The sequence below is a fragment of the Erinaceus europaeus genome, chromosome 8, assembly GCF_950295315.1.
Source record: "Erinaceus europaeus chromosome 8, mEriEur2.1, whole genome shotgun sequence".
NCBI classification, from domain to species: Eukaryota; Metazoa; Chordata; class Mammalia; order Eulipotyphla; family Erinaceidae; genus Erinaceus; species Erinaceus europaeus.
In genome coordinates this window covers 74,366,424-74,438,512 of record NC_080169.1, presented here as the reverse complement: position 1 = coordinate 74,438,512, position 72,089 = coordinate 74,366,424, and the positions used below count along the sequence as shown (strand labels likewise).

General features: G+C 40.4%; 1 protein-coding gene and 1 pseudogene across 1 annotated transcript; both read left to right on the top strand.

The window, feature by feature from the left end:
* Positions 1 to 24,704: 24,704 nt before the first annotated feature.
* SYPL1 (synaptophysin like 1) lies at positions 24,705 to 46,892 on the top strand. Its single transcript, XM_007526969.3, has 7 exons — positions 24,705 to 24,827; positions 25,091 to 25,162; positions 36,500 to 36,621; positions 37,529 to 37,736; positions 43,593 to 43,778; positions 45,481 to 46,132; positions 46,167 to 46,892. Exons 1-6 carry the CDS (start codon positions 24,777 to 24,779, stop codon positions 45,610 to 45,612), a joined length of 771 nt encoding a protein of 256 aa, XP_007527031.1. The 5' UTR covers positions 24,705 to 24,776; the 3' UTR covers positions 45,613 to 46,132; positions 46,167 to 46,892.
* A 3,621-nt stretch (positions 46,893 to 50,513) lies between these two features.
* LOC132539725 (S-adenosyl-L-methionine-dependent tRNA 4-demethylwyosine synthase TYW1-like) lies at positions 50,514 to 58,150 on the top strand (annotated as a pseudogene).
* Positions 58,151 to 72,089: the final 13,939 nt, after the last annotated feature.

The window sequence follows — 72,089 nt, the reverse complement described above, 5'->3', positions numbered from 1 at the left end:
CCAATATCTTTTTTTCTAAGTATTTGATAGTTTATGGTTTAACATCCATGCCCTTGTTCCATTTGGAGTTTACTTTTGTATGTGGTGAAACATAGTGATTTGGTTTCATTCTTTTGTACACTTCAACCTAATTTTCCCAACACCATTTGTTGAAGAGCCTTTCCTTTCCCCATTTAATAGTTTGGGCCCCCCCTGTCAAAAATTAGATGCCCTTAGGTATGGGAGCTTATTTCTGCATTCTCAATTCTATTCCAGTGGCCAGTGTCTACTGTTCTAGTACCAGGCAGTCTTAATTACAATGGCCCTGTGATGTAGTTTGAGATCTGGGATTATGATGCCTCTGGTTCTGTTCTTTTTTTGCTTAAGATTGTTTTGGTGACTGTAGGTATTTTCTGGTTCCAGATAAACATTTGTAGATTTTGTTCTAGTCTCTTAAAAAATTTGAGTGGGTGGTCTGGGAGGTGGCGCAGTGGCAAAGGGACTTGACTCTCAAGTATGAGGTCCTGAGTTCAATCCCCGGCAGCACATGTACCAGAGCGATGTCTGGTTCTTTCTCTCTCCTATCATTTCTCATGAATAAATAAATAAAATCTTTTTAAAAAATTTGGGTGGGACCTTGATGGGAATTGCATTAAATTTGTATATGGCTCTGGGTAGAATATTCATTTTGATGCTGTTAATTCTTCCAACTCACTAACATGGAATATCTTTACATTTCTTTGTATCTTTTTCTATTTTCTTGAATGGTGACTCATATTTTTCAGTATACAGATGGAAGTGATTTTATTTAATTTTACTTGTTTTATTCTTTGTATTTTGTCACTAGCAAGGTTTCACTGATCTGGGCCAACACTTTTAGAGAGAGAGAGAGAGAGAGACACCCCATGGCATCTAAGCTTCCTCTAATTTGGTGAGGTCCAGACCTGAGTCAAGTTATGGCAGGCACTCTATCCATGTAAGCTATCTTTCTAGTAGTTGTTTCTTTCATTCTTTCCCCTTTCCTCCTTCCCTCTATCCCTCCTTCCCTTTTTTCCTTCCTTTCTTTTCATTCTTTTTTTCCCTTTTGCCACCAGGTTTATCATTCTACTGCTCCCAATAGCCACTTTTCCTCCCCCCTTTCTCTCTTTTTTTATAAAGGTAAGCGATAGAGAGATATTGGAGAGACACTGGCAGCAAAGCTCCACCGCTTGTGAGGCTTTCTCCTTGTAGGTGGGAACTCGGGGCTTGAACCCAGGTCCTTGCATGCCACTGGGAACACCACCACCTGGTGCCCTCTTGTTTTTCTTCTCAATAAGCACAATTACTGGCTCATAGGTATTGTGTCCCCCTGGAAATCTTTTCTGTGTAGGGAATACAATGACCTTCTGACCACCAAGAAGTGTCCCATACCCTTCCTCCCAACACACACACACACACACACACACACACACTTCTACACTTCTTTGGATTGTGGATAAGCCAGATGTCAGTCCTCCAGAAAAAGTCAGAGGAAAAATCCCCTGACTGCGGCATTACTGAAAGCCACTTTCCTGTGGTTTCTTCAAAGAAAACAAAAAAACCTGGGAACCCATAAGTGGATTCTAATGTGCTCACTTTAGGAACCCCCCCCACCACCACCACCACTACTGCTCAGTGGGAGCTCCGACATCAGAGTGGCCTTGCTCCAAGGCCCTTCTATCCTGCTCTCCTGTTCACCACTTGAGACGCCATACTACAGTGAGCAACACTTGTTTCTAGCTTAATCTTCTTCACCAGAAACCTTTTTAATGCCTTTCCCTTAAGGCCCAGAGAATTTCTTCTTGGATTTGACAGGAGACAAGATGAGAGAAGCTGATCAAAGTGGCCAGATGCAGCTTTCTCCTCGGGTAGCACAGGAGAGCTACTATTTAACACAACTGATTATCCAGTCAGTAAGCAAGCTGTTTGGTTCACAGTGAGGGTTCCAGGGGCTGCAGTTGAGAATCATCACAGTTTAGTATTCTTGACAAACTTCAGGGCCAGCTTGCATAATACAGCGTATAAGGAACCTGATTCCAGTTAAACAGAACATGCTTGTAGCTAAAAATAGAACTTGGACACATAAGAGCTCATGTATAAGCCTTGAGGCCTGGGGAGGAGCATAGCTAGACTAATAGTCACTTGAGTGGGGGTGTGGGGGAACATAAAGGGGGTGGTATTCCTAACACCTGCCCCAGTCACTCAGCACCTGCACTGTTTGGGAATTGCCAGCCCACTGAAGCCAGCTCTGCCCAAAACCAAATGGCAAAGAAAAACAACTGAACTGACCCATTTAAATTAAGAAACATGAGCGCACCTTTAAGCAGGCAGCAGGTCAGGTGATCTCTCCAGAGATGGCCCCTTCAGGGATTTAGCTCTGTTTTCTAAGACAATCAGCTGCTGTGGGTCCTATAGCAGACATGCTAGAGTTCACAGCTAAGACTGACTAAGCTCCATGTGAACTCTGCTCTCACTGCTCTGTTCTCAAGACGTGTTACACTCTGGGCAGAGCACACAAAACACTTTCCAGGGCTCCAGCTAAATGGATGACTGAATCTCATGGCTCACTGCTTAGACCTGCAAAGAGTTCAGAAATAGAAAAGGAAGACTGGCAGCCCAGGAGGTAGCACAGTGGTGGAGATGGGAACTTCCAGACAGAAGGTCCTGAGTTTAATGTCCAGCACTGCCTGTGCCAGACTGCTGCTCTGGTCTCTATCTCACACTGCAGTCTCTCTTGCTATTTCATAAAATAAAATAAACTAGAGGCTGGGAGGTGGCATATCTAGTAGAACAACAAACATGTTATCATGTACAAGAACCCAAGTTCAAACTCCAAGTTCCCACCTACAGGTGTAGCAGTGCTGCAGGTGTCCCTTTAACTTTCTCTTTCTCCATCTTCCTTACCTTCCTATTTCTCTGTCTCTATAAAAATGAATAAAATAAATTTTTAAAATATTAAAAAATAAATGTTTTTCAAAAAATAAAAATTAAGTTTTCAGACTAAGAGGCACATCAAAGCAGTAGTACAGATTGATATACTAAAGATCACCAGCATGAAAGAGAAAAATCTCATGTGTGTGAGAATTGTGCTGTGGCATAAATATATAAATCTGGTGTTTTACCAGACTGGAGATATAAAGCAGCTCAAAAAGCTAAGCCACAGGGGCCGGGTGGTTGTGCACCTGGTTGAGCGCATGTATTACAATGCGCGAGGACCTGGGTTCAAGCCCCGGCCCCCACATGCAGGGGAAAAGCTTTACAAGTAGTAAAGCAGGGCTGCAAGTGTCTCTCTGTCTCTCTCCCTCTCTATCACCTCCTCCCTCTTGATTTCTGTCTGTTTCTATCCAGTAAATAAAGATAATAGTAAATTTTTAAAAAATAAAAAAAAAAAAAGCTAAGCCAGAGAAAACCTCAACCAATCCCTACCTTTTGGTTTAAAACATAAGCAAGTGAAAATGGCTGGATTCCTAGCTGTCAACCATCTTGATTTGGTGTCTTCAATAGAGAAGGCTCTTGCCCTTAGTGCAGGTAGTAAGATATAAATAAATTTGTCTCCACACCTAGTCATTGAATGAGATAGGAAGCTACCCCCTATCTTAGATGAGACTAACTTCTGCCTTTCTGCTTACCCAAAGGATCCCACTAGAAGAGTATGTGGGGGAAAAATTATAAGAATAGAATTAAAATCGCATTCTATTCAGCAATTTAAAAAAGACTACATTGTGTCCTTCGGGACAAAATGCATGGAACTGGTGAACTGGAGGTGATTATGCTTAGTGAAAAAAGGAAGTGAAGGATAGCTACAGACAGATTCACTCAGATGTGAAATATAGAAAATTTAAAGATATGAATTTGAAAAAAATACATATAGTCAACCCATATATAAGACTTTGGGAGAACTGATAGTTAATGTTGAGGGTGGGGATGAGGGCACGAGTTTCTGGTCTCTCTCCCACATCGCTGAGTAAGCAACAGCTCAGGTTGGCTCTGGTCGAGTTCTCTCCAACCCAGAGAGCACGTGCCTGGGAAGAAACACCCGCAAAGATAGCCCAGCACCCTATTATCTTATAATCTTGTAAATCACTAATAAAAACACACAAAAATGGGGGATATAAGTAGTGAACTCTTGCATAACAATGGCAGTCTATTGCCTCCTTGTTGACTTAACTCTCTTTTGCCTCACTTTCTGCAGTTTGCTCTTTACTGTCTGCATGCAACCTCCTTCGGTAACTGTCTTTTTTTAAAATTTCTTTATTGGGGAATTAATGTTTTACATTCAATAGTAAATACAATAGTTTGTACATGCATAACATTTCCCAGTTTTCCATATAATAATGCAACTCCCACTAGGTCCTCTGTCATCCTTTATGGACCTGTATTCTCTCCCCCACCCACCCCAGAGTCTTTTACTTTGGTGCAATACGCCAATTCCAGTTCAGGTTCTACTTGTGTTTTCTCTTCTGATCTTGTTTTTCATCTTCTGCCAGAGAGTGAGATCATCCCACATTCATTCTTCTTTTTCTGACTTATTTCACTTAACATGATTTCTTCACGCTCCATCCAATATGGGCTGAAAATGGTGAAGTCACCATTTTTAATAGCTAAGTAGTATTCCATTGTGTATATATACCACAACTTCCTCAGCCACTCATGTGTTGTTGGACACCTGAGTTGCTTCCAGGTTTTGGCTATTACAAATTGTGTTGCCAAGAACATATGTGTACACAGATCTTTTTGGATGGGTGTGTTGGGTTCCCTTAGGATATATCCCCAGGAGAGGAATTGCAGGATCATAGGGTAGGTCCATTTCTAGCCTTCTGAGAGTTCTCCAGACTGCTCTCCACAGAGGCTGGACCAATTGGCATTCCCACCAGCAGTGCAGGAGGATTCCTTCGACCCCACAACCTCTCCAGCATTTGTTGCTGGGTAACTATCTTTTTTTAATTCATTTATAAAATGGAAATATTGACAAGACCATAGGATAAGAGGAGCACAACTCCACACAATTCCCACCAACAGAACTCCCTATCCCATCTACCCCCCTTAAAACCTTTTCTATTTTTTTAAAGATTTTTTAAATTTTTATTTATTTTTCCTTTTGTTGCCATTGTTGTCTTTTTATTTATTGTTGCTGTAGTTGTTGTTATTGTTGGATAGGACAGAGAGAAATGAAGAGAGGAGGGGAAGACAGAGAGGGGGAGAGAAAGAGAGACAACTGCAGACCTGCTTCGCCGCCTGTGAAATGACCCCCCTGCAGGTGGGGAGCCGGGAGCTCAACTGGGATCCTTAAGCCAGTCCTTGCACTTTTTGCCACCTGCGCTTAACCTGCTGTGCTACTGCCCATCTCCCGAAAGCTTTTCTATTTTTTATCCCTCTGGGAGTATGGACCCAGGATCATTATGGGGTGCAGAAGGTGGAAGGTCTGGCTTTTGTATTTGCTTTTCCACTGACATGGGCTATGGCAGGTCGATCCATACTCCTAGTCTGTGGTGACTATGTTTTGGCACATCTGCTTTAATAAACTTTCTATAACTTAGTTTGGTGTGTCATGACTTATTCTGTTGAGTTCTCCTTACACTGCTGACCATATGTGATGAAAATATATCTTCATATTGTACATGGTAGACTAAGTTGTTAGAGCAATTGATACAATCATTTGTGAGATACTGGGACATTGGAGAACAAAAAGAAAAGGAGTATTTCTTTTTAAAAATTTTTTTAAATTATTTGTTATTGGAGAGAGACAGAGAGAAATTGAGAGGGCAGAAGGAGATAGAGAGGGAGAGAGACAGAGACAACTGCAGCCCTGCTTCACCACTCATGAAGCTTTTCCCCTGCATGTGGGGCCCAAGGGCTTGAACCTGGGTCCTTGCACACAGAGATGTGTGTGCTTAACCAGATGTAGCACCACTTAGCCCTGCCCTCATCAGTCACCTGACTTGTCAAATTGTTTCTCTTCCTTTCACTCTACCGGAGTTATACTGGGGCTCAGTGCCTGTGAAACAAATCCACCACTACCCATGGCCAATTTTTTCCCTTTTTATTTTTTTCTTTATTGATAGGGCTGAGAGAATTTGAGAGGGGAAGAGGAAGATAGGGAGAAAGACAAAGAGACACCTGCAGTATTTGCTTCACCATTTGTGAAGTTGCCCCCCTGTAAGTTGGGAGCAGGGTCTTGAACTTGGGTCTTTGTGCATAATGATGTGTGTACACACTGCCCAGGTCCCTACTCTTTACTCTCTAAAACTGATTTACAATATCTACTTCTTTCCAAGCTCGCTGAAATGGTGGAAGGTTGAATTGTACATGTGTGTCAGGTCTTTGTTCTGACTCTGAAATTCTACAGCCAAAATACTCTCTGTACTTTGCATTAAAATACACACACACATACACACACACACACACACACCTAGGCTATAGCCCTAGGGATTATTGGGTGGTAGATTCTAACACAGAAATAGTTTAAAAGTGCCCATATTCCCACTTGATTCTAATATTCAGTCAAACCTGAGAAATATGAGCTATGATATAGGAAGAGAAACTCCCTACTCTTTTTCCAGAGGATGGTGGGAGACATGCATGTGGATCCTCCCAGGTCTTCTGATACTTAAAGAGAGTTTCCTTCAGTATGGTTGGATAAATTTTTCTCATCCCCAGGCCTTCTCTTGCCAACCAACTATTCCCAGTTCTCTGCCAGCACCCATCAGCAAAGGAATGAGCTTGACAATGTGACTGGAGACTTTTTATTGCTTTTATATGAGAGCCCTAGGTGGCAGTTAAGTGTATTATGGCCTTTACCTCCAAGAAGCTTATCCTTTCAGATTTACTAAGGTAAATCCTTTTACCCTGGGGTAAATCAATTAGCTAGACTGCTCAGTACTGGAGCATTTGTAACAACAAAGAAGGTCTTATGGTTTCTTTTTGGTAGAGAATGAGAAATAGCAACTGAGAGGGAGACAGAGAAAAGGAGAGTCACCTGTAGCACTGCTTCAGTCTGCACTACTGTGTTCACAATAGGCTGTTAACTTCATAGCCAAGTGGTAGCACTACACCCTCCTCTGTGCTTTAAGACTAGGTTGGTAATAGGGGAGTCTGTGGAGATAAGCAGTTCATCCTTCTACAAAATGTAAATTCAGGCAGAGTCATGACATAAGGAGTTGAGTACCTCACTGTGTGTTGGCAAGCTTGGTTAGTTTCCTGTTCCGTCTCTACCATGTTTCTCCTAATTCCCCTCCAGGGCTTGCTGTGCAGGTCAGTGGTTATTTCCCATTTATATAATTTCAGGAGGACTCATTGTTCATCCTGTGTTGTCTCTATCTCCTACAGTTTGGTTATTTTCCCTCAAGAGGACTGTATCCAGATGTCAAGCCTATGATGTTAACCCTCCAGGTCCAATAATCTGCTACCATGTTGCAGACACTACCATGATGCCATCCTGGTTTACCTGGGAGGATCGCCTTGCCAATTTATCCCAGAACATTACCTCTCAAGAGCCCTACCCCACTGGGGAAATGTAGAAAGAGGCTGGGGGTATGGGTTGATCTGCCAACATTCATGTTCAGCAGAGAAGCAATTATAGAACCCAGACCTCCCACCTTCTGCACCCCATAATGATCCTGGGTCCATGCTCCCATTCTTTAGAGGGCTAAAGAATAGGAAAACTTCCAATGGTGGGGTGGGATGCAGAACTCTGGTGGTAGAAACTGTATGGAGTTGTATCCCTGTTATCTTATAATCTTGCTAATTATTATTAAATATTTAATAAAAAATTCTAATGAAGGAAAATGAGGCTCAAGCATCATGTTTTTAGTCCAGCAGCTTAGTAAAGTTCAGGCCCCAGGGTGAACACCACAGAGAGTGAGGGAATTTGATTTAGGAGGGCACACATGGGCTGTGTTAATTGTGCTCCTAAATGATCTTCCATTTTGGCTTAGCAACTGCCCACTGTTTACTTACCACATAACCTCACAGTGCCTAAGGAAGCATCCTAACACCAGAGTTATTGATTTTAGAAAAAATGACCTTCAAAAGTGGCACACCCAGTTGAGTGCCCACATTACCATGCCCTGGCACCACGTGAGAACACTATGGCAGCACCATACAAGCTCCAGGGATGGTAGAGCAGTGTTGTGGTGACTATGTACCTGTCTTTCCTCCCCCTAAAGGATAAAAGAATGAAAAAAACTGGGCAAGGGTTGCCATTCAGCATTGGTATCACAAATGTGCAAGGCTGTGGTTTTATTCTCCTGCACATTAAGAAAAAATACAAATGACTTAAAACAACTTAAAATGCTATTCCTCCTACATTTTTATCTTTTAGAGACAGTTAAAATTTGCCCAGAGGAATGAAGATGTAGTAGGAGAATTCCTGGCTTTGCTCTTGGGGGGTCCAAGAGGTACTTCAGGAACCAACAGGAGAACATTTCTCTGGTGACAACTGAAATCAATAGTGTGAAGTCTTTGAATGTCTTCCCACTACCATGCCCACTGTCCTCTGAAAAGAAATGAGAGACAACTGTATCCATGGACATAGGAAGTGAGCCAGGAGGAAGAGGAAATCTGCCAAGAGTGTGCAGGAGTGCCACACCTCCAGAATTTTTTACATGTTTGTGCAAACGTGGGGCTAAAGGAGGAACCTAGCTACTTAGGAATGTTCAGTCCTTGGACAGGCTTTGAAGAGAAGTGTCTTGCAGCTGGAGAGTGTGTCAAGTATGCATTAATGATAAGGAGAGCCCCTCCTGAGCTTTTACCAGCACCCACATAACTTTATTTTACCCTCAAATTAGAAAACAAACTTAAAAACAAGGGGGGAAATTAAGTCATTTATTCAAATGAGCAAAATCAAAACATCCACTAACAAAATGTTTCATTCCACCCACAAAACATCAGAGTGTGTTTCTCTTAGTCTTTGGCAAGTACTCAAACACACACACACACACACACACACACAAAGAGCTAATGGCATTACAGTGAGAGCTCTGGCACTTAGGTATACCTAAGTGAGGATAATTCTGGAAATGAATCTTCATCAATAACTAAAAAGAAAGGGGATACTGAATTAAGGTGAAGTTTACCAGATGCCAAAAGAGCTGCTGACCTAATTATCATTTGAGAGGTTTAAGACATGTAGAGGAATGGCTGGGGATGTTGGGGGGGGGGGGGCGCAGGTGACTAGGTCAGTAAGTTATAAAGGGGTTTACACATTCTGGAAATCTGTTAACAGTGGGTCCAGACCCCTGTGCTCACTTTCTGAGATTGGTGAAAGGTACTCTTGTCCTGCTAGAGTCAGGTTATGCCCCCTACACACACACACACACACACACACACACACACACACACACACACACTCTTAATATTAGACACATCTCTGAAGAGTATTTTGAGGAGGCAACAAATTATTGCAACACATGCGCTCAACCAGGTGTCTCACCGCTGGTCCAGAGGCAACAAATTATTTGCCTCTTTGAGCTACTTCTTTAAATTCATTCATTTCTTCAAAACAAGAGCAGAGGAGCAGCAGTTGTGTAATTACCGACATTGAAAAGGCAGTTAATATTTATATTTAATTTTTTCCTATAATGCATATGCCTAGTGTTTTGGGACTGCATAAGGTCAAGAAAAAGTATCAGTAGGAGAAGAAGAGAAATGAACTCAAAGCCCCTTCCCATACTGCCTCAATCATCAATTAACTATACCTATGACACTGAGTAAAACAAAAAGGAAAACCATATGTTATGTATATTAGGTGTCAAAGACTCTGTTGGTTGCAGTCTATAATTATCTCTCACTCTCTTTTTACATTATCTCTGTTGAATTCTTACAATAATATTTGGAAGTAGTTATCACTGTTCTCACAATCATAGAAAGTTGAAAAGAAGTTAAGAAATTTACCCAAATCTACGTGAGATTTAAACTTGGGTCTCAGTCTAAGCCACTGCTCTTGGAAGAACTATCTCACACCCTTCTTAGATTTCCTTGGTGCCATTATGGCTTGGACCCTCAGATACTAACTCTATCTGACTCAGTGGCAAGGTTCCAGCAGCAAGACACTTATTCACCTGGGGCCAGACAGAGACTTGTCTTCCCCTGGATGCTGTTAGGCACCTGGACAAATGAACAGTATATCCCAAGACTGTGAATTTGTGCATCAGTTCTGGACTTAGCCAAACAAAACGAACAACAGATTTGGAATTGTTTCCCTAGCTACTGCCAATAGACATCAGGAAAGCAACAGAGCAGTGATTCCCAGAAGATAGCTGTCCCAGGTCCCTCATAAGCACTTCTCTAAGCACTCTCTCTCTCTGAATATCCTCCTTGCAGACTTCCCTGAACAGGCAAGAACAGGCAAGTCTGCAGAGTTACCAGCTCCATCTCTGCAGAGCGCTCTGTGAAGCAATGTTAAGGCCTTCCCGACACTGCTTCCCATCCTTCCCTGCCTTACTTCACTTGCTCCTCATTGTCACAGCTCTGGGACTGCACTCTCCAAATAAAGCACATGTCTCCAACTGTCTCCTAGGGAACCAAGACTTCTGCTTTTGCTGTTGCTTACTGTGTATCATGCTATACATATTTGCAAATTCAGTGCCCTAAACAAAAGCTAGAATCTTGACATAGTCTTCATCTATGTGGTCCTCTAATCTATTCCTTTCCACCCTCATACAAGATAATTGTTCAGGATTCTTTTGCTTTAAAAACATACTAGTTTTACTGCATCCAAATATATAAATGACATTTTTCTTTTAAAATGTATTCTTCTCCTTCCCCCTTTTTGTTTTTTAATTGCCACCAGGGTTGTTGCTGGGGCTCAGTGCTAGTATAATAAATCCAACCATTCTGGTAGTACTTTTTTATTTTTTTATTGTATTTGATGGGACAGAGAGATAGTAAGAGGGGTGGGGGAGGTAGAAAGGCAGAGAGAAAGAGAGACACATGTAGCACTGCTTCCCTGCTTGTGAAGCTTCCTCCCTCCAGGCAGGGACTGGAGGCTTGAACCTGGGTCCTTACAGATGGTAACATGTGCGCTCAATCAGGTATGCCACCACTCGACCCTTTAAACTGTTCTTTTTTTAAAAATTTTATTGGGGGAGGTTTATGATTTATGGTATAGTCTTTAATACATAGACACAGCCTCTAATCTATTGGTCTCTATTAGGCCCACTAGGACCCCAATGTCCCTTCATCCTGTCCCTTTCCCTCCTTCTCTAGAGTTCTTTGCATTGGTGCAATATTAAACTGAATTTTTTAGGGTTGACAAAATATCTCACTTGGATAGTGTACTGCTTTGCCAAGTGTACAACCCAGGTTTAAACCTGGTCCCCATCACAATGGATGAAGCTTCAGTGCTGTGGTGTCTTTCCTGCTATCTCTCTATTATGGCATATTGTTTACATAGTCAGCATTTACTTTCTTCAAGTAATGTTTATTGTTCTATTGCTACACTATCCACGCTGTTGTGAATTCATGTAGTTCATTTGTTTCTTATCATCATATAATGTTTTGTATTATGAATACATCACAATTCATCTACCCACTCTCCTGTTGATAGAGATTTGAGTTGTTTCCAAGTTTTGCATTACAATCAGCATGGTTGTGAATTTGCATATATGTCCTGTTGTTATCTGCATGTGTTTCCCTTGGGTCACCCCTAGGAGGAAACTGTTGGTCAGACATATTTGATACATGAATGTTCAACTTTAGGAAATAACACCTCACTTTCCCTCAATTAGTTACACAGATTTGGGTTCTTTATCCATAAAGAATGTTCTCTAAAATCCAATGTTTATAGCTCCCTTTGTTCAAGTAGTTGCCAAGAGAGAAAGAGAGAGAGACAGAGAGACAGAGAGGGAGGAGAGAGAGAGAGAGAGAGAGAGAATGAGAGAGTTACTGTTTTAGTGTGAACTATGTTATACCTCCTCTGGGTATTTGTGTTTTTAGAAGGATGCTTAGAGAAACAGTGCTTTAGTGAGAAGTCATGGATCTCTTAAAGGGATTATTTTGGGGGACACTAGGTCTGTATGCCATTTCAAATCAGTTCAGAGTTTAATAGAAAAGCTCACTTGGTTCTAGGGCCATGTTATCTATATCTGAACATCTAGTAGTGGAAGACAAAGGCCTTGCCTTCAAATGTCTTAAAGTTTGACGTATGAGAAAGACAAGAAAGCAATCACCCTGGATTGGGATGCTAGTTTACTCCTCCTCTTGCTTCACTCTTTCCCAGGTGAATCAGATTGATCCAGGTGTGAGTGAGGGGAAGAGGAAACCTGCAGGGAGAGCAGACAGGTATGCACTAAGCCTGAAACTTCCCAAATGCAAACAACTTCAACTAATCCCAGACTGGTTATCACCACTCTCCTGCCACTAGAAATGCTCAGGGAGAGCTTGGCCCCTCCGTCAAGGACAGAGATTTCCATGAGGAGTCATAATGCTGATTACTGCAGATTAAGAATGGATTCAGCCATTCACATTAAGGGTGATTATTGGTATTTAGTACCCCCTACCAATTGTTTACCTCAGCTTGGCTTCATCCTCACATAGATGCCACATGGCAGCAAGATAGACCCTGACTGCCCCATAGCCTCTAAAATAGTTGGTGAAACACCCAGAGACTTCTGACTGATTCAGATCATATCGCATACTCTTCCATGAATCAGGCACTATGACTAGTAAGAGAAAATGTTCTGATTGGCCAAGCCTGGGCCACATTTGTATCTTTGGATCAAACCACCTAACGGTGAATACTCTGGAATGAGGGTGGAGGGAGTCTTTCCTCAAAGGGATGCTAGATAGGCATAAAAATGTATACCCCGGAGTCAGGCGGTAGCTCAGCAGGTTAAGTGCATGTGGCGCAAAGCGCAAGGACCGACAGAAGGATCCCGGTTCGAGCCCCCGGCTCCCCATCTGCAAGGGAGTCACTTCACAGTCGGTGAAGCAGGTCTGCAGGTGTCTATCTTTCTCTCCCCCTCTCTGTCTTCCCCTCCTCTCTCCATTTCTCTCTGTCCTATCCAGCAATAACAATAATAACTACAATAATAAAACAATAAGGGCAACAAAAGGGAATAAATAAATAAATATTTTAAAAATGTGTACCCATTGAAAGCACCAAGGAGTCAGCAGTTTTATTTTTCTAGTTCTTTTAAATATATTTTTAATTATATATTTTTATTTATTTATTATTGGATAGAGATAGAGGGGGAAATGAGAGAGGAGGAGGAGGTAGAAAGGGAGACAGAGAGACACCTATAACCCTGCCTCACCACTTGTAAAGCTATTCACCCTGCAGGTGGGGACCAGGGGTTTGAACCTGGGTCCCTGCACACTGTGATGTCTGTGATTAACCAGTTGTGCCACTGCCTGGCCTTGTATTCTACTTCTTTCACCTCTTACTACATCTTTCATTAGTAGACATGTAGTAGAACAAGGTAAAATCCATACATTGTCCCTCAATATTCTACCAATTTTAACTCAGTTATTCTTTTAACTTTTTTTGGGGGGGGAGTAGTAACAGAGAGAAATTGGGAGGGAAGGGGAGACAGAGAGATACCTGCAGCACTACTTATCAACTCCTGAAGCTTCCCCCCTATAGGTGGTGACTGGGGGCTTGAACGTGAATCCTTGTACATGGTAATGTGTGTGCTCTACTGGATATGCCACCATCCAGCCCACTCAGTTATGTATTTTATTATTTTTTTTGCTTCCAGGGTTATCACTGGGGCTCGGTGCCAGCACTACGAATCCACTGCTCCTGGAGGCCCTTTTTCCCATTTTGTTGCCCTTGTTGTCGTTGTTATTGTTATTTGTTGTTATAGCTGTTGTTGCTGGATAGGACAGAGAGAAATCGAGAGAAATGGGGAAGACAGAGGAGGAGAGAAAGACAGATACCTGCAGACCTGCTTCAGTGCTTGCGAAGCGACCCCTCTGTAGCTGGAGAACTGAGGGCTGTAACAGGGATTCTTACTCTGGTCCTTGCGCTTTGCGCCATGTGTGCTTAACCTGCTGCGCTACCTCCCAGCCCCCCTCAGTTATTCTTATAAAAATGACAAATAAGGATGGCAGCATACCCTGTAGAGAACACAGAATACCATGTACAAGAACTCGGGTTCAAGCCTCTGGTACCCACCTGCATGGTGGAAGCTCATGAGTGGTAGAACAGTGCTACAGGCGTCTCTTCTTTTCTAGCCCCCTCTTGCTCCTCTACCAAAAAAAAAAAAAAAAAAAAGACAAGCCATCTATTTGACATCCTTTTTTTGTTTTAAATTTTTTATTTATTTTCCCTTTTGTTGCCCTTGTTGTTTTAGTTATTGATGTTGTCGTTTTTATATAGGACAGAGAGAAATGGAGAGAGGAGGGGAAGACAGAATGGGAAAGAAAGATAGACACCTGCAGACCTGCTTCACCACCTGTGAAGTGACTCCCCTGCAGGTGGGGAGCCGTGGGCTCCAACCGGGATCCTTACGCTGGTCCTTGCGCTTTGCACCACGTGCGTTTAACCCGCTGCTGTACCGCCCGACTCCCTTGATGTCCTACTTCTAATTGCTTAGTAACCACATGCATTAAACAATGTATAAGACTGCATATACATCATGATACATTTTTAAAGTCTGAGCAAGCAGACTTTAAGTAGCAATCTACACTTTACCCTTCAGTTTAGGAGGAATTGTTTTACTCACTCTTTCTCTTCTCCTTACCTGGATTACCCATCTGAAAACTCTGTGAGCTGACCCTCCTACATGGAACATTTTCATTTTCTTATTTTTATTTTTTAATATTTATTTATTCCCTTTTGTTGCCCTTGTTTTATTATTGTAGTTATTATTGTTGTTGTTATTGATGTCGTCATTGTTGTTGGATAGGACAGAGAAATGGAGAGAGGAAGGGAAGACAGAGAGGGGGAGAGAAAGATAGACACCTGCTGACCTGCTTCACTGCCCATGAAGTGACTCTCCTGCAGGTGGGGAGCCAGGGGATCGAACCGTGATCCTTATGCTGGTCCTTGCAATTTGCACCACCTGCTCACCACTCAGGACTCCCACAAAATTTTCATTGTCAGCTTATCCCCCATGGGACCCTGTGTATATCACTTTGTATCCTCTCTCATCCTCCTCTCTCTCCCTCCCCCCTCCTTCTCCCTCTCCCTCTCTCTCCTTCTCTCCCTCTCCTCTCCCACTCTCTGTCTCTCCCTCTCCACCAGAAGACCCATGACTAACCATCTTTTTCTGTTTTCTTTTCCTTAAATGGTCTATTAGAATAATACACTCTGGGAATATAACTGTAGGATGAATATTGTGTCTGAGATGGGAATAGCACACAAACAGTAGATTTTAAAATCAAGCTACATAATCACTGGCCAACCTTTCCTACTTGTTAGAATTGTCTCTGAGGAGTCCTTCAGTGCTTGGAATGTTGAGTCTACAGACTTTTGAAGGGTTCAGCAAGTGTCAGTAGATTGTCCCTAGGAACCTATAGCAATAGTTTTTCATTCTGAGAAATTCATAACTTTAGATTAAAGCACTGCTTCTCCAAGAACTCTCCTAAGAATGCATATACTCAGAGGAGACATAATCTATTTCACAGTAATCAGCTGATTATTAGATTGTGAAGACTGCATCAACTGCCAACTTAGTCTGCTTTACCACAAAATTTCCAAGGTAGTCAAACTGTACAGCAGAAAAAAAGAAATAAGCAAAGCATAAGCTTTTATGTTCTGTATTGTACATGTCACAACTTGAAAATATATTTTTGCTTTTCTTTTTCCTGCCCCCCCTTAAGCTTATCTTCATCCTTTGAGATGAACCTCTTGTTACTCCATACATGATGAGGTCTTGGCAAAGTACCTGGCCCACATGGGTGGTTAAGAAATGTGGAAGGAATATATGAAATGTTCAGGTTTTTATTTCCTCTAAAAACTGTTAAAATTAATACGCTAAAGGGGGCCAGGTAGTGACACACCTAGTAGAGCAGACACACTACTACGTACAAGGGCTTGGATTCAAGTCATCAGTCCCGACCTATAAGGGGGACAAGTCATAAAGCAGTATTACAGATTTCTCTCCCCAATTCCTCTCAATTTCTCTTTGTCCTCCTATCAAATAAAAGAAAGCAGGGTGAGGGGAGAAGGAAGGAAAGATGACCACCAGAAGTAGTGTATTTGAAGTGCAGGAACCCAGCCCCAGCAATAATTCTAGTGGCAATATGAAATAAATATGCAAAAAAAAATCAGTCTTCCTTAAATTCTGCATAAATGCAAGCTAGTTAATGCTTTCCCATTTTTCTTTTCTTCAATACTAAGCAGCCTCTCCACTCTCTCCTCACGCTATTCCTTCACCCTCTTTTATTTTTTTACAACCTCTTGCAGCCAAGAACATATCCCTTAAGTTATGCCTTATCATGCCTCTGCGGCTACAGACAGACTATGACCCACATAGTCACTGACTGCCACCTCTCCAGATTCAAAGGAGGTCTCGAAACTTTACATCAGGCTCAACCTGACGCTGTTGATTGGCTACGGAAGAAGGGCAAATGCTAGTAGTAGTAGTATGCCTTATCATCATTGGGTAGTGCCCTAAATCCCAAAATTATCTCATCTTTTCTACATTCCTATTATAGGTCCCCCCTTTTTTTTTTACTGCCAAGAGAAAAATAGTCAGTTAAATTTCTATTAAAGTGTTACACTGCAATGACCATCTTTTGTGACAATTCCCATTCTCCAGGATATCTGTATTTTAAAAGATGAAACTGTTAGGCTGGGGAAATAGCATAATGGTTATGGAAAAGACTTTCATGCCTGAGTCCTAAAGTTCCAGGTTCAATCCCCAACACCACCATAAGCCAGAGCTGAGCAGTACTCTAGTCTCTGTGTATCTTTTGCCTCCAGGGTTATTGCTGTGGCTTGGTGCCTGCATTACAGTTCACTGCTCCTGGTGGCCATCTTTTCTTTCTTTTCTCTCTTTCTTTCTTTCTTTTTTTCCTTCCTTCTCTATTTTATTTCTCTTCTTTCTTTCTTCCTTTCTTTCCAATGTTGTTGCTGCTGTTATTATTGTTGTTGCTGCTGCTGTTGCTGTTGGACAGGACAGAGAGAAATTGGGAAAGGAGGGGAAGACAGAGAGGGGGAGAGAAAGATAGACACCTGCTTCACTGCTTGTGAAGCCACACTCCTGCAGGTGGGGAGCTGAGCACTCGAACCCCCAGACCCTTGAGCTTTGCAGTATGTGTGCTTAACCTGGTGTGCCACTTCCCTGACCCCAATAAAATATTTTTTAAAAAATGAAGTTGTTAACCTAAGTTAGAGAATGTACGATGGTGGCATCTGAAGATCCAACTTATGCAGAGACTCTCATGCCTGAGGCTCCAAAGTCCCAGGCTCAATTACCTGCACCACCATAAGCCAGAGTTGATCTGTGCTGTAGTAAAAAAGGGAGGGGTGGGGAGGGGGAAAGTAGTTTAAAGAGTCAACTGACAGTGTAGTGAGAAGTATGGATCGACCTATCAACGCCCATGTTCAGTGGGGAAGCAATTATAGAAGCCAGACCTTCCACCTTCTGTACCCCATAAATGACCCTGGGTCCATATTCCCAGGGGGTTAAAGAATAGGAAAGCTATCAAGGGAACGGATGGGATACAGAGTTCTGGTGGTAGGAACTGTGTGGAGTTGTACCCCTCTTATCCTATGTTTTTTTTTTTCAGGGTTTCCTTTTCATAAATAAAAATTTAAAAAAAGAAAAGAAAAACACCAGCTATCTTGAACTTGACTGTTAAAGATCTTTCCAGTTTATCTTTAACACTTCCACAGCAATCCAATCGCATTACACTCTGTTGTCCCAAAACAATACACAGCTAGAGAACAGCATTCAAACTCCTGGCCTGGTATCTTAGGCCCTGCCTCTACACTGTTCTACTTATGCAAAGCATCAGATAATCCAGGTATTTGACTCCACAAAAGAATTCCCCTCTGCTCTATCCCTGCACCCTACCATATGCTACACGTATGCTGGGAACCTCCATGGACCTAGGGAATATATCCTTTATGTTTCTCAAACTTCAGTGCTGTGTCATGTTCTCTGGAAGTCCCTTTGCTAGAGTTTCCTACACTCTCCCTTAGCTCAAAGGTCATTTGAAAAAAAAGGAAAAAAAAGAATGAAAGTTGTCTGAAAAGTTCAAAGCACTGTGCAAACTCCAAATTAAATTATTACAAAAATTACACAATAAGTCCTTTTTCCTTTAGAATCCTAAGTACTATGATAAGTATTATTAAAAAAAATCCACTACAAATCTGAACATTTTCCCTATTTATGCATTACTGAAATATGAACTAAGCTTAAAATGGTCATGTGACTTGCGCTCACTTCAGTAACAAATAGATTAGAATTGGACCCATACAGAGATTAGTATTACCTTTGCCCACATAATTTTCAGTAGTGGAAAGTCACACCCCCCATTTGTTTTCTAAAACTCTACTCCCACGATTAATATTTCTTTCATTCTATCAATGGAATACTCTTCCTTAGTGTGAGCTACCCACTGTTCCAAAACACTGTAATATCAACAGGTAGCATTTACTAAATGCTTATTTTGTACTAGGCTCTAATTTATTCTGTATGATCTCAAAAGCATATAAAAATGTAAACATCACTACAACCTTGATTTGCTGTCTGTAAAATGAAAAATGAGAACATGGAAACACTGGAAGGTTAACCCCTTGCTGAAGGACACAAAATAGAGGCAGGACTAAAACCCAGGAGTTTGATAATATAACCCTGCTGTTAACCACTGATTTGTACCATAGTTCTAAGGAACTAGAAAGTAAGGAGAGGAATCCATTGATCTCCAGAAACTTAGTGCAATGAGTGATGAAACCTAGGGTTTTGGAAAAAGATTCCCAGGGTTTAGGATCAATCATATACAGCAGAAGATCACAACCACAAATCTGGACATCAGGAGGTCTAGTGGTGATTAGCAGGGGTAAGAGCCAGCATATCCAATGCTGACTCTTTCTTATGCATTTTATTCAGTTTCAACACAGTGGAAAACAGTTTTATTGCCCATATTTCCTTCCAAGCCTCCAAAAATGATCTCCTGAAATTAAACATGGACTCCTGGAATTGATTCAGAAGCACTAAAAAGATTAGTGGTTAACTAACAAATTTTGAAAAACTCTGCAGTTTATAGCAATACACTAATGTTAATTTCACTTTTGACAAATGTACCTTGGCTACTAGATATGTCAGCTTTGAGGAAGCAGAGTAAAATGTATACTGGAGTTCTTTGTACTTTGCAACTTTCTTGTAAATCTAAACTGATTTCCAAAAGTTCAAAGATAGTTTGAAAATACTCCACTTTAATTATTTCCAGATTAATATAATTTTGTTTGATTCAGTATTTTGCATAATTTCAGAATGATTTTCACGTTTTTCTTTAATGATAGATGAAATTATGAGTAAAAAGAAGTGTATTTGGATTATAGGTAAAATCCAAGTTTTGAATTCATTTGTATCAAACACTAGCTTTTTAGAAAAAAGGACAAATTAAGAGGGAATTACAAGGTCTCATCTTCCCAACAGATTGACTGGGACTTTGCATTACCACTAAAAAGCACAAAAGTAAGACAATGGTATGACTTCCCTAAAAATGGCTTCCTTCAGGCCTTTTTGCATAGCTCTAAGTGCTAGGTATCAGTGCCTGCCACATGCTGTGTAAAATTTGTAAGACTAAGACAATGACAGACCATAGGAAACTTAGCTGTAAATTTGCTCAACAAGATTCAAATATACTAGCACAGACAGAGTTTAGTAATACTACCCCAGAAAGATAGGCCAATTTTGTACTACAAATACTATTTTCTGTAAAAGCCTTAATAAAGAATAGACCACGTAGTACCTAGAGTTTCTGGTCGTTTCCTCAGGTTAGAAAAACAAGTCAGAAAATGGTCAGTATTGTAATCAATATGTTACAGTCATTTAAACAACTTTACCAGATTAAAAGAGTTGTGCATTCAATGAGATGCTATTGCTTAAACCCTTTTTGTTATTCAAGGACTTAAAAATTCACTACTAGCTGTAGTCTAGCCAGATCACTTGCTCTATCAGCCACTGCCAGCTCCTCAGGGAAGTAAGAGCTCTCTTGAGCTCCCAGAGCTCAGCTGGTTGGCATAAGCCATGCTGAGCTATTTGTGGCTGAAGTAGCTCACTCTTGTTTTGTCCAGTCATCCCCTATGAGTGGGGTCTGATGAGTGACCATGAGTGACTATTCTTCTGCTCACCCCAAATTAAAAACTAGAAGGAGAAGCCTATAGAAAATAACTTCTTAAACTTCAGTACTCTAATACTGAATTATAGCCATATCATCACTGACAGGAAAGAAAAATCATAATGGTAGACAAGGCAGTGCTGCACCCGATAGAGTATAAACATTATCATGAGTGCAGAAAGCGGTTTAAGCCCTAGTGCCCACCCACCTGGGGACAGTGGGAAGTTTTATGAGTGGTGGAACAGTTCTGCAGGAGTGTCTCTTCCTCTTCTCTCTCTTTCTGTCTCTAAAAGAAAGAGAAACAGAAGGAAGGAAGGGAAGGAGGGAGGGAGGGAAAGAGGAAGGGAGGAAGCTAAGGTTACTAGAACCCTCCCCACACACACACTGCATGGCTGTGGTTGAATGGTTGAGTCACTGGATGTGAAGCTAGAAGCCCCTGATCGAATCCCTTGAGTCAGATGTCTCTACTCTCAGGTAAGTCTGAAGGTAAGTAAGTCAAGAGGGGGGAAAAGAGGGGGGAGGAAAGGGGGGAGCAAAGAAGAGGGGGAAGAGAAGAAGAGGGGGAGAGGAGTAGTGAAGTTTTGCAGGCATCAAGCCCCAGAGATAGCCTTGGCTGGAAAAAAAAAAAAAAGAGGAGAGGAAGAAGGAGGAGGAGGAGGAAGGAGGAAGCAAGAAGAAAAAGTGGTAAGAGAAAAAAAAGTGTTAGGAGCCAGGCAATGGTGCACCTAGTTAAGTACACACATTACAGTGTGCAAGGACCCAGGCTCAAGCCCCTGGTTCCCACCTGTAGGGGGGAAGCTTCATGAGTGGTGAAGCAGGGCTGCGGGTGTCTTTCTCTTTCCCTCTATATTTCTTCCTCCCCTCTCAATTTCTCTGTCTCTGTCAAATAAAAAAAGGAAGAAATAGTTAAAAAAGAAAAGAGAAACACAAGTTTCTCAGAAGTTGCGAAATGACCTGGCCAATTCTGATTTCAAACATCTTTAACAATGAAAAAGGTCAAATTGAGTTAATAAGTCAAGGTAGAAGCTCTAGGCTGACTTCTTCAAATAGGAAAATAGAGAAAAGACAGAGAGAAAGATACCACAACACAGAAGTTTTCTCCAAGCAGGGGACTAGGTTCAAACTTGGGTTTCAAAAGTATTAAAGCAAGTACATTATCCAAGTAAGTTATTTTGCTGGACTATACTTTAGATTATTAAGGTTAATTTTGAAAGGCTCAAAGTGAAAATTATTCTGAGTTTTTGTTTGTTTTGTTTTGTTTATTTAGAGACAGGGAGACAGTGACAGAAATCGCTATCGAACAGGCCATGGCCGGTGCGCCGCTATGTTCCATCGCTGGGGAGCCAGAGACACCCGAACTGCCCCTGCGGCTACAGACAGACTATGACCCACATAGTCAACGACTGCCACCTCTCCAGATTCAAAGGAGGTCTCGAAACTTTACATCAGGCTCAACCTGACGCTGTTGACTGGCTATGGAAGAAGGGCAAATGCTAGAAGAAGAAGAAGTGACAGAAAGAGAAAGAGAGAGAGACCAACCCCAGCACCAAAACTCCCTTCAGTACAATGAAGGCTGGGGTGGAACCTGGACTGCACATATGACACTGCAGCACACTTACCAAGTGAGCTATTTTGCCAGCCTGTGAGCATCACTCTGCTCTGTTAGTATATAGTATATTTGAAAATAGCATTAAAGTCTAACTGGACTCTTTATTAATATGAAGCCTAAGTCAAATAGTTCTGCTATCTACAGGTCACTCCAAACGTCTATCCTCAAAAGTTTAACAGAATAGGAGGAAAAGTTTAGAACAGGGGTGGGGAATAGTATGGCCTAGTCAGGGTAACCACAGGTGGGACTCAAAATTCAATAAACCTTGGGACATTTTCCATAGTGACATTAAGTGCTAATTTTTAAGTTAATAATTTTGTTTGGCTTATAAATTATGCTATAAATATCCAGATGGCCCTTGACAGAAAAAAAAAATTAGGAAGCCAGTGAGGAGATTACTACCTGTATGCCAGGGCATAAGGTGCAGAAACAAAATAAAAAGAAGAAAAAAGAAAAGAAATAAAAGAGAAAGAGGAAGAACTGGGATAATGTTCACAGAGGTCTCAGGTATACTAGGTAGCTTTCCATTCATCTTCCTGCCCAAGGATGCATCCTAATGCTTTCTGGAATACTAAGAAAAACCCAGAGTCATCCATTAGGTACTCTGTGGAGCAAGAAGCCAAGAACTGAAGAAAGGGGATCTGGGGGCTGAGTGATCATGCACCTGGTTGAGAGCACATGCTACAATGGGCAAGGACCCAGGTTTCAGCCCCTAGTCCCCACCTGCAGGGAAAAATCTTGACGAGTGGTGAAGCAGGGCTGCAGGTGTCTGTTTCTCTCTGTCTCTCTCCCTCTCTATCTCAGAACCCTTCCCTCTCGATTTCTGGTTATTGCTATCCAATAAATAAATAAATAAATAAATCATTAAAAGGGGAGTCTGGATAAAAACAAAAATGACTGTCTCTTTTACCTGGAAACTGAAATATATTTATACTCTCTAGGAAGAAAAAAGAAGTAGGTCTCTAAAAAAGAAGTAAGTGAGGCAGACAGCCTCACCTATGTGTCTTGGAACCTACCTATCTGGAACCCCCAAAACAATTTTGATTCATGCTCCCAGTGGGACAGAAGTGATAGAAGGAAGAAGATGAGAGGACTCCTGAATTCCAGCTCCATCAGGACACAGAGAGAGAAAAGGAAAAAGGGAGAGACATTCTGGATGTAGTAATACGGTTGTGTGTGGCTTGGAGGGGAAGAGAGGACTGGTCCTGGAAGTAAAAGAGGGCAATTATGTACAAATGTAGACAGACAGTTGTAGAGATGCCAGATAATCCATGTCTGCAGCCTTGGGAGAAATGCTGTGGCTTGCAATGGAGGGATTGGGGATTCAGAACTCTGGTGGTGAGAACGGTATGGAATTATACCCCTGTAATTTGTAAATCCACATTAAATCACTAATAAAATTTTTAAAAATCAGAGGACCTAGTGGGGGTTGTATTGTTATGTGGAAAACTGAGAAATGTTATGCATGTACAAACTACTATTATTTACTGTCGACTGTAAAACATTAATCCCCCTAATAAAGAAATAAAATAAAGAAATAAATTAAAACTTAAAAAAAAGAAAAAAGGTAAATTGAACTCAAAAGAGAAAGGGTTAGCTCTCTACAAAGACACTTATTAACAGTTGTCAAACTCTCCTGGAATAACCAGTACCTAGGAAGCTAACTGCACGTGGGAAACCAGGAAATGTACATAGATACGAACTTGCAATTTGGAGGCCTCAAGGTGGCACACTTGGTCCTGGTTGAGTGCAAAGACCCGGGGTTCAAGCCTTCACTCTCCACCTGCAAGGGGAAAGCTTTGTGAGCAGTGAAGTAGTTCCCTCTCCCCTCTCCCCTCTCTTTCTCTCTCCCTCTCTGTATCCCCCTTCCCTTTCAACTTCTGTCTGTGTCCTATAAGTACATGTTTTAAAAAAGAACTTGGAACACACACATTCCCCCCCAAGCTTCTTTATTCAGTGCAACATGGTACAAACCACTTTACCATTCAGCTCAAACGGTTATCATTACAATTCTCCAAGACCTTCCAAGTTATCGATTGGAAAGTCAGTCAAGTCCTCACCACCTGGCGGTTCTGATAACTAGTTGCCTGGAGAAAAGTGTTATCTAAGGTAAATCTTTTTATTTTTAAATGAGGTGGGAGCAGAGCCTTGAACTCATCACCACCACCACCCCCCCTTGCACATTGTAACATGTGCCCTCAACCAGGTGGGCCACAGCTTGGTCCCTTAAAAAAAAACTTTTTTTTTTTAAAGAGACTTGATTTATTCGTGAAGATAGAGAAAGCGAGGATGAGAATCACACACCCCTCTGGTAGATGTGCTGTTGGCGATTGAAATAGGTGCCTCATGCTTGAGTCCAGTGCTTTACCCACTACACCCCCCCCACACACACAGCTGAATCTTGACAAACGACTGCGAATTGGGCTTCAGCGGAAAGTAACCAAGAGGGCTGAGGACAACACCTGACTGACAGGACAGGTGAGGTGTGTATGGGGGGGTCACTCAGGTAAAACTTATCCAGCCAAATCCTTTCCTTTTTTTTCACTTTCCTGCATTTTTCAGCCCTGATTCCAACGATCACTTTGACAATAAACTTAATTTTCGTAGGAATATTGGGTGGATCACGCTTCCGACATTGTCTACAAAGTCTGCTCCCTTGCCATAAGTTACCATCTTAATAAATGGTCCTTGGCATTAGCCTTAGCTTCATCCGCGCTGATAGTTTCTATCAAGCAATCTAAAAGTTCGCAACTGTGAAAGGAAAAGTCTGCGGAGGAACAGTCTTCGAGTTCGAGGTGACCGAGGAAGCAGAAGCCGGCCATTGGCCGGGACTGCGCAAGTGCGGGGAACGGGTTTGGGACGACGCGCATGCGCAAGTGGAGACGGCGCGCCGGAGGCTGGACTTGAGGGAAGGAGGCGCGGCGCACGCAGCATGGCATCCAACATCTACATGGTTCACCAGCGGGTCAGCCGGCTTGGCCAGGTGCAGTCGAGGAGGCACCTCCCCTTCCCAGCCCCAGCCCACCCCTCCCTGTTCAGGGCCGCCTCTCTGCGTCTCCTCCCCAGAGCTTGGCGAGCGGCTCAACCGCCAACGCCCCGCCCCACCCCGCCCCTCGGCCGCCCCGCCCCGCCTCGCCCCGCCCTGGCCGCCCGTGGTCGTCGTGGGGCTGCGCCGTCGGCTGGGTCTCCCTGCTCCTCCTCCTCCTCTGCCCCGCAGTCCTGACTGTCTCTCGCTCCTTCCCGCAGAGGATGTCCTCCTTCCAGCTCAACCTCAACCCGCTCAAGGAGCCGCTGGGCTTCATCAAGGTTCTCGAGTGGGTGAGTGCGAGCCCGCGCCGGCGAGGCCCGAGGGTCTCGGCGACCCCCTCAGCCCTCGCGCTCCGGCCGGGCCGTCGCCCTCGGCGGGGAGGCGGGGAGCTCCGGGGTCGCGCCCCGCGGGGACCGAGAGGCCGCCCGCCTCCCCCGTGACCGGGGCGGGGACGCAGCGACCGGGGGTGGAATCCCGAGTCCCACGGTCGCCGGGGTTCCGGGCGGACCCGCTCCCCGCCCCCGCCGGGGAAGGGGACACTTCCTGCTGCGGCCTCGCCGCGTCCCGCCGCCTGGGGCCTGGGCGCTGCCCCGAGGAAGACCGGCCGGGCGCGCTTCCTGCAGGCTGGCGGTGCCCTGTGGAAGGGAGCGGACTCGCACGGGTCCTTCATTCGCCGCTGAGACCCGACTCAGCAACAAGTGAATAAGGAACAGAGCGGACGGCCGGTGGGGTGGGGGCGGGGGCGGGGCGGGGGGAAGGTCTTTGAACAGGACGCCTCCATTAGTCATTAGTTCCACTCGCTTAAACACGAAGTGAACTTAGCATCGGCCTCAAGTCTTTGTTTTTTTTTTTTTCCTTTTTTTTTTTTCTGTCTCTATCTTTGGTATTTTCTAAACAACATCCGGCTTTTCCAGTCAGTTCGATTCACTCCAAGACGTACTAAACTAACACTGACGTCAGGTCTGTTTCAGATATTCCTAAGCTGCAAAGCCTGCTTTTAGGCCTTACTAAAAAAAAAAAAATGTCCCTTTTTTATTGTTGTTCATATTTGTTTTTCTTTACTGGGGGGATTAATGTTTTACAGCGGACAGTAAAATACAGTAGTTTGTATATGTGTAACATTGCTCTGTTTTCCGCAGAACAGCCTCCCCTCCACCTCAGGTCCTAAAAGTCATTAACTTTTTAAGGAGATAAGTTGGGCTTTGCGAGGCTGTTGGTTAGTGACTACACCAGGCGCTGCAAATTTAACTTGAGACTTCGTGGCCACATATGAGTATTTTTCAGTGCTGATTTACAGGCCCATGTTCATGGGCAGGTTGGCAGCTGGCCACCGTGTGGGCATGTTGTATTTCTAGAGCAGCAGCATTTACAGCCGTACTCTTTAACCCTGTATATTAGTGGTGAGGATTTTTTTAAAAAAAAATAATAACAGGGAATCAGCTGGTCTGATGGGTACTCAATCAGATTTCTTGCCCCAAATGCCTTACCTGAAATCATGACTTCACATAGATTTCTGCTTTACAGACACACAGATCTGTATAATTTAGATTAGTGTTTAGAATTAAATGTAAAAAAGAAAGACATTTGAAGGGGTCAGGCAGAGGCGCACCAGGTTAAGCGCACACATTACAGTGCTCAAGGACTCAGGTTCAAGCCCCTGGTCCCCACCTGTAGGGGGAAAACTTAAGCAGTGGTGAAGCAGGGCCGCAGGTGTTTCTCTCCCTATCTCCCCTTCCCCTCTCCATTTCTCTTCCTATCCAATAGTAAATAAATGAATTTAAAAAGTCATTTGATTAAATATGAAGATATGAATTTTTGGAGGAGAATTAAATTTAATTCGATCAGTCAAATATGAAGGTTAAGTCATATCTAGTAGACTTAATCTCATGGAGGATAATATTTTCACTTAAGTGAAATTACGTTATTTGCCAGTTGAAAACTATAGACTTATGTTTTAAAAGATCAAAGTTTACTAGTGATCAGAAATCTGATATATTGTTATTTTAGGTCAAAGGAGAGATCAGCTGCTGGGACAAGCTAGGGAGGATTTCATAGATGAAAAAAAGCACTTGGAGGGTGACTGGCAAGTACTTGCTCACTTGGCGAGTGGGTGAGGAGTGGCTTTCCCGTGGAAAAGGGAATTTTCTGTTCAGTAGTTTGAAAAGTTGGAGAACCACAGCCCTTTTTGAGAGTAAAGTACTGGGGGTTAGCTGGAGTATATACTGGAAAGGAAGGGTGTGGTTTGAGAAGATTCTGAAGAACTTCAAAGGGTTTACAGAATAGTTTGTAGTTGATCTTCTGGTCACTGGTTGTTAACCCTTTGGGTTAGCCTTTGATGATATAGACCCTTTATTTAGGAAAGATTTCGATTGTTTATTGGATTGCTACCACTTAAACCCAGAATTTCTACCATGTGTGGTAGGCACTCATTCATTCAGGGGCTTATATATTTGAATAATATAATTAGATTTACCTTTTAGAAATTCTTTTTTTCCACCTTAGGGGAGGTTTTGGGGAAGTTTTTGAAGGTCAGAAATATGAGGACATGAAAATGTTTGTTGTGAGTATAGAGAAGTGTAGATTAGTTTTCAGTAGATATTTTCCAGCAAAAGAAAGAAGGAATGATCAGGAAAATTGGAAAAATAACATCTTGGCATCCCTATTAGGATTTAGAGGAAAGGCTTAAATATCATGTGCAAGAGAGAAGTTAAGGAAATAAGGAGAAGACTGCATCACTTGGTTTTGGTAAACAAGAGACTGCTGATGCATCTAGTAAAATCAGAAAACAGATGGTTATAAGTTGAATAGATGCTTGATAAAGTGAAGACAGTAAAAGTCAACCATTATTTAACCATGAAGATGGGAGTAGTTCAGTAATTCATTTTAGAATTTTCTGATCCATAGTCAGATACATTTTCTATTGTACCACTGGCTCATTACCAGTAATGCATTTTATTTTTTAATATTATATTTATCCATCCATTAATTCATTCATTTATTGGATAGAGACAGAGAGAAACTGAGATGGAAGAAGAAAGAGACACCTATAACACTGCTTTTCCACTTGTGAAGCATCCCCACTGAAGGTGGGTATTGGGGGCTTGAACTCTGGTCCAAGTGCATGGAAACAAGTGCACTCTGACCAGGTGAGTCACTGCCTGGCTCCCAGTAATGCATTTGAAAAAAATGAGAAAGATTGAGTGTGTTGATATGCTTTGTGAAAAGATTTGTTAGGAGTTAAAAACAAGATAGCTGCAATAAATGACACAAGATTCTAGAGGACAAAGGCCCATAGTAGGAATATTTTACATGTATTTTGAATGGATTGTTCAATTTTCATATTGGTGTTGGAGATTACTACTAAACATTGTTGATAAGTAAATTTGCAAACGAGTCTAAAAATTTATATGAAAGCTACTTCTCACCTATAGCTAAAAGGGTAACTCCTCCAATTAGTTTATCTCTCACAAGGTTCTAAAAGATGGTAGACTAAGATATAGTCTAAAAATGTGAGCTTTTTAGGGGTTACACACCTGAAGACTTCATAGATATGAAGGTAAGATGGCCAGTCAGTATTTATTGGCAGACTAAAATTATAATTGCCAAAGGAAAACCATTTTCCACTTTGCTTGTTCAATGCAGCTATCTTGTATTCTTTTTGTCCTTCCTGGGGCTTTAACACTCTAGGACAATATTTGTCAGATAGAAAGAGAAAGGCAGAGAGGGACACCATAGCACGTAAGTTTTTCCCCAGTGCCTTAGTAGTCATGTGTAGTGTATTAGAATTCTAACTTGGCTTGTGCTTATGGCAGTACCCTGTCAGGTAAGCGGTTTTAATCTCTCTTGCCCCCAGTTAAGCCATCTGACAATGGCATGGCCTTTGTTCACCTTATACAGTGAGTGCTTAGTAAATTGGGTGTTCGTTGCAATTCTGTGGGAATAATAATACTTCAAAGGGCTTAGAATGTTTAAGTTAGTGTATAAGCATGTGAATGATGATAATGTACCTGAATAGCTCTTGATAGGTTCTTTAGCACTGAGATATTGAGCTGCTTTTAAGAAGATTAGATTCAGACACAAAATAGAAATAAGTATTTTCCCTAGTCTGTCCAGAACAGTGAGTTTCCTATTAGCATGTTTTATATTACACTTTAAAGATGACTTAATATAGGTTTTCTGTTTATTATTATTTGTCTGCATCCTTTTTTTGTTTTTTAACAGCCTATTAAGATGATGTATAAGCTTTGTATTTGTTGTAGAGTTGAGGTACTTTTTCATTCAGATAAGAGAGAGAGAGAGATACCATAGCATTGGAGCTTCCTCCAGTGCTGTAGTGTTTCCTTGTGATGTGATAATTCAGGCCTAGGCTACATACAGGTTCTTTGTCCAATAAGCTGAAATTTAAATGGGTATAGACTTCTCAGGTGAACTGCAAAATGAATGTCAAGAATTAATTTATCAAAACAACTCTCTCTCTCTCTTTTTTTTAACCAGAGCGCTGCTTAGGTCTGGCTGATGGTGGTGTGGGAGACTGAACCTGGGACTTTGGAGCCTCAGGCATGAGAGTCTCTCCTCTAGCTCTTTCCCTTTCAAAGTGTTAATAATTTGATGAAAAATTACTGTTTGGTTCTTTATAAACAAGTATCCCTATTATTTAGATAAAAAATCTTCATTAAAAATTCACTATCTCCTTTTAATATTGAACACTGGAGTTTTTTTAATTTTTTATTTTTCTATTTTTATTTGTTAGGACAGAGTAATTGACAGGACACCTGCAGACCTGCCTCACTGCGCATGAATTAACCCACTTGCAGTTGGGGAGCAGGCACTTGAACCCAGGTCCTTGTACATCGTAACATGTGTGCTCAGTGAGGTGGGCCACCATCTGTGCCCCTGAACACTGGAGTTTGGACAGTGTTTCTTGCTGCTATCTTGCATAGGTTGGGCACTGAGCAAATGTTTAACCTTGAATGAATACAGTAATATGCTTTACTATTTACACACACACAATGTTAGGTGCTATTTGGAGAATATCTAAGGCAATACAGACTAATTACATTGAATTAGTCAACATTGAATATTTTTGTCTTTGAAAGTTTTTGCATATAATATATGTGTACTACTTTACCTGTACTTTTACCTTCACATTTAATCTTTCAACATCCTATAAGGATAGGTACTGCTATTTTCAGATTTCTCAGGCTTAGATAAGGTAAGTAGCCCTAACACCCCCCACCCCCATAAATTTAAGTCTGGAAAACGACTGAGGAAATCCTTTTCCAGCTTTTTATCTCAGATCACAGTAACATCACATTAAAGTAACTCTGTAAAGAAGCATAGTGTAAACCACACATGTATTCACATGACAATTTAAGTTGTTTGTATAGCCACTCTAAAAAAAAAGTAGCAAGAAATGGATTAACCTAGTTTTAATACATTTTACTTTAACCCAGTATATTCCAAAACATTACTATTTCACAGATCGTCAGTATAAATGACTCTTGATATTTGATGCTTTTTTTTTTTTTTATTACTGAAACTTCATGATTCAGAGTGATGATGATTATTATTATTACCACCACCACCAGAATTTTTCCCTGGAACTTGTGTGTACCATTCCACCACTCCCAACAGATGTTCTCCATCCTCCCTTTCCCTCTCTATTCCTTCCTTCCTTTCTTTTCTATCTTTTCTTTCTTTTTTCTCTCCCTTTCTCTCTCTCTTAGTCATGGCTATTTCCTCACCCCCCCCCCCATCCCGTGTTCTCTTTTCCCTCCTTATTTATAGGGCAGACAAATTGAGAGGGAAAAGAGATTCCTGTAGCACTGTTTAACTGAAAAGGGTAAAACTTGACTCCCACCCCACCCCACACCACCCCCTTTGAACCCAAATCCTTATTTATGGTAAAGTGTGCCCTCTACCTGATATACCACCACTGGTCCTGGACTCTTAACTTTTATAGAGGGTAAAAGAGGGAGAGACGGTAAGAGAAGGAAATATATTAAATCATAGCTCCACCACTCTTGAAGTGCAGATGCTCTCAAGTGGTGACCACGGGACCTTGAAGCTCCTTGAACATGGCAAAATGTGTGTCCTACTGGGTGAATTGTTGAGCAGACCCTCTCCTGTGTGTACTTTATACATAACAGCACATTTCAGTTAATATTGGCTGCAGATTTAGAGCCCATCCTATGGAAGATAAATGGTTATAGGAATGAGATTAGACTTTTTTTTTTTTTAAATAAGAACAGTTTTTATAGATGCAAGAGAGAGACCGCACACCAAAAGCTTCCTTCAGTGTGGTATGGGGCTCAGGTTCAAACCTGACTTGGGCACATGACATAGCAGCGCACTATCCAAGTGAGCTATTTAAGATGGAGATAGGTAGCATAATGGTTATACAAAGAGACTTATGCCTGAGACTCACAAGTCCCAGGTTCAATCCCTAGTACCACCATAAGCCAGAGTGGATCGGTGCTCTGGTAAAAAGAAATGAGAAAGCATTTTGTGATTTATTCCAAGTAAAAAATGGTGAGGTTCTGAACAAATATGGTGACAGTAGTAAGTTAGAGAAATTTCTTTAAAAGTTATATTTTGACAGTTTTCTCTGTGTATCTAGGCATTTTTTATTCAACAATTCATCCAGGTTTGCTTTAGCTCATATATATTATAATATAGCATCCTTTTGCAAGTATATACTATTATATTTATCCATTTTTCTGTTGCTTCTCTCCAATTTTTATTTTAAACAATATTATGAGCAACATTATTTCTGTGCATGTCTCCTAAAATAAATGTGCATGGTTTCTTTTAAATCTGTTAACATGTAGATACTAATCCGTTACGATATTATCACAGATAACTTTTGCCTTCTCTGTAGCTTTTTAGTAAGAAGTCATTTACAAACTGACTTCTTACTAAAAATATCTTGTCATTATTGGTTTGTGGGGTTTTTTTTCCTTTTTTCTTAAATTTTCTTTTTCTCGTTTTTTGTTGTTACTGTTTTAATTTTTTTATTATCTTTATTTTTTGGATAGAGACAGCCAGAAATCAAGAGGGAAGGGAATAGTAGAGAGGGAGAGAAACAGAGAGACACCTATAGCACTGCTTTACCACTCACAAAGCTTCCCACTGCAGGTGGGGGACCAGGGGCTGGAACCCAAGTCCTTTCACATTGTAACATATACGTGCAAACAGATACGCCATCCTCTGGCCCCCAAATTTTTTCTTTCTCTATGCTATAGATTTTCTTTTTGTCTAAATATTTCAGAGTGTACTTTTTACATTTAAGTTGTATAGTCTGTCTGGACCAATGATTAAGCTCTCCTTATATTCCTTAGTTTATAATATACAGATTATCCTAAGCTTATTTAGCACTTAATGCAGCAGACATTTATGATCTCAATTTCTGTGGGCCAGGAATCTAGAAGCAGTTTAGCTGAGTAGATTTGTCAGATTTGTCAGATTGTTAACCTAGGTTGTAGTCTTTCTTCTGAGCTCTCCAGCCCATTCACAGGGCTGTTGGGAAGCCTTAGGCAGTCCACTTCCACGGTCACTGGGAATCATTGATTCTTTGCCCACTAGTCCTATTATATTAGTTGCCTGAGGTACATTACAGCATAGCAGCTGACTTGCCCAATTCCAGAACATGATAGAGAATGATGAGTATAATTTCCTTATAACTAATCTTAAAAAGATATCCCATTCACTCTGTCATGTTCTTTTTATTCATTAGAAGCAAGTCACTATGTAGTTCACACTCGAAGGAAGAAAAATTAATCTCCACCCATTGAGGAGAGGAATATTTAAATTTGCTATGGATACATCTTGACCACCACCATTAACCGCATTACTTTTCTTGGTGATCTGCATTGCCAGTGCTGTTAGGATTTGTTTATATACACAAGTCTGTTTCTGATCTCTTAGTTGAGTGAGGTTCATTGTTGAGTTGTATTTACTGAGTCTCTTCCTTTTGTCTTTAAATGTTTTATTTATTGTTTATTGGGTAGAGGTAGAAATCAAGAGAGATGGGGGAAGTGGTGAAGGGGGATAGAGAGACCTGTAGCACTGCTTCACCTCTCATAAAGCTTCCCCTTCACCTTCACCTGCAGCTGGGGACCAGGGAGTTGAACCTGTGTCCTTGTGCATGGTGATGTGCACATTCAACCAATGTCGTTAATGTTTGGGGCTCCAGCAGGCCGGGCTAGCTTTGTGGCGGTGAACAGAGACTCGAGGACACACAGCTGGGCAGGGAAGCTGTATTTCTTTATTCATGAACGATTCATAAACTAACCCAAACCAATCACCACACAGATCTGTCCTCCATCCTTCTTCTCACTCCACCACACCAAGAACTCCCGAACTACTTAGCATAGGGGGCGGGGAGAAAGAGAGGCGCCAAACTAGCAAGGGCCAAACTAATTCTCCTGGCGGGGGGGGGGGAGCGAGACCAAACCAATATGAAACATACCAACAATTCCTCCTTTTCTTTTTAACTAAATGACCACAGTATCAGGGGTGTGGGGTGAACAGAAACCTATATCGTACAGGCATTTTCAAAAAAGAAACTGGCACAAACATGGAGGAACATGTAAGACAAGAACCAGTGTGCAGCCAAGAGAAAGCCTGAGGGGGACCTTTTTTGCCTCTGGGGGCCGTTTACTTGCCTCGACGGGCACTTTTTTTCCCCTGTGGGCATTACCTAGCATGGGGGTGGGGATATGGCCTAGAGTCCCAAGACAGCTGACTCCAGTCAGTCTTTGAGAAACCCAGCAGCATAAAGGGAAGCTGTTAGTTTTGTGCAAAGTGTCCAAGAGTTGTACCAGTGAGTCCGATAGAAATGCCAGTCCAAAGCAGATGTCCACAGAAGAATGCCAGGGGGTGGAACATTGTATGAGGAAGGTCAGCTGATGGAATTCCGCTTTTCTGTAGAGAACTTGACAGCTGCAATTTACTTACTATGAAACAAAACTTGTAACAGGTTAGAAGTTTATCACAATTGATAACTCTGTTACAATTGGAAGTCTTTTTTAATATGATTTTAATGTTGTTTAAAGTTTAAACAATAGAATGTGGAAGGGTAAACATAAGAAGCATGAAAAGAAAAAAGCTTTACGCATGAGAATCATTAGAATAACCATAGCGCAATCTAACGTTTATAATTGAGAAGGAATTTGAGAGTTTTACATATCAACAGCGTTTTTTTAACCTTTTGTTACAGCCATTCAAGATGGAGACACCCTAGGTGTGCGCAGGTTTTTTTTTTAGACTAACTTAGTTAAAATATATTGATTTCTAACTAATTTTTAACTCAGACTTTAAATGTAAGTTAATTTTACCTTTTTGAGAACTATGTTGAAAACCTTTTTCATTTAACTCTGTCTGGTAAGAATATAGCCTTAAAGTTATATTTTTAACCTTAAAGTTAATGTTACCAAACTTTAAACACACACATAAACATGGTCTTTAATACACAAGGAGAGAAACCTTTGTTACGAAGACGTCATTTTAAACACGAATTTAGATCTGTACTGTCTTAGCCGTTCGGGGAGTGCATTGTCCAGCGGTGGCCTCGTGAGCAACTTCAGCTTCAGGAATTGTAGGTAGTGATCTCTGGATGAATCTCTGTGTATTCTAGCTCGTCTGCCTTCAGACCCAAGCTGGAGATCTCGGCCAGGGGGCCCAGTTTCAGCAGGGAACCCGCAGTCTCCAGGTGGTCCGGGATCTGCCCAGACTTCATAGCAGGAGGGTGGGTGGGCCAGCCGTGCAGAAGGCGTGGGCCGAGGTGCGCGGCCATGAGAGGCTGCAGCTTTGCCTGCCATGTCTGCTGCCCTGCTCTCGGCAGCCGAGCAGTGTGGAGGGAGCCCACGCCCAATTCCCCGCGCCACGCGGTGGAAAGCCGGCTCATGTGGGCTGGCGTTGGGCAGAAACCACAGAGTGGTCCAGAGATAAATGTTCCAGAAACAGCAAAAGAGTCTCGTGAAGAAAGGGCAGAGGCCTTTGGAGATCTCTTCGCAAGCAGAAGAGAAGGCCATAGTGCATAGGTAGCCAAATTGTCTTCACTTATCTGAGAGATGTGCAGGTCAGGTCCACGTGGGCGCCATTTGTCGTTAAAATTCGGGGCTCCAGCAGGCTGGGCTAGCTTTGCGGCGGTAGACAGAGACAACCAGAGACACGCGGCTGGGCAGAGAAGCTTTATTCACGAGCGGGCAAACATGTGCTCTCCTGTCTTTCTGCTCTGGTGGCAGAGAGAGACCCTTAAACTAATCACCACACAGATCTGTCCTCCATCTTTCTCCTCACGCGCCGTGTACCAAGAACTCTCACACTATCTAGCATAGGGGGCGGGGAGAAAGGTGCCAAACTAGCAAGGGCCAAACCAATTCTCCTGGTGGGGGGGGAGAGAGACCAAATCAATATGAAACATACCAACAAACCAAGTGTGCCACTGCCAGCCCTTAGGTCTCTTTTTCTAATCTAAATGTGGGTTGTTTTCCCAAGACTAATTTTTAACCTTCCATTTTTACACACATTTATGCTTAAAGATGATCTATTTTTCTGTCTTAACTTGTTAATTGAAGAATCTAAACTTTGTGCTGGACTTTACTTCAGACTCGGTAACCAGATTCCTTTTTATGGAGCTCTTCAGGGAGTAGGGGGGAGGGCTGAAATCTCGTGATAATCATATGGCTTGATGTGATGGCCTGGATTAGTCCATGGGAGGCTATACATCAGTGTTTAACATTTAACAGTATAAGTTTTGGACTGGGAAATAACTCTTTGTAAAGCTCATGTGTTACCATCAACATGACTCTTGTGTTTGAGTTCTGGCACCCAATGGGAGCACCAGGAGTGGTACTAGGGGAGTTTGATAGATGGTAGAGTGTTCCCTCTGCCTCCCTTTTCCTTTCTGTGCAGTAAAGAATGAAAAAGTTGGTCCAGACTGCTTAGCAGTGATAATCCCATTAAAAAAATAGTACCAACTTTGATAGCAGACATTCACGAGATTTTCTTTAGTATTTGCTACATGTCGGTGTAGCCTTGTGTAAAAAAAAGTTCGCTGAGCTTGCATTCTAGGGAAAAAGGGGAAAAAACTAAGAACTATATAGGCCGGTGGTGATTAAGATGGATTATAAGTAGAATAGCCTAAGTAATTAAGGGAATAGATGGTATGGGCTTGGGTGCTAAGTGGTTAGGAAAAGGGCTTTGATAAGGTCATATTGGAATAGAAAGTTGTGAAATGAGGAAGTGAACCATATATTCCAGGCAGAGGAAATACTCAGTTAAGAAGCACTGAAGGAATTTTATCTGGTATAAAATTCAGAGTTAGCATACCTACTAAATGTATGACATTCATTGAACATTGGATCTAATAGTACATTGGCTTTTGAGCAAGTGAATTGTTACATAGGCTGGAATTCTGATGTCTGTATTATTCTCAGGAAAATAAAATCACAGTAGTTGAGAATTACTGATAGGTATTTAAATGGTTTTACCATATACATTTAATTTGTAATAATTTCTAAATGTGAGTGAATTGATTTTTAATAATATATTGAAGATTTTAATGGCCCCTAGTTTAAGTACATTAATACTTGACTTTCTCTCTCTCATCTCACTTTGTATAGGTTGCTTCTATCTTTGCTTTTGCCACCTGTGGTGGCTATAAGGGCAAAACAGAAATTCTAGTGTCATGTCAGAAACATCCTGAAAATAAAACAGTTACTGCTGCTTTTGGTTATCCTTTCAGGTGAGTTATTTGAATTATTTTTATTTGTTTGCTTTTACCATTTAATAGCTCTTTTTCCTTTTGTATTGTCATTAATATTTCCAGCAATTTATTGATGATAGAGAGTAGAAAAATTTTAATTCCATTGCTTGTGAGTTGTGTAATAGTTTGTGAATTCTTCTGACTTCAGTGATTTCTTTGAAACACTTCTTGACTTGTGTCCTGTGTGTGAGTTTTCTGTTTACTGACTTGAGTTACTTGACCTTTCTAGGACTCCATTGTTATTTTCAACATGTTGAAAAAAAAAAAAAAACCCTACATTTAACGTTGTTTTGATGATAAAATGAAATCTTACTACAAGTGTTTGGTAATCATCTTTGCTTTACTATCTTCCAGTTCTTTTCTAAAGTTTCTGTAGAAGAAAATTGTCAGAACATCTTTACTGGTCATTGCTTTTGTGATTTATGCATGGGAAAATTTAAAGGCAATGTAAAATAAGCAACTTTTTCAAAGTTAAAATGCAAATCATTATTATAACTGATTCTCTAGTATGAGAGTGACTTTGCCTCTTAGAATGGAATATAATGTCTCAAATTAAACTATTTTGTGTCATCCCTCTTAACCTAGTTTTTTTTTTTTTTATTAAAGACAGTTATCAGGATATAAGACTATTAAAGTATTCAATCTACCATGAACCACTTGTCTGGTTATAATTTATCTACCCTTCTTGTGAATTTTTTTATTTTCTTAAATGTTTGATTCTCTCCTCCTCAACCCCCTTCCTCCCTTTTTTTTTTTTTTTAAGGAAGATGTTTTTAATATATTTAGGAGTGTTTTTGAAACCTCAGTTCATTATTCTACCTTTGTATTTCTTGTTTGTTGGGAGAATCTGATAGTTCATAAATTTATTTGAGCTTTTTTTAAATAGGTTGAATCAAGCATCGTTTGACGCACCTTTAGAACTAAATGTGTGTGCTGTAAAGTGGGATCAGCATGTCCTTATTGGAGATTACTCTTCTTCTGCACAATTCTATGTTACATTTGCAGTCTTTGTTTTCCTGTACTGCACTGCTGCTCTTGTGCTCTATGTCGGTTATATGAACCTGTATCGAGATAGTCGAAAACTTCCCATGGCTGTAAGTAATCACTTTTTAAATTCAGAAATAACTTGTAGAAGTATAGAGTATACTTGAAGTTAAATATATATTTCCTTATACTGAAAATAAAAGTTCTTAACATAACCCAGATATTTTTTTATTTCTTCTATTGTTAGTTTTTTGTTTCTTTCTTGTTGAACACATTTGACTTGTACTTACTATAAGGCTAAGGTTTCTTATGTTGTCATTTATGCTTAGCCTGCTTCTTATCAGTGTACTTGCAGGTTTTTTTTTTTTTTATTTGGGGGGGGTCCAGGAGTTAGTTAGCTATTTGCTTTTTTTTAACCTGGAAAAAATTTAAATATATTAGATTGCAAATTGCAGGAAATTAAGTAGAAATCAATGTTTTTGGTTTAAGATTGCTTCCAATAGCTGTAGTCTCAAACTGTGCTCATGCTGCTTTGATTTTAGTTGTTATATCAAGAATCAGCAAGCTATGACTCATATACCAAATCTGGCTCACTATTGTTTTGTTAATAAAGTTCTTTTGGAGCACAGCCATATCCAGTTTTTCTTATTTTGCTGTGATTACTTTGCTGTAGTGACAGAATTAAGTAGTTGTGAAAGAGATAAAAAAAATATTTACTCTGGTTCTTTATAGAAGTTGCTTATTCCTAAACTGTATTCCCAAATGTAAAATATGACTCAGACAACTCTTACAGTTAGCATTAGTGGTATTCATGAACTAAGCCTTTATCTTTGAATATCAGAAAAGAATTTAGATTTTTAAGTCCTAAAACCTTTCTTGTTTGTAGAATTTACTGAGATAGAAATAAGAAATAATCTCTGAGATTTAGTTAGCAGACTCTGTCATGGATTATTTATAGCAGGCACAAATATAAACCATGGTTCCTAAGCTGGACCTCCACTATAAAAGAATAACTATTGAGTCAGTATTAATGTTATTAACTTGAAGGGAAAAGGTGTGTTTATGGTACAGGTTATTTATATCTATGGGAAAATGCTAACACTACTAGTTATTTATGATGCTACTTTAAAGGGAAGGCCATACAAGTATAACAAAATTATTAAATAAGATAACAGATTTTATTTATTTTTAAATTTTTGCTACTTGGATCATAAGAATGCAAATGGTAAGTAAGGCCTGCACATTCTCCTTCATAGTCTGTTCCTTAGAAAAGAAATCCTTAAATTTGATGTTTCTATAAAATATTTTCATCAGATATTCTTGATTGTTAGGTACCTCTCAAAAAAGATAGACAAAATACTTTTAATTTGTAGTGCCCATTCATCAGAAATTACTTATTAGGAATCTTTAATTTGGGAGTTAGGCCCAGTGACATGCATCCATTATCACGCACAAGGGCCCTGCTTCAAGTCACTGATTCCTACTTGCAGGGAGGAAGCTTCACGAGCAGTGCTACAGTCTCTCAGTCTTCTCTCAGCCCCTCGCTCACTATAAAAAAAATCCACTAGGAATATTGAAGCCATGCAGGATCCAAGCACTAGCAAGACCCTGGTGGCAAACTAATAAAGTTTCTGCAGACATCTCAAGCCCTACTTACAAAATAATTATGATGATTACATAGTTTTTTTTCATTAAAACAATTTTAATGGGATACTGGGGCTTTGCACATGTATAATATCACCACTGTACATTCTCTCTAAATCAGGTTTTCTTTATTTTAGAGAGATTGGGAGAGAGATAGGACAGTCCAGACATTGCTCTATCATCTGTGGAACTCCCCCATTGTCATCATTGGTGCTCCTTTGTGGCCTCTGGGCTCACATCTAGGACCCATGCTCAACCAACTGAGCCTCTCAATTACCTGGCCTCCCTTTTTGAAATTGTTTTTAATGTGGTGCTAGGGAATGAATCCTGGACATCAGGCATGCATGATGCTACTGAGCTGCCTTCTTGCCCAATTTTTACTCTGCATTTGTGGTTTTTTTTTTTTTTTTGAGAGAATGACATCAAGGCACCATTCCACCATCCATGAATGTCCTTAAACTTCTACCCATTGTTCTTCCATGTACAGCCCAGGATCAAACCCAGAGCCTCACATCTAGTAAGGCTTGCAATTTGCCCACCTAGCCATTGCCATCCATCTCTCACTCTTTTTTTTTTTCTGCCTCCAGGGTTATTCTGGGGCTCAGTGCCTACACCATGAATCCACTGCTCCTGGAGGATATTTTTTCCCCTTTTGTTGCCCTTGTTTTGTTTTATTGTTGTTGTGGTTATTGTTGTTACGAATGTCATTGTTAGGACAGAGAGAAATGGAGAGAGGAGGGGAAGACGGGGGAGAGAAAGATGGACACCTGCAGACCTGCTTCATCACTTGTGAAATGACCCCCCCCCCCCCCGAAGGTGGGGAGCTGGGAGCTTGAACTGGGATCCTTATGCCAGTTCTTGCTTCGTGCTGTGTGTGCTTAACCTGCTGTGCTATTGCCCGACCCCCCCCATCTCTCATTCTTTAAAATTATTTATGATTCTGAATGTCCTTCCATTTTGTCACTACCCTAGCAAGCCTTTAATCTAGCAGTGAGCCTTTTATTTCTGATATTTTGTTTAATAAACTTTAAAAGATACCACACTTCTAGGGGCCAGAAGTAACTCATCTGACAGATCACATGTCTCTGTATGTGCAGAACCCAGACTCCAGGCACAGCAGTGGAGGAGCCTTTGTACTGTGGTGTTTAAAATAAAAAGAAACTGTTAGTAGTGAAATTGTGTCTTTATGAGGCCCTGGAGGCACAAGAAATACAGTGAGAAAACTTTCCCCATAATGATTCTGGGTCTATACTGCCGGAAAGATAAATAGGAAAGCTTCCAGTGGAAGGGATAGGATATGGAACCCTGGTGGTGGTAAATGTGTGGAATTTTACCTCTTATCCTATGGTTTTGTCCATGTTTTCTATTTTTTATTTTATAAATAAAATTAAAAAAATAATAATAATAAAAATGCCACACATTCAAAAGCAGTATTTAGGAAGCTGAAGGATAGCTTGCTGGGTAGGGCATCTGCCTTGCTGGGGGCACAGCTCAGGTTCATGCTCAGACACACACACACACACACACACACACACACACACACACACACACACACAGAGCTACAATCCTCAGGGAAGCTTACTCTGTATGTGAACAAAACTCAACCTAACGCAGTGAAATTACACATACTTGAGATCCCTAATAATGGAAATAATAATAATAACAACAAGCAAATTTCAAATCTGTCTTATAGAGAATATTTCTAGGGGCCAGGTGGTGGTGCACCTGGTTGAATGCACATATTACAGTGTGCAAGGACCAGGGTTCAAGACCTCGGTCTCCACCAGCAGGGCAGAAAGCTTTGCAAGTGGTGAAGCAGTGTTGCAGATATCTCCCTATCTCCCCCCTAAACTCTCCATTTTTGGCTCTCTATCCAATAAATAAATAAAGATTACTTTTTTTAAAAGAATATTTCTGGAAGTTGGGTGTAGCACAGCGGGCTAAGCACACGTGGCGTGAAGCGCAAGGACCAGCGTAAGGATCTTGGTTCCAGTCCCCAGCTCCCCACCTGCAGGGGAGTCGCTTCACAGACAGTGAAACAGGTCTGCAGGTGTCTGTCTTTCTCTCCCCCTCTCTGTCTTCCCCTCTTGTCCATTTCTCTCTGTCCTATCCAACAATGACAACATCAATAATAATAACAATAAAAAACAAGGGCAACAAAAGGAAAATAAATATAAAAAAGATTTTTTTAAAAAAGAATATTTCTCATAAAACTATGAAACTGATATCACTGCATCATTCAGAAAGACACAGGTAATTTTCTACCTCAAAGTTGTAATTTGTGGTGATATAGAGGTAATCCAGAATTAATTCTATGGGTTTTTTTGTTTCTTTTTTGCCTCCAAGTTTACTATTGGGGCTTGGTGGCTGCATGATTCCACTGTACCTAGCAGTCCTTTAGTTTTTTGTTTGTTTGATTGTTTGTAGAGATAGGGAGGGAAGAGACACCAATAACCCTGCTTCACTGCTTTTGAAGCTTTTTCCCTGCAAGTGGTGGTTAGGTACTTAAACCTAGAAACTCACACATGCTAGCTTGTATACTCTACCAGGTGAGCTACCATCTGGTCTGCTTCTGTGCTCTTTGTTGTTGCTATACTATGTAATAGATGTTTCTGGCCTGTAAAATTATTTATAAATTAAATTTTAATTTGTGTATTCAGTTTAGCCATATAAAAATGTAAGACATTTTTTTAAATATCTAAACTTTTAATGTAACCAAATACAACATTGATTTTTTTCCATTGATTTTTTTTTTTTTTTGTTTTCAAGGGCATGCTTTTCAATCACTGCTCTTAATTCTTTGCCAAGGAATTTCTAGGAATATTTCAACTAGACATTCTAAAACAACTTTATTTTTTAAAGTAAATATCACCTTTGTGTGTATGTGCATTAATAGAAGAAATCAAATGGTTCTAGACCATATAGAGAAATCATTTTTTTAAAAAAGGGGAGGGTGGGTCAAAAAAAAAAAAAAAAAAAGGGGAGGGTGGGCTCGGTGCGCTGGGAGATAGCTTACCCAGTAGATCACATTTGCTATAAGCAGGGACCCAGATTCTCCTGGTACCACATTAGGGCACCATGCAAAAGGCACTGCGGGAAACTTGAAGGACAGTAGGGCAATCCTGTGTTCTATGGTATCACTCCTTTTCTCTGTTCCTCTCTTCTCTGTCTCTGTCTGAAACTTAATGATACCATTTCATTGTTCAGATCATGGAGAATTAAATTTAAAATAAAGCTAGAGTTTTGCAACTGGGAAGTTAACATTAGAACACAAGATTTGCATATCTGAGGCCCCAGGAGCCTCTGCTTTAGTTTCTTGCTGTGCACTAGAGCTTGAGTGTTACTCTGACTTCTCACTTCCCTAATATAAATTAATCTGTTTCAATATGAAAGCTTAAAATTAACATCCTTTTTAAGAAAATAAAGAGTTTCTCCAAGAGAATATGAGAAAGCAAGGAGGTTGAAAGTAAATAAGAATATGAAGTTAAGCTGAAACAAACAAACAAACAAAGCAGTGGGGGACGGGAGGTAGCTTAGTGTGTTAAGCACACATGGCATGAAGTGCAAGGACGGGTTCGGTTCGAGCAAGCTAGTTTGAGCAAGCTGATTCGAGCCCCTGGCTCCCCACCTGCAGGGGGGTTGCTTCACAAGCAGTGAAGTGGGTCTACAGTGTCTGTCTTTCTCTTCCCCTTTTTGTCTCCCCTCCTCTCTTGGTTTCTTTCTGTCCTATCCAACAATGATGACAGCAGTAACAGCAATAATAATAACAGTGATAACAAGGGTAACAGAAGGGGGGAAATAGCCTCCAAGAGCAGTGGATTCATAGTGTAGGCACTGAACCTCAGCTGGAGGCAAAAACCCTGGAGGCAAAAAAAAAAAAAAAAGCAGTGAAATCAGATTATAGTTTTTGGTGTGATCAAAGGACTATGGGAGTTCTGGTGCCAGCAGGAGTGAATTGTAAATAAAGGTGATATAAGAGGTGGAGAAATTGAAAAAGATTTTGGAGGAATGTAGTTACTGATGGTAATCAGATGGCTAATGACATCTGATCCTAAGGTAAGATTGTGCCTATATAAGATTGTGAGTCTGAAAATTTTAGACTTCTATTGAAATTGTTAAGTCTTACTTATTTGTATCTCAAATACTGGCCTAGCAATAGTAAGTAGCAAGTTTACTATGGCCTTTTTTATAAAGTATGCCATGAAGACCATTCCTCATTGCCATAGAGTTCAGTGCAATCTCAGTTTCTTCATCATGAACTTGAAACTTACAACTTTGAAACTGACTGCTCATTATTAATGCATATTTGTTTTTTGGTTTAGGACTTCGTTGTTACTCTTGTTGCCACTTTTTTGTGGTTGGTGAGCACTTCAGCCTGGGCTAAAGCTCTTACAGATATTAAAATAGCTACCAGTTACAGAATCATCCAGGAACTTAAGCCCTGTACTAGTCAAGTCACGTGTCACTTTGTCTCTGTGACTAGTATGGGATCTCTAAATGTATCTGTGGTATGTATACAGTATTTATAAAATATATACCTTTTCATGCGTTAGAATGACCTTACATGTAATTTAAGGGATAAAAGTAGCTTTTAGTAAATCTCTGGTTAAATATATTCAACACAGTTACTACATGCTATTTAGCTTTATAATGATGAAAAAAATTAAGACAATTATTACTTGTAAGCAAGTTTGAACAAGGTCATGATTAAATCTTTTCATTAAAACTAAATAGGTAGGTGAAACTTTTAACTGAAAAGTACTAATAAATAATAGCATTTATTAAGATTATGTGCAAGGCATTATACATAGAACATTTAGACTCAGATCTTGTTTAAGTTACCCAACAGTCCTACTAGAAATATGGAAAGTGGTATTATCTTCATTTTTCAACTTGGAAAAATGTACCTCAGATTAATTCATGCAAAGTGGTATACCTAATAAATGACAGTTAAAACTTTTAACTAATACGACTTTATAGCCTATTCTCTGATCTGACTTGCTTTAAATCTATGAGAGCATTGCTTCCATAGCTTCCTGAATAATTTTGAAAGCATTTATATAATTTAAATATTCTGTTTTACAAAAATATAAGTAAATATATTATTTATTAATATCCTAAGCATATTTGTTTAGATAGGTCTTCTCAAGATAATGTCTTTTTTTTTCCCAGTGAATCAAGTGAGCATTGCCTTATTAAGTAATTAGGGAAGATTTTTGTTCAATAACTTTGTAATTTAAAAGTCAGTATTTTGGACTGGGAAGATAGTACAGCAGTAGTACACAGACGACTTGCATATAACGTGTCCTAAACTACTAGGTAATCAGAGCTATTTTTTTAACTATGAAAATAGGATAGGGAGTCAGTGATAGCACAAGGACTGGCATAAGAATCCCAGTTCAAGCCTCCGGCTCCTCATCTGTAGGGAAGTCGCTTCACAGGCAGTGAAGCAGGTCTGCAGGTGTCTTTCTCTCCCTCCCTCTGTCTTCCTTTCCTCTCTCCATTTCTCTCTGTCCTATCCAAAAACAACAACACCAGTAAAAACTACAACAATAAGACAAGGGCAACAAAAAGGAAATAAAGAAAGAAAAAAAAATCCCCCCCCAAAAAAAAAAAAATGAGGATAGCCTCCATTCATTTAATCTCTGAGGCTTTCATCTTGTCAGTTTTCTATCTGGCAAGACAGATCTTTTATATTGATTTAGAAAAATATGAAATAAAGTTCTTATGACTACTTTTTGCTACTGATTATAGTTGTTGGAGTAAGGGATGTGGCAGTAAGGAGGACAATAGAGAAATAGGGCAGGGTATACAATGGCAGTTTACAACCATCCAAATGGGAGAAGAGTGAAGGAACTTGTTCTCCACCAGCAAACACTACAGTCTAAATAAAAAGAATACATTTCTCAGATTTCACCTCAAACTTTTGGCAGTAAGGAATATGCGAAAAATAAGATTGATTTTAGTCTTGATTTTTATATGTTACAGATTAGTGTTTTAGCCTAAGTAACTGAGAATAAATCTCATATTCAAATTTGACAGTGAAGTAAACAAGTCTTCCCTTATTATTTGTAGTTTAAACTTTAAATAAACTAGTGTTATAATTCTCAGAAATGTTAAGCACTTAATGGAAAACTAAGATGAGGATGAATTTTTATGTAATGGATTTTCATGTGTGTGTGTGTGAATTTTTCCTCCTCTCGTTATTAGATCTTTGGTTTCCTGAACATGATACTTTGGGGAGGAAATGCATGGTTTGTGTACAAAGAGACCAGCTTACACAGTCCATCTAATACTGCTTCCCATAACCAAGGAGGCATGCCACCTCCTGCCGGAATATAATTTAAGGGAGAAATACACTGGATGAAAAATACTTCATACTATGACCTGGTGCCAACATCTTGAGAACCATTATCTGTTTCTAATAAAGTAATGGCTTTTTCAATAAATTGCAGGTTTAAAATTTTGCTGCTTTTTTACATAAAGCCTATGCCTTTCTTAGAAATTTAAGATGTAAATGTATCTACAGTGTAAATTTTAAGATTCAGGGGCCTATTATGAGATCAGACACATTTTTAAATGAACATTTATTTCTTCACTAAGTTGTTTGCCTTCCAAGTTGTTTACACCTTAAGCCTTAACATTTATCTTCACTCAGAAAAAAATGATACTGTCATCATAATAGGAAGAAAATCTCTTTTTGGAATATACACTACTGTAAGTTTGTATAGATCATATACCTAAGACCTATCTACTTTTAAGAGAAGCTTCATGATATAAGTCATATTTAGAAAAAGCATGTTTAGTTCAGAATTTATCTGATACATTTTAATTAATTAATTAATTGCAAAGACTGAGTTATGTTTTATTACTGTTTTTCTGGCAAACGCTAGAAGAAGAACTGTTTTTCTAAATGACCTACAGTACCAATTGGTGTATTAAAATTAGGGAGCAGAATTTGGAAATTTCTAATGGATGTATAGTTGATTTAGTAATTCTGTCATATGAGGTGTAAGTATCCATTATGTTGCTTGGTTAGTAGACTTGCTATAGAACAGTTCATCTAAATATTTTGATGTGTATGGGCATTACTCTTAGTGATATTTGTTTGCTGTCCTTTGTTGCTTAGGCCATTTAAGTACAGACTGAGACTTAGTCTTCTTCCAAGTAGAATAAAATGACACACCTTTGGTGTGTGTGTGTGTGGGGGGGGGTAAATCCTATTTATAGGGTTGAAAAAAAGTAATAATTTTTTTAAAACATTTAATTTGAATGAAGTTGCTATTTTGAGTTTTGTGTTGATATTGTGAAAATGAATGAGAATTAGATTTCATGTTTCTTAATACTCATTCTTCACAAATGGATGGTTAAGGAATTATGCATTGTAAACAAGAAACCTGAGATCTGTATTAATAAGGTGCACACATTTGGGTATATTTTGAATAGAAAGTTTATTCATATTTTACTTTTTTCTGTTGTACAAGATTTTCCTATTACAATATGGTTGTATGTGAAACACATCTTGCTGTTGCTTTATTTTTGTTTGCTTTTGGTCATGACAATTGTCAGTATAAGAATGTATATCTTTTATTCAGCTGACACAATAAAGAAGTTAAAAGAAAGAGTGTATTGATTATTATATTTAAAACGATACCTTAATATTTTTTTGAAAATTCTGTTATCTTTATTTATTGCATAGAGACTTTCAGATATTGAGAAGGAAGAAAGATGATAGAGAGACAGACACCTGCAACACTGCTTCAACACTTGCAAAGCTTTCCCCCTGCAAGTGGGGACTGGGATCTCGAACCTGGGTCCTTGCACATTATAACATGAGCTCAACCAGGTACACCATCACCCAGCCTCAGAAACTTTAATCTTAAAGGCATACATAGTACAAAATGAAACTGGTTTTCAAAACAACAAATAGAATAACAAGTAGGTTTTTTAAAAATATTTGATGAGGGGCTGAGCAGTAGCACAGAGGGTTAAGTACACATGGCGCCAATTGCAAGGACTGGCATAAGGATCCCAGTTCAAGCCCCTTTCCCCCACCTGCAGGGGAGGGGGGTCGTTTCATAGGCGGTGAAGCAGATCTGCAGGTGTCTTGTCTTTCCCCCTCTCTGTCTTCCCCTCCTCTCTTGATTTTGCTGTCCTGTCCAACAACAGCAATGTCAACAAGAGCAACAAAATGGGAAAAATGGCCTTCAGGACCAGGGGATTTGTAGTGTAGGCACCAAGCCCCAGTGATAACCCTGTAGGCAAAAAATAAAATAAATGTACCTTTTTAAAAAACATATGTTTAATAAGGAATAAAAGAAATCCCAAAATGATACGAAGAAACTAGTAGTAGTATTTGTAGTTGTCGGTGGTGTTTTTGTTATTTCCACTTTTTCATTCATTCTCATTTTTTTTAAAGTTCTTGTCACTTTCAGGTTAGATTTTCCTGATAAACATTTTCTAATTGACTACTTAGTATACAACAAAGGAGTCTTAAGAGTGTATGCTTTGAGATCTAACTGTCTGAATCTTAGTTTCACCACTTAATACCTTGTTAACGTTGGACAAATTACATATCATCTTTACAAATTACGTCTCTATCTGAAAAGTGCAAGTAAATGCCGACCTCAAATGGTGAAGCAAGTTAGCAAATATGAAGTCCTTAGAAGCATGGTGGTGGCTTACCCAGTAAATTGCAGACATTACCTAATGTGCAAGGACCAGAATTCAAGCCCCTGGTAACCAACATCCTGTAGGGGAGAAAGCTACATGAGCAGTGAAGCAGTGCTGCAGGTGTCTCTTCCTCTCCATCTGCCCCTTCCCTCTCAATTTCTCTCAATATAAGAAAGAAAAAGGGAGAAAGGAAAGAAGGAAAGGGAGTGGGAGGAGAAGTGGTTTTAGAATAGTATATAACTATAATAACTGGTGTTTTATACTATCTAATAAAGAGATTCTTAACCAGGTGTCCATGGGGTTGAAGTGGAGAGGGTGGTGAATTTCTACAAAGATGTAGGAGAAGACTCAGGACTTCATGGGTCCTCCTTTATATTCCCCAAAGAATTTTCAAAGGCATTTTTCTGTTGGTAAATGTCATAAAAGTAAATAGTGTGAAAAACTGTAACTGTTCTATTTTAAAAGATCTGGAAAGTTCATTCTTACTACCTTTTCACTGAGTTTGTCTTCCGCCCCTTTTCATTGAGTTTGTGATCATAGAGCAAATTAGAATAATTTCCAGGCAGAAGCTGAAAACTTTGATTTACTAGGTGATAAGGTACAAAAAATTTTAAAACCCATAATTATTGTTTTTATCAACTGAAGTCACATAAAGATACAAATTTTTAACTTACAGAAGCTAAGTGCAAGGCGAGGCAATGGCATGCCTGGTTGAGTGCACATACTAATCATGCACCAGACCTCAGGCTGGGGCACCGACTGCCCACTGTCCAGGCAGGACACTACAGGAGTGGTGAAACAAGTCTGCAGGTGTCTTCTCTTTCTCCCTCTCCATCTTCCCCTCCCCTCTCAATTTCTCTCTGTCTTAGCCAATTAAATAGAAAAAATAAAAGAAAAAAATGGCTACTAGGAGTGGTGGGTTTGTAATACTGGCATTGAACCCAAGTGGTAACTTTGGTGGCAATAAAAAAAAAAAAATAGAGTTAAGAGCAGACTTGCTTGTGTACAATACTTTATATTGAATATTTTAACTGTTAAATTATGTAGTTTTGCCTATAAATATATGTAGCCAAATTCCAGGAACTAGATTGATGTTAACATTTGTGCCAGTATATATTTAATTTATTTAAAAAAGGAGACATTCACAAAACCATAGGATAAGAGGGGTACAACTCCACACAATTCCCACCACCACATCTCCGTATCCCATCCCTCCCCTGATAGCTTTCCTAATTCTTTATCCCTATGGGAGTATGGACCCAAGGTCATTGTGGGATGCAGAAGGTGGAAGGTCTGGCTTCCGTAATTGTTTCCCCGATGAACATGGGTGTTGACTGGTCGATCCATACTCCCAGCCTGCCTCTCTCTTTCCCTAGTATGGTGGGTCGCCGGGGAAGCAGAGCTCCAGGACACATTGGTGGGGTCATCTGTCCAGGGAAGTCTGGTCGGCATCATGCTAGCATCTGGAACCTGGTGGCTGAAAAGAGAGTTAACGTACAAAGCCAAACAAATTGTTGAACAATTACGGACCTAAAGGCTGGAATAGTGCAGATGAATTGTTGGGGGTACTCCAGACTATTGTGTACTTTGGCTTTCAGGTATATATTTTGCCCTAGTTTATGGATACGTGTGAACATATACTCTATCTCAGGGACCTGGTCTATATCTAGGTTTTGGGACTTTGTTAGGAAGTGAACCACCTGGAATGGAATTAGAGAATACTATGAAAAGAAAGGTCTCACCCAAGTAATGAAGCTGAAGGGTTTTCATTCCACACCTGAAGTCTCTGGACACAGTCTGAAGTTAAGCATGCTGAGGAGGTACTCGTTGCATTGATTAGGTTGGGATTGGTGGATGCAATATTATTTGGTTTGAATTGAGAGAAGCATGCAGGAAAGTGCACCCCACCCTAAGGTTCCAGGAGTGGGGGAGATACAGTCTCTGTAGTAGAAATGTGAGCTTCCTGCTGTCTTAGGGTTCAAGAAGACAATAGCTAGATATTGTTATATTATTTGGTAATTGGGTTAACTTTGAAAAATCCCTTTGTTAGGATTTGCTATATTGTTGGGGAATTATACAGATGCAGTCTTTGCCCTCAGGTTTTGCCACTTCCTGCGATATCCTCACAGTGCCCTTTTCAACCAATCCTGTCCCGACACATCATTCCTGGTTGTTGCCCTATAAAGCCCTCCCACTTCCGCGCTCTCTCTCTTGCCTGGTGGTGAGGTAGCGGGGGACGGCCATTTTCGGCTGACTCCACATGGCCTGAACCACCCGTCTGACCCAACAATAAAGATTTGTGTCCCCTCTTTGCTCGGATCTCTCCTCCTCAGCGCAGCCCGACACCTGGTGCCCAATGTGTCCCGCACTCACGCCCCACTGGGTGGCCTGGCCTGAGATCTAGAAAAGTCGCCCAGACACAGGTAAGTGGCAGCCGCCTGACTGTGGCCCCGTGTTTCCCCCCACTATGGGATTTTTTCCGCTTTACGAGGAGGTGTCCCAGACATTATATATCCTTCGCTCATGGGACAGGCTCTCGATCTCAGAGACGCTTTAATTGGAGCTACACCATGGGTTCTCTTGTCTGTATTTGCAACTTTCACGATATGTACAAGGCATCCTGCCAAAAGGTAAGAGACCTTGAGGCTGAGATACAAGAGTTAAAGGATATGTTCTCGGCGCCTAAACACCCTAAGCCTTCTGCAGTCAGCCCCGAGAGTTCTGCCCCTGCAGATACGTGTTCAGTTTCTCCTGCGGCGGCTTCCGTTTCCATGACACCTCCCCCCGCTGATACCTCATCATTAAGAGATCTTGAGGCTGAGAACAAGAGTTAAAGGATATGTTCTCGGCGCTTAAACATCCTAAGCCTTCTGCAGTCTGCCCCAAGAGTTCTGCCCCCACAGACACGTGTTCGGTTTCTCCTGCAGTGGCTTCCTCTTCCATGACTCCTCCCCCGCTGATATCTCATCATTAAGAGACCTTGAGGCTGAGATACAAGAGTTAAAGGATATGTTCTCGGTGCTTAAACACCCTAAGCCTTCTGCAGTCTGCCTGAGAGTTCTGCTTCCACAGCGGTGGTTTCCACTTCCATGACTCCTTCCCCCATGTCATCAAACCAAGTCCACACCTTCCCAGTAAATGTGGCCCCCAGTAGACAAAACCCTCAGGTGTGGCATCCATACTCCTCCAAAGAACTCAAGAGAACTCAGGCAGGCAGTGAAGGAGGATGAAATTCATGCCCCATGGACCAAGTCCATTTTACAAAACTTCCCAGCACCTTAATACCCCCCAAGACTGGAAAGACTTAACTCGTGCTGCACTCCCAGATCCCCTCTACCTGCAATGGAAGGCATGCTTTCGTGATGAATGCTCTAGACAATCCCAGAAAAATAGTCACAAACAGAATGGAATTTTGATGCATTGTTTGGAGCAGGAGAGTTTGAAACTGGAACTCCGCAGGCAGAAGTCAAGTTTCCAGCCAGTTATTTTGAACAGGTACGCATCTGCACAACACAAGCATGGGAAAGGTTAACCCCATCCACAGGAGAGGCCTCAGTCCCCATTAACTCCCTTCACCAAAACACCGATGAATCCTTAGCAGACTTCATCTCCAGGGTGTGGTCAACCTTAGAAAGATTTATAAACCTGAAGTCCGTTCTTTCCTCCTGCGTTCTATTATCTGGGATGGCATGATTCCACAATTCCATCAGGCATGCCTTAGTCTTAAACACCAACACCCAGATAATTGGATTTTAGCGACACAGGAATTTAGATCAGGCTCTTATGAGGCACCCATTATGACAGGCTTATGCAGTTACCCCACGTAATCAAAACGGCCTGCTTTCATTGCGGTCGCCAAGGCCATTGGCGTAACCAATGTCCAGATAAGCTCCAGTCAGGGCAACCATGCCTCCAGTCAGGGCAAACACGCCTCCAGTCAGGGCAACCACGCCTCCAGTTAGAGCAACCACGCCTCCAGTCAGGGCAACCCCACCTTCAGTCAGGGAGCCATAGGCCACAAACACCTTTTCCTAAATGTCAGAAAGGTTTTCATTGGAAGAGAGATTGTTGGTCCAAATTTCATAAAGATGGCATGCTCCTGAATGGTACAAATTCGGGGCCTGAGATTTTGTGGACCACTCCTGTTTTAGAATGAGGTCACCCTACTATGACAGTGAGGATTGGCAATATTCCTTTTAAATTTTTGATTGACACGGGGGCAGAAAAGACGATTTTAAGGCAAGCAGAGGTTCCCCCAAATTGGGAACTCCTCCCAGGACAAAAACTCACAGGAAAAATGTGTTTCAAAAGAAACACAGAATTTGATGGCAAATGGATATATTTCTGATCAAAAGAAGGTCTTTGTGTCTGGAGTGAAGATTTTCTATGGTTCTCAGACTGGTACAGCAAAGGGATTTGCAACGAATCTTGCTGAAGAAATTATTTCCCTTGATCTGCCTGTGATAATTATTAATTTGAAAGAATATGATCCAAATGACCATTTGGTAAAAGAGGTAACTAGTAAAAATGTTTGTGTCTTCCTGGTTGCTACATACACTGATGGTTGACCAACTGAGAGTGCAGAGTGGTTCTCCAAATGGTTAGAAGAAGCATCTGTTGGTATGCATGAGACTCCTTCTGTTTCATTTGGTTTAAATCCCCCCTGCTTAACACTATTCTATTTACATAACCACTTCATTCTATTTACATAACTGCTGTTAACAAGCACCTTCCCTCCAGGGCATTGGTGGTTCAGTGATAGGATTCTCGCCTGCTCTGCCCCCTCCTTGTCACACTCTGATTTTCACCAGTCACTTTTCTCTCCACCCTCTCTATGTCACATCCTGTTTCCACCCTACTTGGCAAGTATATATAAAGACAGCATTGTGAGTTGCACTGTACTTTACCTTGAGTTTAGCTTAGCTCGGCTTAGATTGTGCTGCGTCCTGCATGAATAAAGAGATACTGCCTACAGCTCAACCATGAGTCCCTGGTCGTCTGTTACCCGCCCGTGAAGCCAGACCAGCGAAAACAACATAACCCGTCAAAAACAACAAGCATCCAGTGATTTTTGATTTGGTAAAACTTACCTGAAGGGTATGAGATATGCAGTGTTTGGCCTGGGGAATTCTGCTTATGTGAATCACTTCAACAAGCTACAGACTCTTCAGAAAGGAGAGAAAAGCTTGTGGTGGAAACTGCAGAAAAGGCAAATGCAAATCTAAATTGCAGAGCTCAGAGGAAATGGAGCCAGAGTCTCCCCCTCAAGACAGATTTCATCACAGAGACACTGAGGAGGAGGAGCTCTTTGAGAGCACCAGTGAGGAAGAGTCTGGTCCTGAGGACCATGAAAGTCTCAATTCCGTTGTTGATGTTGAAGACCTTGGTAATATTATGAATCATATGAAGAAAGATAAGAGACAAAAGGAGCAGCGGGAGGAGAAAACTAGCCTGTGCAAAAACTGTGAAGAATGAAGACAGTGAACCACGGGGTATGATAACACCTGAACTCCGAGACGCCCTTACTAAACAAGGTTATCAGCTGATCTGGAGCCACTCTGGGGTGAAACTTTGCAGGTGGACAAAGTTGATGCTCAGAGGGAGAGAAGGTTGCTATAAACATACATTATATGGCATTGAAAGCCATCAATGCATGGAAACCACCCCACGCTTGGCTTGTGCAAATAAATATGTCTTCTGTTGGCAGCACCACACAAATCCAGTGGGCACTGAGTGGTGGTGGAAGATGGACCATCCTGAAATGATCTTAAAGGAAGCCATAGAAAACCATCAGAACATGATCAAGCAATTTAAAGGAGTACCAAGTATCGGGCTGCACCGCGGAGAAGAGAGAGAGGGGATCCGGAGCAAAGAGGGAACACAAATCTTTATTGTTGGGTCAGACGGGTAGTTCAGGCCACGTGGAGTCAGCCGAAAATGGCCGTCCCCTGCTACCTCACCTCCAGGCAAGAGAGAGAGAGTGCAGAAGTGGGAGGGCTTTATAGGGCAACAACCAGGAATGACGTGTCGGGACAGGATTGGTTGAAAAGGGCACTGCAAGGCTATTTCAGGAAGTAGCAAAACCTGAGGGCAAAGACTGCATCTGTATAATTCCCCAACACTGTATAATACCCAATATCACCATAATTTATGTTCTTTGACATTATTTGTATATAGCTGTGCCACCAATAGCTTCTGTTCTCCCTGGTCTAGGCTTTTGCAAGAGTCAACATATCAAAGACTCAGCCAATGTATTAAAAAGGACTCAGTCTGTGCTTTAAAAAGTTTGAGACAAATTTTCCCCTCTCATATTAATTAAATAGTAATTTATATGACTACAAATTAATAGGAGTGTACATAAACACCATTCCCACCACCAAAAAGACTGCGTCTCATCCCACACACCCACCCCCACCTACACCGCCCCGGAAAGCCGAATATCCATCCTCACCCTCACCCCACAGTTTTTACTTTGGTGCCCTACTCCTGATTTAGTCAAATTCTGCTTTTAGTTTCCCTTTCTGTTCTTCTTTCACAACTTCTGTTGATGAGTGGGATCAGCCTATACTCATCTTTATCTTTCTGACTTAGTTCACTTAACATAATTCCTTCTAGCTCTGTCCAAGATGGGTCAGAGAAGGTGGATTCATTGTTCTTAATAGCTGCATAGTATTCCATTGTGTATATATACGACAGCTTTCTCAGCCACTCATCTGTTGAGGGGCACGTGGGTTCCTTCCAGGATTTAGCTATTATGAATTGTGCTGCTATGAACATAGGTGTACACATATCTTTTTGGCTGGGTATTATAGAATCCTTGGGGTATATCCCCAGGAGAGGAATTACTGGGTCATGTGGAAGGTCCATGTAAGCCTTGTGAGAGTTCTCCAGACTGCTCTGCACAGAGGTTGACCAACTTACATTCCCACCAGCGGTGGAGAAGGGTTCCTCTGTCCCCACAGCCTCTCTAGAATTTGTTGCTGCTATCCTTTTTGATGTATGCCATTCTCATAGGAGTGAGGTGGTATCTCAGTGTTGTCTTTAATTGCATTTCTCTGACAATCAGCAATCTGGAGCAATTTTTCATATGTTTGTTAGCCTCTTGGATCTCTTCTGTAATGAATGTTCTGTTCATATCCTCTGCCCATTTTTGAATGGGGTCATTTGCTTTTTTGGTGCTAATTTTGCTGAGCTGTTTGTTTATTTTGGTTATTAGTCTCTTGTCTGATGTATGACATGTGAAGATCTTTTCCCATTCTGGTCTCTTTGTTTGCGTGATAGTTTCTTTGGCTGTTCAGAAGCTTTTCAACTTGATGTGGTCCCATTGGTTTGTTTCTGCTTTCGTCTTCCTTGCAATTGGGTTTGTTTCATCAAAGATGTCCTTGAAGTTTAGATGAGAAAGTATTCCATCAATGTTATCCTCTAAGTATTTGATAGTTTCTGGTCTAACACCCATGTTCTTGATCCATTTGGAGTAGATTTTTGTTTCTGGTGAGATAAGGTAGTTCAGTTTCATTCTTCTGTATATTTCAATCCAGTTTTTCCAGCACCATTTATTGAAGACTGCTTCCTTCCTAATTGAATACTTTGGGCCCTCTTATCAAAGATCAGATGTCCATAGATGTGAGGTTTAGTTCTGGGCTTTCAATTCTGTTCCACTGGTCTGTGTGTCTATTTTTGTTCCTGTACCAGGCTGTTTTGATGATGATGGCCTTATAATATAGTTTAAGATCTGAGAGTGTGATGTCTTCATTTCTGTTTTTTTTCCTCAAGATTGTTTTGGTAATTCCAGGTGTTTTCTGGTTCCAGATAAATAATTGCAGTCTATGTTCTATTCTCTTAAAGAAGACTGGTGGAACCTGGATGGGTATTGCGTTAAATTTGTACATGGCTCTGGGGTGAATATTCATTTTGATGATATTTATTCTACCAATCCATGAGCATGGGATTTCTTTCCATTCCTTGGTATCAGTCCTTGAATATTGACTCATAGTTTTCAGTATACAAGTCTTTCACTTCTTTAGTCAGCTTTATTCCTAGGTATTTTATTGATTTTGCTGCAACAGTGAATAGCAGTGATTTCTGGATGTCTTCTTCTTCAGATTTAGTGTTTGCATAAAGAAATGCCACTGATTTCTGTACATAGATTTTGTAGCCTGACACCTTCCTGTATTGCCTAATACCTTCCAGTAGTTTTCTGCTGGATTCTTTAGGTTCTTCTTTGTATACTATCATATCATCTGCAAATAGTGAGAGCTTGACTTCTTCCCTTCTAATCTGTATTCCTTTGGTTTCATTCTCTTGCCTGATTGCTATGGCAAGAACTTCCAGTACTATGTTGAAGAGTAATGGTGATAGTGGACAGCCCTGTCTAGACCCCGATCTGAGGGGGAATGCTTTCAGCTTCTGTCCATTGAGTATGATGTTGGCTGTAGGTTTGCTATATATGGACTCCACTATCTTGAGGAATTTCCCATCTATTCCCATTTTGTGTAGTGTTTTGAGCATGAATGGGTGTTGGATTTTGTCTAAGGTTTTCTCTGCATCTATTGAGATAATCATGTGGTGTTTGGTTTTGATTTTATTGACATGGTGAATAACATTGATTGACTTACATAGGTTGAACCAGCCTTGCATTCCTGGAATAAATCCCACTTGGTCATGATGAAGAATCTCTTTGGTATACTGCTGTACCCGGTTGGCCAGGATCTTGTTTAATATTTTGGCATCTATGTTCATCAGAGATATTGGTCTGTAGATTTCCCTTTTAGTTGTGTTCCTATCTGCTTTTGGTATCAGGGTGATGTTGGCTTCATAGAAGTTGGGAGTATTACTGTTTCTTTGATATTGTGGAAGAGCTTTGGAAGTATAGGTATTAACTCTTTCCTGAAGGTTTTGTAGAATTTGTCTGCAAATCATCTGTTCCAGGACTTCTGTTGTTAGGAAGATTCTTAATAACTGTTTAGATGTCTTTGCCTGTGATTGGTGCATTTAGGTTTTGTAGTTCTTCTTGGTTCAGTTTTGGAAGGGTATATGATTCTAGGAATTCTTCCATTTCTTCCAGATTCTTTAGCTGGGTGGCATATAATTCTTCGTAGAAGTCTCGCATGGTTTTCTGGATTTCTGTGGTGTTGGTTGTGGTATCTCCTCTATCATTTACAATTCTATTTATTTGAGTCTTCTTCCTTTTTCTTTTAGTGAGTCTGGCTAGGGGTTTGTCAATCTTGTTGAATTTTTCAAAGAACCAACATTTGGATTCATTGATCTTTTGTATGGTTCTCTTATTTTTGATGTTTATTTCTGCTCTAATGTTAGTGATTTTCATCCTTCTTATTGCTTAGGGTCCCATTGTTCTTCTTTCTCTAAGTCCTTAAGGCATGCAGTAAGGTCGTTTGAGCTTTTTCTTGTTCTCTAATATGTGATTGTATGGATTTGAGTTTCCCTCTCAATACTGCATTAGCTGTGTCCTAAATATTTTGATAACTTGTGACTTCATTTTCATTTGTTTCCAGGAACATTTGAATTTCATGCTTGAGTGTTTCTCAGACCCAGCAGTTCTTAAGCAGTCTGTTGCTTAGTTTCTAAATTTCGTGGCTTTTACTTATTTTCTGTTTGTTGTTGAATGTTAACTTTACTCCACTGTGGTCTGAGAAGACACTTGGGATGATTTCAATGCTCTTGGATTTGTTGATACTGTCTTTGTGGCCTAACATGTGGTCTGTCCTTGAGTATGTGTTGTGTGGATTTGAAAAGAATGTGTATTCCAATTTTTTTGGCTGAAGGACTCTTCAAATGTCCAGGAGGTCTAGTCTTTCCATCTCTTCATTTAGTTCTCTTGTTTCTTTGTTGATTCTCTGCTTCATTGATCTGTATAAGTGTGAGAGTGTGGTGTTAAAGTCTCCCACTATTATTGTATTACTATGGATGTATTTTTGTAGTTCTTTCAGTAGGTGTTTGATGTATTTAGATGGTCCCTCATTTGGTGTATAGATGTTAATAATTGTTAAATCTTCTTGGTTGATTGATCCTCTAATCATTATGTAATGGCCTTGCCTATCTTTTATTACTTTAGTCTGTATGTTAGTTTTCTATCCTTTTACTTTAAGTCTGTGTTTGTCTTGTTGGGTCAGGTGCGATTCCTGCAAGTATCATATGGTTGGTTGTGTTTTCTGATCCATCCTCCCACTCTGTGCCTTTTAATCAGTGAATTTAATCCACTGACATTTATTGATTTATGGATTGAATGTATTGTAGTGCCATTATTCAACAATTATTTATTTGCTCTGATATATGGCAAGTAGTATAGTGATGTTCTTGTTTATAAGAGGTCTTTTAGTACCTCTTTCAGGGCAGGCTTGGTTTATAGTTGCCTCTTTTAATTGTTGTCTATTTGAGAAGGTTTTGATGACTCCATCTTGTTTGAATGAAAGTCTAGCAGGATATATTATCCTTGGTTGAAACCCTTTTTCATTCATGGCTAAATAGATATTTTGCCATTCTCTTATGGCTTTTAGAGTTTGAGTGGAGAAGTCTGCTGATAGTTTTATGGGTTTTCCCCTATATGTGACTTTTTGTTTTTCTCTTGCAGACTTTAGGGTCTGTTCTTTATCCTTGCTTCTTTTCATTGTAACTGTGATGTGTCTTGGTGTCTTCAGGTCTGGGTTGATTCTATTTGGGACTTTCTGGGGCTCTTGAATCTTAAAAGTTCTTTCTGTTTAGATCTGAGAAGTTTTATTATTTCCTCTAGAATATTTACTTCCTCTTCTCTTCCTCTGGTAGACCAATTATACAAATGTTACTTCTTTTAAGATCATCCCATATGTCTCTTGTTGTTTTCAGTGTCTCTGAATCTCTTTTTGAGCTCTTTTACCTCTTTCTTAGTTTTCTCTAGCTCATCCTTTGTCTGGTTAACTCTGTTTTCTGCTTCTGTTAGCCTGCTTTCCCTTCCTTCAGCTTCTTTCTTCAGTTAAGTTATAGTATTATCTTGTTCTGCTAGTTGGCCTTTTAGATAAGCTATTTCAGCTTTCATTTCTCTAATTACCTCGAGGAAGCTTGTATTTTCTTTCAGGTTCTCCTCTGTTGTTTTCTTAATTTTGATAGCCCTTTCCTCCATAGGTTTCTTCATTTCTGTCATTATTAGGTTTACTATTGCTTGCATACTTTTCTTATGTATGGTTACTTCTGACTGATTTGGAGTTTCTCCTGTTCTGATTCATTGTAGTAGCAGTTTTATTTGCTCTTGATTTAACCTTTTTTTTAATTGTTGATGTGGTTTTCATTTTTCTTTTCTGTCGTTCTATAGTAGTTGTGTTTTGAGTACAAGTCATGCTATACTAAAGACCTTTATGACAAATGCAGTCACCAACCTCAGAAATTACAACAATAGTAACTGAGGCAAGAATTGATGCAGTTCAGCCAATACCATTTAGCCAAACAACACCTCCAGTCCAAGAAAAAATAGCAACCAAGCAAAATCAAAAAGAGACAAGAAAAAGGGAAAGCAAGAATGGACAATTATGTAAATCTACTGTCCACTATAAATTCTAGGGATAAAAAGAGTAGAAAGTGAAGTAGAGAAGAAGCATACACAGATTCCACTTCAAGTCAGATTTCTTCCCCAAAATAATTCACCAGAGAGTTTCAATGAATTCAGAACACAGAAAAAGGAGGAAGAAAGAAAAGAACAAAAAAAATGAAAGATAAAAGGAAGAGCAGTGAAAGGAAAGAGTTTTTTTTTTTTAAATTAGCTAGGAGGAGGGAAAAAAGGAGAGTGGAGAGAACAGGTAGGGAGAAACAAGTTCCTCTCACAATGGATAGGACACTCAGTCTCCTAGCAATGGAAAAAACAACAACGGTTAATTTTGGTCAACCTGAAGAAGGTGGATGGGAAAGGGACATGTGTATATAATAATAGTAGTAATAATATAAAATAAAATAAAATAAAATAGAGTAGAAAACCCCTAACAGTCAGTCTGCAGCTTGGACTGCTCGATTGGCTGCAGCCTGAGCAAAGACAGCCAATTTTAAGAAGTATCAAAAAAAAAAAAAAAAAAAAAAAACCTCTCTAGGTAGTCTTTCCCAGGCAGGGATTGGGCTTGGGCTCTGATTGGTCATGTATTTTGTTACTCAGAGCTCCACCCATTTGATCATGTATTTTGTTACTCAGAACTCCACCCATTTAAAAAAAAAGAAAAGAGAAGTTAAAGGAAGAGGCTTAGAATGACACCCCTGGTGAGCCAGGAATTTTGGTAAAGAAAATAGCTCAGTGGGGAGCCTGCAGGCTGGTACTGAGGGTGGGGGTTGTGAGCTCAGAAATAATCAAAAGGTTTTTCTTTTGTCCCACTGACCTCCATTTATCAGGCCAAGAGAGAATTATGGGACTGTATTTTGGTGTCACTCTGACCAGCCCATGTTCACCCTCCTACAGACAGCCCAGTATCCTACCAAATCCAGCAGATTCTGGGTTGCAAGCTGCTGCTTTGTTGTTAAAATTCTTCGGACGGCTCTTGCCGTGCGGGTTAGCTTCACGGGCGGGTAACAGAGACGCGGAGACATCGGCTGGGCAGGGAAGCTGTATTTCTTTATTCAGGAACAACGATTCATAAACTAAGACAAACTAATCACCAAACAGAACTCTGCTGTCTCTTTGCGGTGGCGCAAGCACTCTTTCTTTTACTCTGGAACTCAGGAACCCAGGAACTCTGTCTCTCTGGCACTTTCTCTTACTCTGTAACCCTGAAACTCTCGAACTCAGGAACTCAGGAACTCTTGGACTCAGGAACCCTCTCTTACTCTCGAACTCTGAAACTCTCACACTCTCGAACTCAGGAACCCTCTCCCCGGGTTTCTTGGGGCGGGGCCAAGCAGGCCCGCGAAATTAACAGGACTCATCCAATTCTCTTGGCGGGGGGGGGGGGGCTAGAACAAACCAATGTAAAGCATACGACACTGCTTCTTGTAGCTCTTGGCAGCTGTGGCTCCAAAGTCACCATGTTGGCCTATGCCAGTATTTTTAAGGAAATAAAATAGTCTTTCTAAGGCACAATTATAATTTCTTCATTTTTCACTATTTAAATAGCATTGAAATATTGTGAAATGTATGAGGACTTCTATACAACTTATCAATAGAAGTAAAGCTGTTGGAATATGAGATATTCATATCCTTGTTATTTTTTATCTGTTTCTCTGCTGTAATTTTTTTTTCTGTATTTATTTGCCACTTATCATTTGCTCAATTCTGTATTGTGTATTTGTGGGTCTGATGTGTGTTTGAGCATGGAAGGTTGACCCCAGAAACTCATTATCAGACTCCCCTTGGCATGCCAGCCTTGTGGTCGAGCGAGATGTGGCCAGAGTACATGGGAAATTCCAACCTTCTATCAGCCTTGCTGCATCACCCCACCCCTCCTTCATCTGGTGGGCTTCGCCTTCCTTATATTTCTATTTCCCTGTTCCTGTGTCACCACACCTTCTCATTGCCTTGTTTTCTTTTCCCTTATAAGAAGATATTGACCTCAGCCCATCCTGTGGGTGATTTATTCAGTTACTTTGTTTATGGCACTTAGGTTGATTCTATATTTCAGCTATTGTGAATAGATCTGCTAAGAATATAGAGTTAATATTTTCAAATTAGTGTGAATTCTTTGGATATCTGGTATTTCTGGGTCATAAAGTATTTTAATTTTTTAACAGAATTTTTATTATTGTCCATAAAGACTGTCCCAGTTTGTATTCCCACCAGTAGTATACCAGGCTTCATTTTTCTTCACATTCCCAGCAACACATTTGCATTCTTTCTGAGGTAGGCCATTCTCACCCATGTGAGGTACAATGTCACTGGTTTTAATTTGCTTTTCTCTAGCAGGTGATGTAGAGCATCTTTTGATATATCTACATCATCTGTATGTCATCTTTGAGAAGTATCAGCTCAGATCTTTTGCCAACTTTTATGCTGGGTTGCTTGCTGTGAGCTGTGGTTGTTTGTTTTAATTTCTTTATTGGGGGATTAATGGTTTATAGTTTACAGTAAAATACAATAGTTTGTACATGCATAACATTTCCCAGTTTTCCACACAATTCAACCCCCAGTTGTTTATATATTTATTATGTCAACTTCCTGTTAGATGTGTGATATGCAGTTATTTTCTCAGATTTGTCAGGCTACCTTTTTATCTTTGTAGAGAGGTTCCTTTCATTGTGTAGCCTTTTAAATTTGATGTAGTCTCATTTATTTCCTTTTTATGCCAATAGTGTTGAACCTCCAAATATATTTCCTGATGGCCTCAAAGTGTTTTATGTATGTATTCTATGAGTTTTATAGCTTTAGGTCTGATATAAAAGTTAACTATTTTGAGTTAATCTTGGTGTGTGATATAAAGTTGCATTTTTCTACATCTGGTTATACAATTTGCCAACATTGTTTATTGAAGAGGCTTTCTCCCCTTCTCCCCCATTTCTGGTTTTGGCTCCATTGCTAAATATTAGCTGTTTATATATGTGATCAAGTGCCTGTTTTTGTTTTCATATTATACTGTTTTAATTACTATCGCTTTGCAGTGTTGTTTGAAGTAAAGTCACTTAACTCCATTATTTTCTCAGAATTGCTTTTGATCTTTTGTATTTGCATTTAAATTTTAGAATTATTTGTTCAGTTTCCTTGAGGGTTATTTTATTTCTAATGGTGATTTCATTGAATCTTTAGGTTGATTCAGGTAATATTTTAGCACTATGCATTTTTCCAACCTATGCATTTGGAATATTACTTCAAATGCTTTGTGTCTAAATATTTCTTTTAACACTGTCTCATAATTTTTATTGTAAATATCTTTCCCCTCCTTTGTTAAATTTACTCCAAAACATTTTATCTTTTCTGGTGAGTGATAAATGAGATTGCTTCCTTGACTTCCCTTTCCTCTGACTCATCATTTCTGTATAGAAATGGAACAGAATTATATGTGCTGATTTTGTATCCAGCCACTTTAGTGATTGTATTATTTCTAATAGTTTTTAGGTGGTGGCATCTTTAGGGTTTTCTATGTATAATATCATGCAGTCTTTGAATAGTAATAGCTTAGCTTCTTCCCTTATTTAGATTCCTTTAATACATTTTTTCTTGCATGACTGCTCTAATATCTCTTTTATTTTTGCCTGACTGTTCTAGCAAAGATTTCTATGAATGTAAAATATTTTATAATTATTTGTTGAGGAATGTTATTTCTAATCCAAATGTATAAAAGATTTTTTTATCATAACTAGGTGTTGAATTCTGTTGAATGTTTTTATGTATCTATTAATATGATCGTGTTTTTAATCGTTTTGATCTGGTATGTTACATTGTATTGTGTATGTTAAACCATTCCTGAATCCTTGGGCTGAATCCCACTTTGTCTTTTTTTATATATTAAAATTTTTTAATCTATTTTAGGATAGAGACAGAGCATTGAGCAAGAAGGGGAAGATAGAGAATAAAGACAGATATGTATAGCACTGCTTTACCAACCACGAAGCTTTCCCCTTGCAGCTGGGGAGCAGGGGCTTGAACCATGGTCCTTGCTCATGGTAACACGTGTACTCTATCAGGTGTGCCACTACCTGTCTCTCTCACTTGGTCTTGATGGATTATTCTCTTCATGTATAGTTAGATTTGATTTGCCAAAATTTTGTTCACAATTTTTGTTTCAGGGCTCACCAGAGGATATATATTTACATTGTCCTTACTGCTCTAGAGATGTACTGTTCTTGATTTAGAGATTAGAATAATACTGTCTTCTTAGAATGTGTCAATGGTACTCTTTTGATTATTTTAAACTAATATGTTTGCTGAGTTTTAATTTTCTTTAACTGCTCTCATGATGAATTTTCTGAATTCCTTTTCTGATATAGCCTCCAATTCTGCATTTCTGTTGTGAACTCACTTTCTATAGAGGTCCCATGATTTTACAAGGAGTACACAGAGCTCTTCTGCTTGCAAATTTGGCTTGACTTCTGTTGCTAACCAAGAGGTGGTGCTGTGGCTATAGTGCTGAATTTCTCCTTTGTTTCTAAGTTATGGCTGGAGATCCAGGAATATTGAAGAAATTATAAACCAGTATGATTCTTGGCATTTCTGTTATAATGTTTAGGAGGTATATAGGATGTCACAAATGGTTTTTAAAAATTATTTTTATTTGTTTTCCCTTTTCTTGCCCTTGTTTTTTATTATTGATGTATGTATTATTGTTGTTGTTATTGATGTCATCATTGTTGGATAGGACAGAGAGAAATGGAGAGAGGAGGGGAAGACAGAGGGGAAGAGAAAGATAGGCACCTGCAGACCTGCTTCATCACTTGTGAAGTGACTCCCCTGCAGGTGGGGAGCCAGGGGCTAGAACCAGGATCCTTATGCCAGTCCTTGCACTTCACGACACGTGCACTTAATCATAAGTGTTATATTGTGTGCCCAGGTCTTCAGAGACACCCCAGTGCAGTCAGTGCAGCACAGGTCTTCTCTCTGCTCAGTTGGACAAACTATCAGCGTACCAATTTGAGCACCTATCGCTGTTTTCACTCAAGCAGCTTTCCTTGGGACAAAGGGACCCAGCAAACTATAATGCTGAGCTGCCATTTCTCTAATGACTTTACTTTCTGTGACAAAGGGCAGGTCAACACCTTGATTTTCTTGGGAAGCTCCCTGGGAACATGATTAAGATTCTGCTGTCTTCTCTTTCCTGTGCCACACAGCAAGGTTTGTTGCAATGGTGAAGGTGACTGACAAGCACTGTGCCCTCATCCCTGAGATATCTTAACCCTTTCCCCTCCTGTTTATGCAAGTCCACCTGTCTTCAGAGAATCTTTCAGGCAATTGCACTTATGATCTAATGACATTTGCTGTGGTCTCTAGTTGTATTATCTGATTGTGTTAGGGGATTGTGACCTGCTCGGGACTACTGTACCATGGCTCCACTTCCAGAAGTCCCATTTTATCTATTGTGCATTTTGTTTGTTCTGTTAATTTGTGGTGTGCTTTGTTCTGTAAACCCTTTGACATACATAGATGTGTTCTCCCTGTCTCTGACTTGCATTTTCACTTTACAACTTTGTCATACAGAAGTTTATCCTAATATTGACTTAAATAGTTTCCTAATAGTTTGTACTTTCTGTGCCTTAAGAAGTCTCTTGGGTGGTCCTGGAGATGGTGCAGTGAATAAAGTATTGTGCGGGGCTAGCTTCGTGGGCAGGAGAGAGAGATAACCAGGGACTCATGGCTGAGTGGCAGTTCAGTCTCTATTCATGTGGAACGCAGTGCAATCTAAGCTATCTCTAATCACAATCCTGTCCTTATATATCCTGAGGTGGAAGTGTCAGGTCTGAAGAAGATGTACATAGGATAGGGGGTGGGGAGAAGGAAAAAGCGTGCAAAACAGTGAGGATTAAACCAGTGCCCTGGAGGCAGGGCAGTGCTTAGTTAACAGTGGTTATGTAAATAGGATATAGTGTTAAGCAGGGGGATTAAACCAATGAAACAGAAGGGGTCTTAGAAGCAGAATTTAGAAGCATGCCAACAGCACTGGATTCTCAAGCATGAGGTCCTGGGTTCAATCCCCAGCAGCACATGTACCAGAGTGATGTCTGATTCTTTTCTCTCTCCTTCTATCTTTCTCATTAATAAATAAATAAAATCTAAAAATAAAGAAAAGAAATATCTTGGATGGCAGAGTTACAACAACTTTAACAAGAAAGCCATAATATACATGGAAAACTCTGCATAGAAACAAACTTTCACAATGAGATAAGAGCTCAGCACCCAAGCAGCAAGGACACAGACATCCTCATCAATGGTAAAAATAAGTCACTCCATGCAACAATAAACCATGATCAGGAAGACTCAAGAATTATAAAACTTCAGTCTGAGGACCCCAGACAGTGGCACACCAAGAAGAGCATACATGTTACCATTCACAAAGACCAAATTCAAGCTCCTGTCACCACCTGCAATGGGAAGCCTTATGAATGGTGAAGTAGCGCTACAGGTGACTCTCTCCTTTCCTTACTGATCTGCCTCTCAAGGAACAAAAAATTAAATTAAATACCAGCAGAAAATCCTATTACAACGTTCTACCTACAAATTCCTAACAGTAAGATGTGAAATCTATAAACCATAAGGGAATGCAATGGCAACTCTGATCACAGCAATTTACTGAGTGTAGACTTGTTGGATACAGCCATATTAGAACTTAGTTTCCATGTTAACAATGGAGTTAGGACCAGACAGAAGCACTCCATTTATGGTGCATAGTCTACCAATCTGTTCTGCCAGCCTATGCAGCACGTGCAACCTCAAAATTTCTGGGCACTACCCAGATTGACTTCACTTTGGTGTCAACAAGACACTTACTTGTGACTGTGGACTTAGTCATTACCAAGGACCACTCAAGTACAGATCCCCTGGCTCTGGCTACTACAGAGCATCAAACAATGGGAAGACTGAGGAAACTACCAGCCCTGATGGAATGAGCAAGGCAGCAGCTTGAAGAAAACGAGAAATTCAGATACATAGTATCTTAAAGATTTTAAAGCCTGTAATCTAAGGATGTTCTCTGAAATGAGAATTTCTATGGAAGAAAACTTTATTAAAGCCAGAAAAAGTATGGAAGAATTCAGAACAAATCAAAGAGATAAGTATAGTAACCAGGCTAAAAATGTAGTAGTGGGGAATACTGACTACAAAACAGAAACCAAAGGTTAAAGTAGGCTAGAGAATGTGTAAAGGGAGTCATTCAATAAAACCTGCATAAAGAAAAGAAAGAAAAGAAAAGACAACCATGCTGCAGGTGTTTCCCTCTGCTTCCTTCACTCAATTTCTCTGTTTTTGTCAACAAGAATGAAAAAACCGTGGATTTGTCATGCAGACACCTAACCCCAACAATAACTCTGGAGGTAGTGAAAAATAAATAAGAGCATCTAGGGAGAAGAATAATCAGGGCAAAGGTTCTTAGGATGGAACTGAAATGCATAAAAACACTAGTTCAGGGAGTCGGGCGGTAGCACAGTGGGTTAAGCGCACGTGGCGCCAAGGGCAAGGACTGGCGTGAGAATCCCGGTTCGAGCCCCGGCTCCCCACCTGCAGGGGAATTGCTTCACAGGTGGTGAAGCAGGTCTGCAGGTGTCTGTCTTTCTCTCCCCCTCTCTGTCTTCCTCTCCTCTCTCCATTTCTCTCTGTCCTATCCGACAATGATGACATCATCAACAACAACAATAATAATAACTACAGCAACAATAAAAACAAGGGCAACAAAAAGTAAATAAATAATTAAATATTTAAAAAAATAATAAATAAAAATAAAAATAAATTAAAAACAAACAAACAAAAAACACTAGTTCAGTCAGGAAATAACTTATGAATGGTGTGTGGAATAAATGATTTGCTCAAGCAAACAAAAACAATGAATCTCATACAATTTCAGGAGCTAATAACAAGAACAAAAAAAGGTGGGGGAGAGGGGAAGCCCATGGAAGAAGGCTGCCTTTATATATCAGTAAACCAGCAGGATGAGCAATCAAAAAAGAAAGCCAGGACTGGGAAGACAGCTAAATGGCTATGCAAAAGACTTCATGCCTGAAGCTCTAAGGTCCCAGGTTCAATCTCCAGCATCACCATAAGCCAGAGCTGCGCAGTGCTTTGATTAAACAAGGGCATATGAGCGTGTGCACACACAAAGAACAGTTGAACATGAAATAGGACTATTAGGAAGGAAGAGAAAACCAGAATCTGTGAAGCCAAACTGGAACTTCACCTCCGCCACCATCAAATGTACAAGTGAACTGCAGTTGCAGCCTTACCCTGAATTCACTATAGAGCTGCACACCCCAGGCTTGAGATTCAGAAGACGAAAAAGAATGTAGCAGTGTCTGGCCTCCACCACCACCACCACCACCACAGCACTCCAGCTGCTACTTCACTGCTGTCTTCCAAATCTCACACCAAGTTCTCTGAGGCAATTGCCAAGAATCAGGAAAGGGAATCCTGGGATTTGTAGTTAATAACAACGAAGCTGATACACTTTAAAATCACAGTCGGGGCTGGGTGTTGGTGGAGCATATACATCACAATGTGCATGGACCCAGGTGTAAGTCCCCAGTCCCCAGTTGCAGAAGGGATCTTCATGGCAGTGAAGCAATGCTGGCGGTGTCTCCTTTCTCAACTTCTCTCTTTCCTAGCAAATAAATAATACGATTAGATTTTTAAAGTTTTTTTTTTTAAATCACAATCAGAAGAGCAAGAAGGCCAGTTTGCCTAGACAAGGGTAAGAACATTGCAGAAAGTAGTAAACAATGAAGTAACAGATGTTTATCTGTCCAGGACATACAGAATGTTACAGGCTATTGCAGAGATCACTGGGCTGTTAGTGAAATAAGGAAAATGCACAATTCTGAGTTGAGGAATCATTTAGTTTTTTCAAGAAATACATAAGTAGTTTATTAATAGTAGATAACTATAATAGCTATGCCTGAAATATACCTTACACAGTGACATGGAAGAAAAGGCAACAAAAAATGATTAGATAGTGAAAGTATCAGCAGTAACTGATATTGAATAAATTATAAATTTAGGGGAAAGACAAATTAGATGCTCATAATATATTTCAGACAAATTACATTTAAAGTGAAAACAAGCTGCTAATAAGACTTGGAAGCTTTTATCCAACAAATATTAGCTAAATATGTGCTCAGCACTCTGCTAAATGCAGACATTGCAAATATGAACAATAGACTTCCTACAGTTTAGGAGCCATATTAAATATTTAACAACATCTATTTAGCATATTGAAATTTTAAACAATTTTTGCATGTAAAAATAATTTCCTGGATGGTTTGTTTTATTGCCACCAAGGTTATTGCTGGGGCTTGGTGCCTGTAGGACAAACCTACCACTCCTGTTGGCCATTTTCTCTCCCCCACCCCACTATTCTCTCTAATACTTGATAATACAGAGAGAAATTGAGAGGGGATGAGGAGATGAGGAGAGAGAGAGAGACCTGCAGTTCTTGCTTTACCACTCTCAAAGCTTCTTGTTTGCAGGAGGAGACCAGTGGTTTGAATCTGTCAACTTTACCTCTGCAGACAGTAACCAGGGCTTGAACCTGGGTCCTTGCACAGTGCCATGTGTTCATTGTACCAGGTGCACCACCACCTGACCCCACTATTTTTTTTTTTTAATGACAACTGGCAAATTGAGTGAAGAGACCGATGTGACACAGAGAGGGGAAAGGAGAAAGCCTATATGGCTGAAGGGAAAATGCTGGTGATATCCTAGTGTGTGGCTGCAGTGACTTCAACAGGTAGTCATTAGCAAACTCAAATAACAGGAAGCAAAATAAGGCCCTGTTGGGAGTCTGGCGAGTCTGGCGGTAGCGCAGTTCGTTAAGTGCACGTGGTGCAAAGCGCTAGTACCAGCGCAAGGATCATACCGGCATAAGGATCCAGGTTCAAGCACCCGGCTCCACACCTGCATGGGAGTCGCTTCACAGGTGGTGAAGCAGGTCTGCAGGTGTCTGTCTATCTCTCCCCCTCTCTGTCTTCCCCATCTCTCTCCATTTCTCTCTGTCCTACCTAAAAAAAAAAAAAAAAAAAAAAAAGCCCTGTCAAATTGGAGAATTTTAATTGTTTGCCTTCTGTGCACTTAATTCATTTGGGGGTGGGGGTAACCCCTGTTTTGAAAACTGTAAAAAAAAAAGTCTTTAATTTCACTACCCATGTGTATCTAACAACTCCTCTTCAAAATCTGGCTGAATGGCCTGAAACATGCTTTTATAGCTTTTCAATGAAGTGGGAGTTGTTGCTGTTCTTGTCAACATGCTGTCAGGCAGCCTTGTGCTCCTGAACAGCAGCTCTAAGGCCAGAGCATGAACTCTGCAAACCTTGACTGGGAACTCAGAAGAAATGGGCGTCAGCTATGACTCCTTGTGGGATATTGATGTGTCCATATGTCAACAACCATATTGTAAACTACTAATCCTCCAGTTTGTTTTTTAAAAAGGCCCCTTCTTATGCATAGTTCTTTTGTTTATTTGAAAAATCTGTTTGCAAAAGTCTTGATTTTAATTTTAGAAAAAAATAAGTATTGCAGAATAAATATTTGTTGTGTTGATGTTTCAGGTCAAATTTTTACTATAACACATTTTTCACTTCTGTGTGTTTCACTCATTTGCTTTTATAATTTATGCTTTTTCCAACTTTTACATTTTCTTTGAGATAACATTGGTTTATAAGGCTATATATTTTAGGGCCACAACTGTACTTCTTCCTGATGTATATTGTCATACCATGCCCATTCCTAAGGCAACAATATAACCACTGTTGTTATTATTTATGTGTTATTTATTGACCAATTATTGGAAATGAGAAAAAAGAACCACAGCATCACTTTGGCATATTTGATGACCGGGATCAAACTCAAGACCTCATGCTTGAGACACCAATACTTTATCCACTGTGCCACCTCTAGACTACCCTCTTTGCTTTTCATTTCTGTGGCAATTTTATTTTACTTATCTGTTCATTTGAAATGGAACCAGAGGATCACTTTGGCCTACACAATGCCAAGGGTTGAATTCAGGACCTCATGCTTGAGGCTCCAACACTATCCACTACACCACCACCCAGACTGCAAGCACCCTTGATGTCAACATGATAACATGGGGAGGCATTCTGACTTAGAAGTAGTAACCACAACAGGGAGTGTGAGAGGCTAAAATGCATGTGCATTTAAAGCAGCATCCCTGAGATGCCAAGTAAGCAAATGCACAACATCCATCATCTGGCGGGCTATGCTTCATTGGGGATACTATGTTATTATAAGACAGGATTTAAGAGTAGAAAGAAAATCCAGACTTTTAAATCCCCACTGTGGTGCCAAATAGCTGTTCACTTCTGAACCCCAGTTCCCTCATTTGTTGAACTCAGGGGTCAATATCTGCCAATCCTACCTCATAACATAAGTCAGCAGTCAGGCTAGACTCAGCAGGTCAGGGTGCGGCAGTGAGGCAAGCTGGCCAGACACCTGGGAAACATAGTAGAGAGTTGTGTTATTAAATTTGGAAGAATGAGCTTTTAAGAACCTACAGTAAAGGTCATGTGGATGGCCCTCTGAAGAATCTCACCTCCTATGCCTAGCCTCTCCCCTCTCTAAAACCTCTGGGGCTGTGAGGCAGGTAAAGCCAGAATCCAGCAGGAAACTCTAGATTAAGAAGCAGTTCATACCAATCCTCTGCATCCTGTTTTCAAGACTTCTTCGGAGGGGCCAGAAAGTGGTACTTCTGGTTGACCACACCTGTTACAGTGTGTAAGAACCCAGGTTCAAGACCCAGACCTCACCTGCATGGTGGAGCAGTGGACCAGTGGAGCAGTGCTGCAGGTCTCTCTCTCTCTCTCCCTCTCTCTCTCAGTCTCTCTCTCCTCTCAATTTCTCTCTGTCTCTATCAAATTAAATAAAGATATATGTATATATTTCTTCAGACACAAGAGAAGGGGGCCAGATGACAATTGCCTTTGCTGCAAACCTGCAGAACCAGGAAAACAAAGTGTCTCTAGCCTCTAATACACCTTACAGCCTGTTAACACATCTCTGCTAATTTGAGATCTGGAAGGAATAAAGTCAAAGAAAATCACAATGGAGGGTCGGGCAGTAGCTCACATGGAGCAAAGCACAAGGACTGGAATAGGATCTGGGTTCGAGCCCCTGGCTCCCACCTGAAGAGGGGCTCACTTCACAGGCAATGAAGCAGGTCTGCAGGTGTCTGTCTTTCTCTCCCCCTCTGTCTTCCCCTCCTCTCTCCAATTCTCTCTGTCCTACCCAACATCAACAATGGCAATGACAAAATAATAATGACGATAACAACAAGGGCAACAAAATGGGAAAAATGGCCTCCAGGAGCAGTGGATTCATAGTGCAGGCACCAAGCCCCAGCAATAGCCCTAGAGGCAAAAAAAAAAAAATCACATTGTCCCTAATTTCTTTATAAGCCCACAAAACACTCGAACCCAGTGCTATTCTTAACTAAAGGACAGCCAATTCACTATCATCTACATATTTATGCTTTTTCTTTCAAATTTATTTTAATTTTAGATTTAAAATTTTAATTTTATTAATTATTAATTTTTATTTATTT

Bases quoted from the DNA above. Each gene is read 5' to 3' on its own strand.
- SYPL1 (XM_007526969.3), top strand. From the start codon at position 24,777: ATGGCATCCAACATCTACATGGTTCACCAGCGGGTCAGCCGGCTTGGC. The intron at 36,622-37,528 runs GTGAGTTATTTG...TTTTTTAAATAG, and splicing joins GCTTTTGGTTATCCTTTCAG to GTTGAATCAAGCATCGTTTG. The intron at 43,779-45,480 runs GTATGTATACAG...TCTCGTTATTAG, and splicing joins GATCTCTAAATGTATCTGTG to ATCTTTGGTTTCCTGAACAT.